Source organism: Euprymna scolopes, chromosome 17 (assembly GCF_053919585.1).
Source record: "Euprymna scolopes isolate OS-2025 chromosome 17, ASM5391958v1, whole genome shotgun sequence".
In the NCBI taxonomy this organism is placed as follows: Eukaryota; Metazoa; Mollusca; class Cephalopoda; order Sepiida; family Sepiolidae; genus Euprymna; species Euprymna scolopes.
This window is the reverse complement of record NC_136498.1, coordinates 39,587,843-39,659,931: the sequence shown is the minus strand read 5'-3', so window position 1 is coordinate 39,659,931 and position 72,089 is coordinate 39,587,843.

Below are 72,089 nucleotides of genomic sequence, written 5' to 3'. Positions count from 1 at the left end.
TGCATGCTGTGGTGGGAGGAGGAAGCAACGGGTTGAAAATGGGGTTTAAATTGATTTATCCGGGCGGGGAGAGATTGAAAGATATTATTGTTTATAAAAAAGCAAAGAAAAATAAAAATAAAAATAGAATGATAAATTAATGAATTCTACATTACAGGTTTATTTTGATAGTATAATGATAGGTAAGAATAGCAGTAAGTAAATAAAATAAATTACAACTAAATTAAAAATTAAAATATTAATAAATAATTGTTTATTATAAGTAAATAAAACACAGACACACAGGCGTACACCTGTACAACGTACGGGGGCACATCAATGGGGGGAGAACAAATGCCTTATTATATATGAAAACCATATATATATATATATATATATATATATATATATATATATATTTAACTCTTGTTTGTGGTTATATAAAAACAGAAACCAAATTATTCATTTTATAACAACTTAAATAACTTTTCTTGTTCGATTTGACACAACTAACAAAATTTACATAAAACTCTCCAAAAAAAGAAGTAGAAAAATGTGGAATGGGGGGGAGGAAAAAGCGAACGAATTTAACGTTGTAAGGGAGAACTATCTTTAAATTCATTGCCACAGCGTACTTATTTGTACTTATACTAAGTGCAATACTTGTTTTTTTGTTTGTTAGTTATCTTCCTTGTGTGGTTTGTATTTTCCTGGCCCTTATGTATGTGTGATAGTACACGATACCTTCCATATACAATATCCATGGGCCAGAACCACAAGTAAATCAATTCTGGGCCCGGTGTTGCCACATACATTACAATATCAAAAGTAGTTAATACAAATTACACAGACAGTGGGATCCATAAGTAATATCTGCGTGTCATGATCGGCAGGTGGTCCCTCGGTGGTCATCATTGCGGACCAAGTCGTCATCCTGCGAATGTTGGTCTACTTCCTGTTTTCTAAATCACAGATAACATTGACGATGGACAAGTAGAACAATCTCCAATTCCAAGGGCCAAAATGATATCAACCAAATACAACACAACCAACATAACCAACAAAAAGAACCTGAAAGAAGAAATGGGCAATGAGGGAGAATAAACTCGTAATGTAATGCTATTATAGACGCCATCCAAAATATAGACATGGAGGTCATAGCAAACGAATGAAACAGCTATGGGATAATGCCAGTGACTACCATATACAGAACAATATATATATATATATATATATATATATATATATATATATATATATATATATATATATAAGAGAAAAAATACAGGTTGTCCTCGACAGTCGTACATCTAAACAATATGGTATAAATGCGGGAGTGTCTCAGGGGTCTATCCTTCGACCTCTATTGTTCCTGATATTCATAAATGACCTCCCTGACAAAATTGCCTCTGAGATGGGTATATATGCTGATGACACTACACTCTATGGGAGGCACGACAGGAAGACGAATGAACACATTTATCAGAAATGGCAGAAACACTAGAGGAAGACCTCCAATCTGTGGTGGATGGGAACAAAAGTGGGTGGTCGCGTTCAATGCTGCCAAGACTAAACTAGTTTCATTCAATAACTACAAGAAACCCTTTCTATCACCTATAGCATTGCCCAACGACTCTTTATCTCAGAGTACATCTTTCAAACTCCTTGCCCTAACGTTCACAGGAAACGTGAGTTGGAACAATTACATTGAAGGCATTAGCAGGGCCGCTGCAAGAAATGTGGGATCTCTCTACCGTTCTAGACAACTACTAACACCGAAAGTATCATGTACCTCTGTAAAGCCACCATTCGCCCATGTATGGAGTATTGCTCTCCCCTCTGGGCTGGTACATCTGCTACTAGTCTCTCGCTCCTTGACAAGGTTCAAAAGAGAGTTGCAAACTTAATAAGTCCTGAACTACCCTCTAAGCTTCAGCCTCTGTCCCATCGACAAAATATTGCATCCCTCTGCCTTTTCTACAACTATTTTAGTGGTGAATGTTCTAACGAACTGCAATCACTTGTGCGCCCACGACGTGAGTACCCTCGACAAACCCGACAGGCTGCTGTAGAGATCCTTAGATGTAAAAGATCTTTTTACTCAAATAGTTTCATCCCCAGAACCGCTAGACTCTGGAATTCCATTGCAGGTCCCTGCTTCCCCAACAGTACTGACGTGCAGAAGTTCAAGTGTAACGTGAACCGACATCTTGCTGCCCAAATCCCTACATAGTACCCCAGTCGTTGTTTCCCCTGAGAGTAGCCCCATACACCAAAGTGACAATTTGCCTTGTTTGGGGTGAAAATGTAATAAAAGAAAACGATTACGGGCCAAACAAGAATGATACGCAAGAGAGGTTGTCTCTCAGAACTGGAATTATTGAAAATAAATCGGAAAATAAACATTGAAGATGAGAATGTAACATCTTCACTGGAATCGCACGTGTAGAAGCCCCACAAAACGAGAAACAACACAAACGATTGACTTACATATACTAGACGCTATAAAGGAGGAAATCGAGAGCAATTAAGCAGAGGATGAAGCAGAAGAAACAAAAAAAAGGCATTTTATGTACGAGGAAAACACAAAGCTCAAATTATTAAGGAACCAAGAAGAAAAGAAAGCACATCAAAACGGACACATTAATGACCTAAACAATTTTATCCACATAGGCGCCAAGATAGTAAGTATGTAGTTCAAAGCAGAAAAAAGACTCAGGGAATAATGGGTCGACAAAACCTGGAGGGGAATGAGGCTAGAAACCCCATCAACAAACATAAAAAGAGGCAAAAACGATAAACAGAAGGGTTCGACCTGGGGAAAGTAAAAAAATGTGTATATGTCACTAGCAGGGAGAGGCTAAACAAGAAACACGAAGACCTGAACTAAAACATATCAGCAAAAGAAGGGGCACTGAGAGACATTGATACACATCTAAACAATGCATAAAAACAGGTCATTTGAAAACATTCACATCCAATTCAAGCAAAACATGAACGGAGGAAAAACAAACACAGAACGACCAACCCCAAGAGAAACAAAACTCTATTGGAGAAAGCTATGGGGAGAAAGACAGGAATACAACATAAAGGCCGGCATAAAAGAAAGGCTACAACATACCGAAGTAGGAACAGTGAATGAAATCAGCAACGAAGACTTTCAGAAAACCATAGGAAAAATAATAAACAATAGAATACAAGGAAAAGACGGGGTACATGCGTACTGGTTCAAAGACTCCACGAGAAAACACGCCAAAAACATGAGAATATGAATACAGGAAACAAATGTTCCTAATTGGATGACAAAAGGGAAAACAACACTGATTAAGAAATACACACATAAAGAACCGCCCCCAGCAACTATAGGCCTATCATGTGCTTACCCACTGGTTGGAAATATTAACAACACAACTGAAAGAACGAATCTACTACTCCCTAAATAATAGTGGGCTTCTCCCCGAGGCACACAAAGTATGCCAGAAATGAAACAGAAAAACGCATGACATGCTATACATAGATCAAAAGATCCTACATGAGGTAAAAAGAAGGAGAAAGAATTTAGCTTTGGCATGGATGGACTACAAGAAGGCGGACGACAGGATCCCACAAACCTTGATAATAGAATGTTTACAAAAGTATAAAATACCACGCAGGATCATCAGCGTCATAGAAAAAAGGAAGCGACTTGAGGATAAAGGTTATTGCGTATATTGTAATCAATGGTATAGTATCGTAGTAATCGTTAGTATTTGAGATTTGATAGTATCTTTGTGAAGAGGGCGATTCATCAGTATTTTGTTTATGTTGGACTTGAAGACATCTAAGTTGTAGTCAGGTGGGAAACAGGAAAACGGAAGAGAAGCGTTGTTCATGGAATCTACACTTTGATTAAGACACAGATAAAGAATGGGGAAACTTACTGACAGTGGTTTCAGATAGACGGGGGGTTTTCGTGTAAGATTTGCGAGGGAGGACCAGAGATTGGAGCTAAGATGAGCACTTGCCATGGAAAAGCGATGAAACAAAAATAGGCTCGAAACGTCTCTTCTGTGGGAGAGAGGTTGCAGTGAAGGGAAAAGGGCATCGCCCACTAAGCCACGCAGTCTATTTTGTACTCTGTCAAGGCAGGATAGGCTGTTTTTACCAGCACCTGATCAGATCTGGCAGCAGTACTCCATACTTGGACGTACTTGGCTTATATGCGGATGGAAAATTGCCTGAGATATCTTCTGGAGCGGTGGAAGGATCCTACTATTTTTCCAGCGACCTTTGCAACAGACTTGATGGACGTGTTTAATTTCAAATCAGGAGGAAAGGTCAAATTCACAATCTTGTCGAAACATGAAGCCTCCCCAAGACGAGAACCATCCATTTCAATTGATGCCAGATATGGATCAGATCATTGATGATGTAAAGATAGGAGCTGCGTTTTAGATGCATTAAAAGTAACCAGCTACCTGTTCCCCCCACTGTACCACCATCTCAATATTAGAGGAGAGAGAATGAGAGAGAACCTTGTAATTTACGTCTTTTATGTGTTGCCATAGATGGTAGTGTCATTAGCATAGATGTCAAGAAATGATTAAAATATGTGTTTTGGGAGATCATTAATGTAGATCAGGAAGAGAATTAGGTCCAGGATAGACCCTTTTGGCCTGTCATGTCTGCATATCAAATACTACAGTTATGAGCTTATGGGAGAGAAATGATTTAATAACTGAGAAAACATTTCCAGTCATAGCGTAGCTGAAAATCTTGTGAAGTAGGGCCTTATGCCATAAGTTATTAAAGGCCTTTGATATGTCAAGAGAAATTGCCCTAGAAAGGAAGTCTTTGTCGAAATATTCACTAATCCTATTGGATATAACCGTTAGCACATCTGCTGTTGATCAAGCAGAACAGAAACCATATGCTTGTCAGGTTATTTCTTCTAAGGTGGTTTACTACTTGTTTATTTAATATGGATTCCAGTAACATACTCATGGCACACAGGAGACTATTTCACCTGTACTAAGAAGGAGATGAGCGACAACCTGAATTCTCAAATACAGGAAATACTGATGATGTGTTCCAGGGTGTTGGAAAGCACTTCTCCTTAATGCAACGCTTAAACAGTTTTGTAAGTATTTCGGCAACTTCTGGTCGAAGCTTTTTCAACACTATAATTGGAATTCCGTATGTGCCAGTTGCTTTAGTGTAATCAAGGTTCTTGATTAGCTTGGCGACCTCACGTAAAGATATTTGCATGTTGCATAGCATGTCGTATGTTATAGGAGGAAATACGAGGAGTTGAATCGCTTCGTCTCAAATGGTAGTCATTCCACATTATAGGTATTGAAGTCACCGCAAATCTAAATGTTAGCAGAAGGATTAGCAGACATGATGGGGTAAATTTTCTCAGATATACTCATAAACATAGTAACTCCACTATTGTGGGAGCGATAGAGGGCTAATATAAATGCAGTCGTGTAAGCAAGTGCAACTCGGAAGCACATACAAGTTAAATTAGGGTCCTCTCTGGAGATATCCCTTCCACACGGAAAGCACACCTTTAATGTAGACGTATATTCCATGTCCATGGCGGTCTTGTGGGTCAGATTTTGATGTTAATTTAGAGTATCCTTTAATTATGAAACAATCTAGGGAAATGGTCGGGCCTACGCTTAGAAAGAATGTGCCCGATTTCGTGTACTGTAATTAGGTGTCAACCTCTGGAAGGTTGGAACGTAGACCCCTAATACTGGAGAAGGATACATGGTAGTAGGGGTCTACGTTGGAGGATGGCATGTGTAAAAGTTCCATGTGAGCCATTAATAATAATAATAATAAAAATAATAATAATAATAATAATAATAATAATAATAATAATATTTATACGAATATATAAAATATATATTTCCTCTCATACGCTACAAGGGACAACTGATAACTAATAGTATTTTCTGGTAATATTTTTGTACGGCAATTTCCTATTTAACTCATTTCCAGAGGTTAGTTAATAAACTAAGCGTTATTTTGCGACCATGAGAAGAAGTCAGAAAACACTTGTTTTAAGGCATATGTTAAAAAGATATTAAAAGAAATATGCATGTTTTGAATGTATTTAATGTTAACAATTTCAGAATATAGGTCGATTTTATGCATGACTTCCGATCATAGTTAGATTAAAAAGACTGAAGTAATGCATATTATGCCAAATTTCTCTAGTCAGAAAATACTTTTTACTATGTTAACGTATTGTAACTTGCGTTCAGAATAATTATCAATATGATTGTTATAAAAATAGACATAAACTTAACCAAATAGGTTGCAAAATTATAACGAATTGCGTATTAAAAAGGTTTTGACACGTTAAAGGTCTATAGCTAGGTGTATCAGAATTTGGGGGGAATTTTTGACACCGCTAACACGAAACTTCGAATAAAATATTTAAAAAAACTCGTAATTTATGTTTGAAAAGTGAGTTGTTGATTTTTTATGGATTATATTTCCAAAATAAAATATTAAATGTGGATAAAAGTAATAGAAATATATTTTTTTAAAAACAGTAATGAAATAAATTGAATTTTACGAGTTAAGTATTTTTCAATGTTTAAAATTTGAAAATTCGTCCATATTGTTCTATTGAGTCAATTTTTACGATCTTTTCAGGGGCAATGTGAAAGTTTATGGTCTTTCCAATAAACCGAATATAATATTTTAGAAAAAAGTTTTGTTTTTTTTAATTCATGCCCCTATTTTGAAAGGCCTATTAAAAAGTAAAAAGTAAATAATTCATTTACTCACGAAAGTCTTATACATCGCAAATTGAACATAACAAATCAATAAATCATATATTCAAATTTAAAACAAAAAAGTTTTTTTTAGATAGTTCCCTGAAAAGTCTGAAGTTGAAAACCTTTTTTTTAAACACGTTGTTTTTTAATGATAACTTGTTCCTTGCTCCTTTAATTGTAAAAATAGGGTTTGAATTACATTCTGCGATTGTTATAAGCTTGGAAATATTAGGGGTCGAAGAATTCAACATATTTACCGCATTCGGAATGTCAGTTTATATATATATATATATATATATATATATATATATATATATATATATATATATATATATATATATATATACCTAGTCTATATCTGTAGGGAATCAAATTATCGGAACTGTTCATGCTATATTAAAAATCAACTTGCACAATTTTTGACCAGGTAATTATTTAAATTGTTTTTACCAAAAAGATCAACCAACCTCTTCTAAAAAAATTTAATAGTAAAACTCTAGTTAAACAAATGAACACATTGAAATTATCGTAAATTAGATGGATTAGAAAATTCATGGGCTACAACAAAAGAAAGCTATTCGGACGAAGACGAGAAAACTTATTAGGATGCATGACGCACTATGTCTGAAGGTGGATGCTGACGAGGTGCATAAGAACATGTATAAGAGGTGGTTGTGAGATAAGTATAAAATACTGCGTTAAAGACAGGAAACAACACTAAACAAATAAATTATTCAGAACATATAAACCGATGATGGCAACAAGACGAACTATAAACTTTAAAATCACACGACCAAGGGAAAAGAAAAAAACAAAATACAAGAGTAAAATGTCGTTATAAAAAAAAATCTGGAGGAGAGATTCTTAAGAATAAGAGGGAAGATAATCAAGAAAACTCTTTGATCTTATTATGTAAATTACACTTATAAAGAGAGCCCAAATCGCCGCTGACAGCAGAACAGGACAGCAGAACCGGACAGCAGAACAGAACAATGCGAATTAATGTAAACGTGCAAAAATCTAAAGTAGGCACCATCAAAAGAAACAGTATATGTATAAACCGTAGACTTAGATATGCAAATATAAAAGTTAAAGTATGGTATAATGCAAACTGGATTAATAGAAAAACCACCATTGTAAGCACAACACTATGTAAACCACTTTATTTGGAATATATATATATATGTATATATATATATATATATATTATGTATATATATATATATATAGATATATATAACTAGTACTAAGAAAAGCCAGTGTGTAAACGAAAAAGTAAACTCTTTAACTAAAAATAGTGATAACCGATTAACTTCTTCAACTCAGAAGATCGGCTGCAGCTAATAAAGAAACTTCCAAGTTATAGATCTGGACTCCCTATCAGACGAGAGAGAGTCTGAACAATAGGAAGAATACGTGCGAGACAACTGCAATGAATAAGGAACATGAGGAAATATGATACCAATAAGACTAGTAACACACTGAAAAATCTTGAAATAAAACAAAATTATTAGAAATTGAAATCAAAGCGACGACTGACAATGCACAGCACATAGCAATAATGGAACAAAATTAAAAAAACCTGCAATTTTTAGGAGAGTTTGTGAATCCGGTAACCAGAGAGATATACTATAAAAACGAACCTGCCACAAGGAAACATCAACAGGAATTAAACAATTAAAATCAATTAAACTGAAAAATAATTCCTATATGTATACACCCCTCCCCCACATATATATATATACATGTGTGTGTATACATATAAATGTATATATATAAATATATGTATTAAAATATAAACAAATAATAATATGAAATTACATATATAAGTAAAATAAAAAAAATAGTACATCTTTATAAAAAAAAGCTTCCACGGATTAAGCATAAACGATCTACAACATCTGGGACAATTGAATTATTGAGTAAGGTTATATTGAATCGACATACAACTAAAAGAGTGTAAAGAAGACTAGAATTTTAGAAGCCTTTAAACTATACAAATCTGAATAAAAAGGCAATGAGCACATCTTTCGACAAGTACATATAAACGAAAGATATGAACATATAATATTCCATGCTATTATCAAAAAGGAATATTTTATGATGACGGTGTCTCTTCTAAGTTAATAAATAATTATGATGTTTTAATTAGAACGTCGGCTATTTAATCACGCTGCAATTTTTCATTTTGGAAATGTATTTATCAGTTTAACGACACAATAACTCCTAAAATATTATATATATTTTATATTTGGTCTTATGTTCTAAATAATTTAAAAAAAATATGTGACCATCTTCAAATGACATCCTAAGCTTGTCAAAGTTAGAAATAATTTGAGTTTACTTTTTATTTTCTTAATAGATTAAAAGGGAGTACGTTATTTCGATATATATATATATATATACATATATATATATGTATATATACACATCTATGTATATATGTACACATGCTTACATATAATATGTGCATATATATATATATATATATATACATATATACATATGTGAGTGAGTGTGTGTATACGATGATATCTACATTCCATGCCACGAGGCAATAGACGGCTTTGTATTGGTAGTTATATGTGTAGTTGTGAAGCAAGGTTTTCGTATCACTCACATCTCTTTTTTCCTACATCCAAAGTGCTAGGGTGCAGTGGCAAGAAATGACCCAATAATAAACTTAATGCAGAAATAACCGTTGAACATATACAACACCAGAAACTCCCAAACGGTCAGCCATTTTAGTACCGAGCCATAGACACACACATATATATATATATATATATATATATATATATATATATATATATATATATATATATATATACAGAGAGAGAAAGAGAGAGAGAGGGTACAATAAATACCCAATACAAAGCAGAGATTTGATTTATTTTTATTACACAAAAACAAAACACTAAATATAGCCTATTTTAGTGTATTTTTTTGTGGATAAATACACATATCGTATAATATATATATGTATATATAATTCACTTGATATCAAAGGTTCCAAAGATATCCAACACAAAGAAAACAAGTTTTAATTAGCTAAATATTTGTTTTGTGGCGGTTTAGAAGGTCACGTAAATCCAAATTACACTCGATGGCTTATTATTGTTTTTTGTCAATTAAGGCGTACTGTTTTTTCCAATATCGGAAACTGGAGAATTGGCGAAAAGACAAAAATATCAAGTGTGCAGTTACACATAGGTGCGTCACTGTATAGATAAATGTAAGCAATGTAAACAATATAGATTACTCCAATTTCGACTGTACAGGATTCGTTAATGTAAGTCCTACCAGTTCATTTCAAATATGCCATGCTCAAAGCGACCTTCCATAATTTCTTACTTATGACTCCAGTTTTAGTATGTGAAGTGAAGAGTAATCAATGGGCAACTCGTTCTAAACTTTAGAAAAAATATGAGCATCTGGGGAACGTGTCAGCATAAAGAAATTGGGACTGCTTCGGAAGACCGGATTCCAAACGTGCAAACCTAGAAAAAACTATTTGTTAAAGTCGATTCATGTAAAGAATTGTCTGGAGTATACCACAAAATATTTGGAGAAACATTAACGTTTTGGGAAAGCATATTATGGTCAGACAATACGAAACTGGACTTGTTTTGTTGAAATACTGTAAATTATGTCTGGAGATAGGATTCAGCGTTTTCCCAATAATAACATCCCTACAGCGACATTTATAGGTAGAAATATAATTGTGTGGTGTTGATTCTTTCCAGCCGGCCCTGAAAAACTTATCATCACAGACGGGTAACCGAATTCTCAAATATATCGGTCTACACTTGACGATAATCTATCGAAGTCTGCAGAGGATTTGAACGTGGATATCCCCGCGGGACAACACTCTCAAGCGCAGTGATAAAACAACTACTGCCTGGTTTGGGAGTAGGAAACCGAGGTATTTGACGGCCAAGTAAATCACTTGACCTCAACCCAACTGGTAGTATGTGACAACAGTAAACTGTGATGGTACAAGTAAGAGATCAAACGAATCTGAAAGAACTTAAAAGAATCTGAAAGAGGAGTGGGAGAAACATCAAATTTAAGGGAGTATAGATACCATTCGGAAGCTGTTATAGCGAGGAAAGACAATATTATTAAATATAAATACTATTTTCTACATGTTCGAGGTTTTTTTTTTTAATCTTTGATATGCCATTAATGTAATCATTTACTGAATGCCAAATTATATATGATTTTAGATACGAGATATTTATATATGCAAAATATAATTACTTTTTTTTGTTTTCGTGTAATAAATATAAATGACCTTTTTGTGTGTATCGAATACTTATTGTGCCCACTTTATAAATAAATATATATATATATGTATGCATGTATATGTGTGTGTGCATATGTATATATATAAATGCATATACATACACGCATATATATATTTTATATGCATGTATATATATGTGTATGTACACATACATACACATACAAACACATATATATATATATATACTATATATTATATATATATATATATATATATATATATATATATATGTATACACCCACCCACCCACCCATATATATAATGTATATATATATATATATATGTATATATATATATGTATATGTATATGTATATATATATATATATATATATATATATATATATATATATATATACACAATAAATAACAGCATGTTAATTCATTTACTTTTCAGGGTTAATTCGTCATCAAAATATAGAGAATATAATTTTGAATATAATAAAGCGCTTTTATAAATATGTTGCATAAGGCATGGTTTCATGTAAATGACTTACACACGATCGAATAACTAAAAATACAAGGTGCATTTAAATAAAACTTCCTTCCTTTCGATTTATAAATCTTTACCAATAACTAACTTTCTGTACGTAGATATCCCACTGTACTCAATTAGTATGTCTCTGTAAGTTGATGTTTATCTAATTTAAAACATAAACCGTTTAGCATGTACTACGAGCATACTAACTTAATTATTTACAACCGATAATTACATGCCATTTAATTACATGTTGGATTTGGATAATGCGTATTTTGTAGATAAGTCTTAACAGATCAGATATACATATTTATACGGTTAAACGACGTTTAAAAAGACAGATACTACTTAAGTATATATAATCGTATACGCATGCAGGCATATAATTTAATTTTGTTTCCTAGCAGGGCATGCGTGAAATTAAAACGTGCCACAACCTGCTTGTGTATGAACTAAGCCGACTCAGAATAAATACTGACTTTTAAGAGCGTTTGTGAATTTAACTCTGCAATATTCACTTTACCAATATCCAACCATGAAAGGCGTTTATAGACAAACTGAACCGTATAAAACAGCGTACGTGCTTTGAAGAAGAAGCAATAAATTGTTTACTTAATATGAGGGAATTGCTTTGCCTAAGTGCTCCTTTATGGCAAAATCAAATGCATTTGCAAATCACATTCAAGAGACAGTAACGTTGGACACCGCAACGTTTTACAACAAACACATATTAACCATAAGAAATGATAAAATAAAAGCATGGACTTTAATTCAACAAAGTCCTTAAATCTAATTGAACAATTACGTTCTTCATCAATTTCAGTAAATAAGGATTCTGAGTAACGAGAAAAACATCGTTAGACATGTTTGCTTTAATACGTGTTTTTCTCTTCTTTTTACGCAGTTAGGTGTAGAATATGATCCGGCAGATCCATTGACGTTAACAGGAAATGTTTTCGAGTTATAATTATCTGTCTTCATAAATTAATACAATGCAAGATAAAAGCATAAAAATAAAAACTATGTCGTAGGACACAGTTCTCTTATTTATAAGAAGTTCATTGACAATTTGCATTAATGTTGATCAGTTATATATGTTCTAAAGTTTTATGTTTCCATTGTTTCATGTTATTATTTTGCATTTTCATGTGAAATATAATGTATTTGCTGAATAAATTATCCAATAGTGAATAATACGAATTTTAAATTTGCAGGTTTTCTTTCTATTAATGGCTTTCATATCACTTTTATATTAATACGGGATCGTATACTTTCCTGTGTTAAGCTTACATTCGGGTCTTTAAAAGTTATGTACTTCTATTTATTTTTATAAGTAACTTTACATTTTCACATGTTTTGATTTTGGTTTCGATTTCGACTATAGCTGATTATACTGTAGTCATCTATTTTTTTAAATAATTTTATCTAGAATTCTTCATAAGGTTTAGTTTCTGTTTCGATAATAACTGATGACATTCAAGTAATCTATTGTTTTTATATAAATAAATTTTATCAATAATTCTTCAGAAGTTCTGGTTTCGGTTTCGATTATGGCTGAAGCAACTCAAGTTATATATATATATATATATATATATATATATATATATATATATATATATATATATATATATATATATATATAGGGTGTCCATAAAGGCCGTGAGCCCATTAAAATATTTATAACTTTATTTGTGTTTGCAACAGAAATAATCTGTAAAAGGATTGGATTTTGGATCAATTCATTTTTAAAATTGAACACTGACTTTACGGACACCCTGTATATAAAATAACGTTGAAATTAACTCCAAAATATTTTTATTTATATACTAGTTTTACCCTGCCACGAGTTGTTGTGGCTCAATTTGGTGTAATGGAGAAATCTAATAAAAAGACAAAATGCACGTATCTTATATTCTTGATACAGCAATCCACTCCAAAAATTGAAAAAAAATGCTAAAATAATAATAAAAAAAAGTTATCTTGCAGAATTGTATCCGGATCCTCTGTTGTTTCTGTCAATCATGGCTTGGGCCCGACCAACAATCAGTGGATTTAGCCGAACATTGCTAAATGTGTGAAACGCTAAATAATTTTTTTGTGTTAAAAAAATGTGAGTTTTTAATTAATATTTGGGTGGGAAGAGGGTACTATACACAGATTCCAAAAAGTTGGAAAAAAACAAAATCAAAAATAAATGAAAGCCAAGTTACGTTTTCCCTTACTGAATTGTTTGTGTGTTTTTATTTAATGTAAAATGTTTAATCGGCTCGATAGAACACAGTGTTTATCTATGTATTTTAAAAAGACCAATTATCCCGGACACTATGAACACGCAAAGTTTGGGAAAATGAGTTAAAACTAAAACAAACTGTACCAAATACTGTCAGGAACTCCCTCAATATATGTTACTGTGACATAGGCTAAGATATATTCTATGTTTTTTGTAAGAAGTATTTTGAATAGTTTGTCAGTTTTAACACAGGTACCCAAACTTAACATATTTAACACAGAGTCTGCGGCCATTTGTTATTTTCAAATATAGTTGTAAATACTATGTTTTTCGAGCCGAATAAACATTTTACATTAAATAAAAACACTGAAGAATTATCCAGTTTGGTAGAAAAGTAACTTATCTTGCCTTTGTCAATATTTGTTATACATATTTTGACTTTTTTTTTCGAATCTATGTGTACATTAATACGCACCCAATAAAAACACTTGAAATTATCCAGTTAGGAACAAAAGTAACTTATCTTGGTTCTGAGAAAATCTATTTGTTATATATTTGGTTTTGGCGACAACTTTTAAATTTTTTTTGTGCAAGTACACATCCGAAGGGGATATTTTTCTGTCTATGTTTATTTTTTGGTACACCGCTATTTTAAAATAGCTTTTCCAAGTAAAATTTAAATTTCAGGATATCTTATATATATTTTTTTTGTTTTTTTTACATTCGATCCTACTCCACAATTTTCTTTAAAATGACTACTTTTAAAGGTTTTCGAGTATGATTAATAAGACACTCTCATTTGAAATTTGCAGAGGCAATTAGTTTTCAAGATATAAATACCTGTATTATGCACTATATTTCAATAGCGGCCAGGAATGAACACCCACCCCAACCTCTTCATATTAAGAACGGCTTTCAGAACAAACACCCCTAACCTCCCATGTAAAAAACGGCGTTTAGAATAAATACCAACATTCTCTCCATGCTAGGAACGGCTTTCAGAATAACCCCCCATATCCACATGTTGACAATTGTGCAGGTGGAACTAATGTGCAAATTTACGTTCTGTGTTTTTTCAATAAATTTTTAATGAAATCTAGAATAGTTACAAAATACAATCACCCCCTTATTAAGAATGGCTGAAGAAATAAAGATATTCTTGATAGAAACTGCTCTGTATTACACTTAAAATATTCTTCCCTAAACACTTATGTAAAAAAGGTTTACTGGCAATTTTGTTAAAAAAAAAAAGTTTGAATCTTAATCGGACCTTATTCCATAATAGACTTCGGCTACAATGTTGACCGCACCGTCTCCGCGTTATTTTGTTTTTTTCAAGTTAAATTAAACTTTACCAATATGTTTTTTATTTAATATAATTTCTCGATATATATTTTGTAATAATAAAGTGTTAGGTGAAAGCACAGAATAGTTACAAAACAACCTCGCCACTCTATGGTAATACTTGCTGAGAAAAATTAAATAAAAAAAAATATTGTTTCAGCACGTTACCAAAATATTGTAAATCTTCGCAAAACCTGTAATTTCAGCTAACAATTTATAGTTTTCATAATTAAAATGTTCATAGTTACTTATATAGAAACAACTAGGCACCGCCAAAACTGTGGGGGCAGGTCAGTACTTTTTGACGGACCGTCTTTTTAAAAATCTACCAAAAATCAGGTAATTATCCGATCAATACGAAATTTTCAGCGATTATTAGGAGAAGAATGAACTTTATAACAGTGTACTTATTTTTCATAAACGATATTTATATATATATATTTTTTGCTTACAACCCCCCCTTGTTTTTCAAGTGGGAACAAATATGCTTAAAATAATCATCTGAGACTGAAATCAACATATTGTGTTGTAAGTGACAGAATTATAGATTCAAAAAAAAAAAAAAAGAATTGTTTGCATACCTTATTTTGACGTCTGAATATCAGAACTTCGATTGTGTTTAATTATCCCGCTTTTGAGTTTTGAAGTGTGAAATTCGGTGAATATGTTAAGTAAAATAATTAATTTAAGTTAAGCAAAACAAAAAAAAAAAAATTTAATATTTTTACGAAAAAAGCTATTTTAAAATTTTTGATAAATAAATTAACATTTTTTTTTTAGCGAGCCGAATAATGCATGACCATTATTAAACAGGGCATGCTTTGAATAATCGATACCCCCCCCAAAAAAATCGATAAATATTGTGCCCTTTGTGTTAAAAATAGCATCTTTTTTTTCGATCCCGTTTGAAAACGTTTGCCGCCTTTGACTATGGTGGACCAAACGCGTTGAAATAATTTTTTGTTATTCTGCTTTAAATTGCCCCCCCCCCATTTTGGGGAGTCTGACCCCCACACACATACACATTAAAAACCAAACGCATACAAATGGTCACCCATCTGGTACTGGCCAGCCTCAGCTTAATAATACATTGAAATTTTCGTCACTGAAAAATAAGGTTTTTTTTTGCCTGTTTGGTCTTCCATAGTTTGCTTTTTATCAGACGAAAACGTAAACAGAGTCGATCTGAACTCTACGTCAACGCGAATATCTGGTTACCTATAGGAATAAGTGGAATTATTTGAAATTCAGGTACTTATATTATAATATTTTTGCATATTCTCTTAGAAAATCATCCTAAATCTTAGTTAGACAATAAATAAATTAATTAATTATTTCAAAAACCCTTTTTTTTAATATTTAAGTACGTTTTTTGTGCAAGACAAAAAATGTACAATTGTGAACTTTTTGGGAAAATTTAACATTTAAAATTGAATTAAAAATAGTAGAAAAAGTTTTACATTATTATGTTTTCTATATGATAAAATTCAGGGTTTTATCTTTCTGGAAAAAAAAAGTTACTCAGAAATAATGGATTTTAATAAACGTAATTTCGTTTTAAAAAACAACAACAACTTGATTTTGCGGCCATTTTTGGCGGTGCCCAGAAACAACTGTTTGAAAATAATTCGTGTACTGCGAATTTAAAAAAAAAAGATTTTTACAATGAGGATGCGTGTGTTTAAGTTCTTCGACTCCTATGTTTCCAATCACAATGCACCTTAAATTTTAGAAACACGAGATATCTTTTTTTTACTTATCGAGTAAACAGACAATGAAACCTTATTATTCGAAAGTCGTCAAATTTCAGTTCCACCGGAAATAAAATCGAGAACAGCCTCGCAAAAAAGACTAACGAAAAATATTTTTATTTTATTTAATGTTTTTATCATTTGCAATTTTATTTTTTTTGTTCATAAACATCACCACTTATCAAGGCCCAGGGGCAAGTAAAACATATCGGACAAAGAGTGTGCAGTAATCAATTGGACAATATAGTAATTGTCAGTAATGGAAAATCAGTAAATTTGTTAACTTATAGGGAACGGCTTATCAAGAACTTCTTTAAATGGGTCCTGAAGACAACCATATTGTAGTCAGCTGGAAAGCATGAAAAACGAAAGGCAGTTTCACGGGTGTGCAGTTGTAAGAAATAAGTTTGTTCATGGAATCTACGTTTGGGTTAAGGCGCAGAAAAACAGTGGGGTAATTATTTGTAATGTTTTCTGCTAGACGAGTGTCTCTTGTAAAAGTTGGCGAGGGAACATGAATTGAAGCTCAGTCGAGCATTTGCCATGAAAATAACGATAAAGTAAAGACAAACTCGCTACATCTCTTCTGTGAGATAGAGGTTGCAGGGAAGAAAAAAGACATCTCTTGTGAGGCTGCAAAGTCTATTTTGAACTCTTCCAAGGTAAGATATGTGCGTTGTGGCAAAAGTACTCCATCTTTAGACAAACTCGGCTCTTATATAGATAGAGAATTGCATCAGCAGTGAGATATCTTCTAGATCGATAGAAGGATCCCACCATTTTTCCAGTGGCTTTGCCAACATATTTGATGCATGTGTTCTAGTTCAGACCAGGAGTAAAAGCCCAGAAACTTTTTAAAACAGGAGGCCTTCCCAAGGGAAGAGCCATTTATTTCAGGGATCAAATCGTCGATGGTGTTAAGATAAAAACTTGCTTTTAGATTCATTAAAAGTATCAGCCACTCCTCCTTCATTGTACCACGTGCTCAAGACCAGAGGATAAATAATCGGAGAGAGCTAGGTCGTTTACGGTCTATGATGGTAGTGCCATTAGTATAAATATCTACGAATGAGGTTAGAATGTTATTTGGAAGAGGGGCTCAAGTATTAATAATGCAAGCTTCTGATTTTTGCTCATCAACTACTACTCTTATGAACCTATCAGAGAGAAATAATTTGATAATTGAGAAGATATTTCCAGATACGCCATAGCCGGAGATATTACATTCATGCCATACCCTATCAAAGGATTTTGATATGTCATGAGCAATTGCCCTAGAAACAGAGGCCTCCGTCGAGAGATTCGTTAATCCTATGAGATACACCTGTAAGCATGTGTGCTTTAGATCAAGCAGAACGGAAACCATATTGGGTGTCACTAAGAAGGTTATTTCTACTAAGATGTTTGATTACTTCTGTATTACACACAGATTCCAGGAACTTACTTATGACGCACAGGATTCTTATTGGCCTGTAATTAGAGGGAGATGACCGATAACCTACATTCTTAAATACATGCCCAACTGATTATATTTTCTGTGGTGATGGGAAGCAATTCTACTTAAGACAACGTTTAAACTGTTTTGTAATTATGGGCGCTATTTCTGGTCGAAGTTGTTTGAGTACTATGACTCATATAATGGATTTTCTGTCCAATGCCACTTTCGCTTAGGAATAATAGGTCTTGTTTAGTCTTCGGCAATTGTGGTTCAACCTCTGAAAGGTTAGAACGTAGACCTCTAATGTTAGAGGCGACATGGTAGTGGGGGTGTCTACGTTTGAATTGAACATCCGGGTTTAATCGTGTATTTTTTCTTTAACTTTTCATGGTGGAGTTTTGGGATTGGTGGGCTAGGTCGAAAGATTTGCTTGGAGCAGGTCAGAGAGGGAAAGTCTGATAGAAAAAGAAACGGAGATTTTTATTGTAGCACATGCTCAGGTAAACCGTAACTATTACCCACTAATATGGCATCGAGAGGCCCCACCAGAAACTACGGCATCGTCCAGAATCCATTCGCCAAATGGCAATACAACAGTCCCAGTATAGGGCATCCTCCTTATTTATTAATCCAAGTTGTCCTACTATAAGGCGGATAACGTCTGCCCAGATAAAATGTTTAGCTCCAGATCCCTTACTTTTGACATTGCTGCAAGGATAGACACAAAACCAGAAAATTTCCGACATTTCTGGCGGCTGTTCGCATTACTTAATATTGAATTAGCTCTAGCATATTTACCTATCGAGCTTATTATATATCTAAATTACAACAAGCACTTTCTCCTCCCTGTATTTTAATTAAACTAGTAATTTCACTGTTACATTGAAATACACTCAGCTCTTTAGACTATTGTTCTTATCTCCTTTAAATTATATATATATATATATATATATATATATATATATATATATATATATATATATATATATATGACACGGTTTCATATTAGGCGATTACATATAACGGACATGGGAATAGTAATGAGGGAGAGATATTTATACATATTGTTCTGAGATAATTGTGACTATATATATACATATATATATATATATATGTATATATACATATATATATATATATATATATATATATATGTGTGTGTGTGTGTGTGTGTGTGTGTGTGTATATGTGTGATAGATGCACAGTTCTATATATTTTTATAACACATATAGAGAGGAGGAGGGATACATATCCATGATTATAGACAAAACACATTTACCATTCAATTTGTTGAATGACGACACAAAAACAAACAGTTACAAATTATCGATGGTGATTATTTATTCATTGAACCGGTCATATAATGATGACGCCAGGAATTCATTTCCATCTACATGGTTTAATATTCTACCCATCGCTTCCAAAGGGGCAGCTGACCGCTAACTGCCAACGGACTGACTCCCTGATCTCTGCTGACTCACTTGCAGACGGATTGCCAACTCTTCTGCCCTCATCTGACTAACTCTAGCTCCTATATTGAGAATCCTCCTTTTGCTATGAAGTCAGAAGAGTGGTTCCCAAACGTAACCAATTCATGTGGCTATACACATGTTTTTTCAATATACGCTTTTGACAACAAAAAGCATTCTTAATATATAACCTATTTTTTAACCTAAACGATTTTATAACGATCTATTTTTAATTTGTATACTTCATTTTTTTGGCGGAAATTTTTAATATTCAGCTTTATAAAAGAACTAGCGGGGGGGGGTACCCGTCGTTGCCCGGGTGTTTGGAAGTGTGGGTGTGCTCGGGCGGGGGTGGGGTGTTAATCAGAACATATGAATAAGCGAAGTAAAAAAATATCAACGAAAGGCAAACGAACGATGTTAAATGTAAAAAATCGTAATAACAAAAAGAGAAAACGCGAAACAGAAAGATGAACGTCAAAAAACCTTAAAAATAACCCCCCCAAAAAACACGTAAAACATGGCTTAAATGACCCTGTTTCAATATTAAAACAAAAAAATCGAAAAAAAAGACATCTCGCAGCACGATGCGAACCCAAAACATTTAGAAAATGAAGCCGCGCTCTAAGCAAATGAGCTAAGACGACATCCACGAAATTAGGTCACTTTTTAAAATGTTTAAACTAAATCAGGTTTCGACGTCATTTTCGCATGCGTAGAACTCGTCATGAAAAGATGTTTTTTTCCACCACCCCTGTATAAAACTGCTGATTTCAGGGTGAAAAATATTAACATTTTGGCCAATTTTTCGATATTTGTCTGACAAAGGTTGGAGTTTAAAATTATATCGATCTGGCGAAAATCCGTTACCCGTGTTGAAAGTTTTTCGAAACATACACACCCACAAACACACATACATACATTCATTTTCGCTTTTATATAGCAGGCGGTACCCGGCGTTGCCCGAGAGTTTGTAGGTGTGTGTGGTTGTGAATGAAAATCTAAGAATAATCGACGTAAAAAAAGAAAACATAAAAACGAACGTTAAAACTTAAGCAGGGGGGTGTCCGGGGGGTAATCAAAACATCGAAAAAAAAACAAAAAAAAAATAACGTAAGGCAAACGCACGATGTTTAATGTAAAAATAGAAAAAACAAAGAAAAAAGAAAACAGAAAAATTAACGTTAAAACTAAAAAACGAAAAAAAAAACACGTGAAAAATGGCTTAAATAAGCCTGCCTCGATATTAAAATTTTAAAAAATCGGTGGGTACCCGGGTGTTTTCTGGGGGTTGTGGTCGTCCGGGTGGAGGTGTTAATGAAAACCTAAGAATAAGCGAAGTAAAAAACAAAAACAGAAAAACAAACGTTACGCGAAAATGGCTTAAATAACCCTGCTTCAATATTTAAATTTAAAAAATCGAAAAAAAAAATACATCTCACAACACGATTCGAACCCAAAACGTTTAGATAATGAAACAACGCTCTAACTAATTGAACTCACACGACGTACATGAAATTTAGTCAGTTCCTCAAGTATTTAAACTAAATCATGTCATGACGTCTCTTGACACATTCGGAGAAGCATTCGTCGCCATGTGATGACGGTTTTTGTTGACCCTCCTGTAGAAAATTGTCGATTTCGGGGTAAAAAAATTAACGTTTTAGGCCAATTTGTCGATATTTTTCGGGCGAAGGATGGAGATTACATACGAAGTTTGCCAATTTTTGTTCTGTCTGTTGAAAGTTTTTAGCGAACAAACAAACACACATACATACACTCAAACATACATACACCCATTTTCGCTTTTATATATATATAGATGACCAATCAATTCACTTTACAATATAAACAATATCTAACTATTTATAATAGAATTTATCAAAGACCTGATTAACATTCTGATTTCTAACATTCTATTTCTTAACCTTGCTTACAAGGTTCGAATCTACGCTTATCCTTAATTTCATTTTCACTTATCTAATGTTCTTCTTATTTACATGGGAAGGAGTCATCTCTTTTTCCCGAAACACATGTCTATACATATATTATCTATGATATACTAATTGTCAAACGGCATAATGTTTGAATTTGTTCGAATCGTGTTGAAACAAATAGTACTAACGATGACATGATCTATTTAGTGCTATCAACACATTTTTAGGTCTTGTTTTTTTTATTAAAACAATATATGCCTGCTCAATTATGAAATATGATAATGTGGCAGCTATATACACTATTACTGGATTCTATAAACCCAGTAAAATATGGAATACTACGAATAAGACTTATATATGATATATACCTATATATATATATATATATATATATATATATATTTATATATATATATATTATATATAATATATGATATATATGTATATATATGTGTGTGTTGTTATATATATATATATTGATATATGCGTAGATATGTGTATATATGTGTGTGTGTGTTTGTATGTGGGTGTGTACGTAGTTACATTCAGATTTTTAGTCATCCGTGTTTATGAATAATTGGTCAATATAATTATCAATAATGAGTATCAGTATCAATTATGTTCAATACTGTTGAAAAAAACGTGATGTATTTGCGAATTACACTGAATCTTTAAATATTTAATCGGTGTTATAGCAAATGATTATAGCTAAGCATGCAAGTTTACGTAATAATATACGTTTTCAGGTTTTCTGTTATTTTCATAGCACAATTGTTAAAACTTATAGTAGCGAATAAACGATATAAACAAACAAATAAATAATAAAAACTAAAACATATGATGATGGTTGTGATTTTACGTGGGTGAAGGTTACAGAGATGCTAAGGCGACTATGAACTAGCAAGGACTGTTTTAAACCAGTATCAATAAATTAATTATCGCATTTTCCCTCTTCCCTTTCTTTTTTCGTTCTCCTCTATCTCCTTCTCCTTTTTTCTTATCCTTTTTTCTCTTCTCTTTTTCCTTTTCTCTTCTCTTCTTTCTAACGACTCTACCGCTATATTCCTTTTCACTATACAAATATATTTGGGGTTGATAGCGGTAGAGAGAACATGGTAACGAAGGAACGAGAGGTGTATACTCTCCGACCATGGTTATATTCGCGTCATGTTAGGAGCATTTTATAACTAAATGGCCCCGTTTTTTACACGAATATGCCGAAAAGCTAATTCAATTCGCACTCACCTCTTTACTGACCTGATACTCCCAATATATTTAGGATTGGAAAAGGACAACGCACACGTACGCATATAACATATTTTCCGCTTTTTGGCCTTTTCTATCTCGCTTTCTTGAACCCGCATCATGGACACTGTATTCATATACCCCAACACAAATAATAATCACTATCGCTTTAATCTTGTTTACATACAACTAAATCTCATCCCTTGTCTCTTTTGTATATGCATTCTTCTGGAATTTCCTGATTTCGACTTCCGGTTACTAAGATAACCTGATATTTTTATTGCAAAATTTGCTTTCATATAAGCTGTATTGCCTAAAGAGGTCTCTAGTTAATAAAGTTACTTAGCTGGCCGAAACATGCTCATGATTCTGATAAAACACATTACTTCTTCTGTAAAAGAATTAAATGTATATCTATCTCTATTTGATATTCAGCACTCTTGTATTAAACTAGTTATATTGCATTGGTTAATTACCCGAGGAATTTATCAACATTAAATTATATCTATATATCTATAAAAGTGAACGTGTGTGAGTGTCTGTGTACATTACCCTACATAATAACTCTGTCAATTTTAAGTCTACAGACTCGAAATTTGATATACATAGCACTGATATGTGGAAAAATCTATGTGATCGATTTCGGCCAGAAAGTTGGTTTTTAAAGGGTCAAAGTTCAACGATTTTACCTTTGAGAACCCTACCCAACTCCTCCGCCAATTTTGGGTCTAAACACTTGGAATTTTAAATAAAGTTTCAGTGGACATAGATGTAACTTAATAATTTTATTCGAGTCCAAACCAATCAATTTTAATGGGTCATAATAGGGGTCAAATTTAAAAAAAATTGACCAATTGTTTCTTTTTATGTTGCTCAACGTAAATCTCTAAGTACCCGGGCAACGCCGGGCACTCATACTAGTATATATATATATATATATATATATATATATATATATATATATATATATATATTGTTGTCGTATAAAAATCACCACTACTATAGAACAATGCAATCAACCAGTCCTATGAATATCACTGATTTCAGAGATTAAATTGAGACATTCATACCATTGTTAACCGCATGCTAAGAACACGTTCCTTTCATACCACTTTAGTGGCCACTCTATTCTTTATACACTTTACCCTACTTGTGATTTCTTTCAATTGTAACCCCTAGCACGGGTCTACAACTGACTGACGAGGACGATTCAAGTACTTCTCGGATCAATCCACAATAACTGCTTACAACAACTCAATGAAAAACAATCGGGAAATTCGAAACTTAAAAAGTATGTATTTTTCAAAAGTTCAGTAAAGAACGGGAACAACTACTTGTCTACGTTGGGGAAAAAACAACATTCGAGCGTAAAAATCAACAAATACGGGAAGAAGAACACTTTGAAAATAGGACAAGAATACTTGCCGGAAGAAGCATTTTACAAAGACGTCGTTAAAACGCCTTATCTTGCTGTTAAAAAGCTACTAAAACGAAAACCACGAGCTGAAACAGATCTCATAAGACGAATTGCGTGGATAATTATTATTACTGAATTAACGAGACTAAGTGTTCAATAAGTACAAGGAAAAATGTTGTCGTTCTAAAAAAGCATGTCTTGCCAATACGTCTTACGGTTAAAATGCGTTAGCGTTGGAAAAAGAAGAAAATATAACTTCTGCAAAAGTAAATGATATATTTTATTTTATAAGCTAAAGCGTGTATTCGTACAAATTTAAAAAAAAACACGTCAGATTTTAATCCGATTAAAACAGAATTTCACTGGTCGACAGGACTACACGTCGAAGAAGAAAAATGCAATTTCGCAAAGCAAGACAAATAATGTGTAACGATAAAAGGTAATTCTTTTTCGCACATACACCAAAAAAGCCAATATTTAATAAGTACTATAAACGCACTTTCACAGATAAGTAACTTTTTCTTTTTAAAGAAAAAAGAGTAAAATATGTTTAAGATCAACAAGGAATTGAACCCAGTACCTACACGTAAAGAAAATTGAAAAATAACAAAGGGAATCTACTGCTTTCTGTATGAATGCAAGCGCCGAATTATTTTCTCAGAAAAATTGCAACAGGAGGAAATAAATATATGAAAGAAATATTCGTTAAATAACCAGGTACGAATTTTGTAATGGTTGGTTTCTATAAAGTTGGTACTATGGGAAAATAAATCAACGAATCGCGTTGTTTCTGAAAAAAAAACATATGTTTGTATTAAAAATTCCATACCGTAAAAAAAATCAAAATGGACGCTTTAGCAAAACAAATTTTGGAAATGGCGAACTTCCAACAAAGTCGACAATTAGAACTTGAAAAAAAGTTAAGAGAAGGGCAATTGACAATAAAGAAACAAACTGAAGAGAAACAGTTGACACTACAGAAACAGAACGAAGTGAAACAATTTAATTTGATGAAATATCTAAAAAAAAAAACGAACAAGATAAAAGAAAGAGATGAACAGCAAATATTGGAAAATTAGATAGATTGCATGCCACTTTTAAAGGAAAAAAGGTAAGAGAAAGGAAAGAAATGGATAAACAAATATTCGAATGGAAAAAAAAAAACATTTAAAGCGATAAAACAGTCAGATAAAGAAATGGATAACACAATTATTAACGAATAAGGACAGGTGAGAAGACACCGCCACAGCTTTTTCCGAAAATGTGATCTGGTCAGCTCTTAATAAATTTCACTATACTCCTGAGGAACACGAAAAGTTCCAGGCAGTTTTCTAAAGATTTGAAGACCTTTTTTAAAATTGATTGCAGTGCATGTAAGAATGTGCTTTTATTGCTACGGGAGTTAGGTACATCCGAACATAATAATTTCGTGTACTATATTTTACCAAGAACAACCAACAAATTGTCGTTTGATGAGGCAGTCAAACTATTAATGGGGTTATACTGTCCAAAAAGGAGTTTTTTTCATAAACGATAACAATGCATAAATTTTACACGAGTCAGAACCATAAGACATTTGCGTCTATAGTTAATGAGCACTGTGACGATTTCAAATTGTCGTCATTAACGGCGGACAATTGCAAATGCTTAATATTCACACACGGTTTGAGAGTCACAAAAGACGACGATATAGGACACCCTGCTCTAAGTAAAGTGGAATTAGAACCTAATTTGACTTTTCAGAAACCGGCTGAATATTGTCAGCGGTTCATGGCAAAGAAGCGAGGTTCCCGAAACATAGAGGAAGCAACTTTTGCTCACATTAAAAAAAATATGCTTCAAAAATAAATAGCACCCGCCCGCCAGCAATTACCAACGAAGAGGCAAAAAAAAACTTCACAAAGTTATCAAAATAGACACAATCCTAGGACCTCATAATCGAGACAATACCAACCGGCATATTAAAAATCCAGCTAATACACCTAAAATAAGAATGCCCATAAAATCGGGTAGAAAAGCACTTGGCTTAGGGTTAAAATCCTGCTACATATTTCACGCCGTTGCAATCATATAGATATACTAGTTATTCATTTATCAGAAATTAGTGAAAACATGTTAAGATGTTCGATTATCTTTCCTAAAGAGATAATCACTTTTTTGTTCATTTAAAATCTACACGGTGTATTTTGCTACACCCGAATTTTATTATTTATTAATAGTTAATTTCGAGTAAACGTCATTAAAATTGCATTAGAACAGATAATCTAAAAGATGTGCACTCTACAGTGTGGACTTTTTAAGGTGCCAGTTAATAAAATATAAAACGAGTCTGCAAACTTTGACGCATGGGTGTATCTTGAATCGATTGTTAAAATAAACATCTATGCAAAATGTAATTAATATTGAAATTTTCTGTAAAGTATAACATTCACGCACGTTGTACATTTTTTAAGCTAAAACATGAATCACATTTCTGATTTTTTTTAGAAAAGGGTTGCTTTTTGCTGTAATATTATCTATCAGACTACTGTCAAGATGAGAACAGTAGTCTGATGAATAATGATAAACGGAATCTCATTGTATTATTTTTAACGTTAGTGATCTATTATTATATAAAAGTCACTTTGAGCGTGTGTATGTTGTTATGTGAGTTTCTTCGTCATAAGTTCCGAAACCGCTGGGTAAGTATTTTGCAAATTTCGCACAAATGTAATTTATATGTATGCCAGTGATTTAGATATGTTTTATAAAGAAATTCATATCGAAAATAAAAAAGCAATCTTTAAAATCATGAGTATTTTTTACCTTAAACTGGCCTATGTAAGTAAAATATTCCCGCATATTTTATATCAACAACAGAGTGAGACGATGTTTAAGATTGTCAAGCCAAAATATTTCTGACGTTATATTGTAAACAAGCACCGAGAGAATTAAAGTAAATCTAAGAAAACATAAGACAAGTTCGAAACATAATGAACATATGCAAAATGTAATAAATGAACAGGCACGTACAAAAAAGCAATCACCCCCCAAAAAACGAATCAAAAGAAAGAACAATATTTGGTTACCCCGCCACACACACACATCAAATAATAGTGTCAAAACTAGCATTCGTAAATAATTCTTTAAAATAGTAGACTATCTATTTAATTACCCCGACACACAGAGTATAATCCTAAAAAACCTCTATCAAATATCATCTTCAACCATGTCTAGTATAGCACAAACTAGTATGAACACGAACAATAAGATACTAGAAGTAGCACAACAAGGAATTAGCAGCACTACAGGCCGGGCTCACTCAAACCTTTAACTGCAACGACCCAGATAACTGCTTACAAGAGAATGATTGTGTACATTCAGACGTCATATACTACTGCAAAATAACAGAACATCAATCCACCACGACATCCAATAAGTTGAATTCCCAAGACCATAGAACCGCTAATTCCAACAATAATACGCAAAGCTCAATAAATAATAACATACTCACCAAACAAATAAACGCGGAATAGACGCAGTCGAGCCGCGCATCGGGTCACCTCAGGAATGTCTAAACTCAATTCTGCCCCCTATGAACGAAAAGACCCCTAATATACTCCATTCAAACTCTAAAATACACACATACATAGGATTATCTTCTTTGATGATAAAAAAGGATCTCAAACAACTTGCAATCGTTCCCCAAAGATACAGCTAAGAGTAAAACAACTCCACGAATAAAAATGGAAATAAAATAACATTAACTTCTAATTAAAATGAAAAAATTTTTGAGAAATCTAAATAATACAGCCCAGATTTAAAATACTGCCTGATTGCAGCACATAGCTTACCGGGATCATAACGGCACCGAACAAATTAAACATCCGCAACGCCCGCGCCGTATTAAATTTTATTTTTAAATATAAATTATTAATAAATATAAAGTATTAATAAAATCTCTAAATATAGAGCATAAATATTACCTTACAACATCAAACACACGTTAACTCATTATCAAACTTATTAACTCAAGATTTATACCACACTACAAATATTTTATTCGTATTATTGCGGACACATATCTCCAACCAAATTTCAATCGAAAACAACGTCTAACATTTTACATAACCTCTTAAATAGCACCTCAATATACAAGTCGCGCTAAGTTTACCAAAACATGTGCCCTTCTCAACTTAAAATCAAACCTTAATAAAAACAGTAACTTAAAACCACCCTATCCCTTTCGCTGGATCTTAAACCGAAAATAAGGATCGTAAGGTATCCCGTTCTATCCAGCTACATAACCCCCCGGAGAATAGAACAATTTTAAACCACTCCGTGCTATATATTTAAGCACATATAAAATTATGCAATAAGAAAAACTACTAAAATATTCAAACTGGAAATATTCATATTTATATTAATTAACACGTTAATGCCAATTGACCCTCATCTCCGACAAATCACCTGGCATGCGCTATCCCCATACCTTGATCCCCTGTCTATAAGTGCTATTTATTTAGGTCCATCACCCCAGTCCCACAAGCCTATATAATCAATCCCGCTTAAACTCAGCAATTTCGTCTCTAGTACTCACAGGATTCTGACCTCCATTCTCACTGAAAGCTGGCAGACTCTGAGCCAGTTCTCAGTTTAATATTCCGGCTTGAAACTGCTACATCAATCATTTCGTATTGTCCATGCGCCAAGGATGAATAAAGGACCTAATAATACAGGATTATACCAAGTAACTCCTGCGGCATCGTACAATAAGGAAATATACGACCAACTTGGAAACTCTAACTCCAACCTTCGAAATACTGTTACATGATAAGGGCTGTCCCCTTTTCATGTAAATATAAAAATAGAGAGATTTAGTTAAAATGGAAATGAAATAGCATAGGCGAAATTCGAACCTTGTAATTTAGGTTTAGAAATAGATTACGTGCAATAATTAGAAAATGGAATGTAAAGCAAACGATTGTTTATAATAGAGATACAATATTTCAAGAAAAGAATGTGCACTGTCAATTTTGTTATGAAAATTCAATTGAAAGAATGCAGCTATAAGATAATTTAAGAAACATGTTTTTAACATATTGGAAATATAGGTTACTGAGTATAGGTTAAAATTCCTTTTGCAAAAAAAAGGAACAATTTTGGGCACGCATGTCCAGAACACGTGAAAGAAGGCACGTGTTTTAACAGGTGTATGACGTCATGGAAAATAGAAAGTTCTAGAAATAGATAGAAACACTTTAGAGTTAAGCAGACAGAAGCACGGGGAGAAACTCAGAGAGAGTATGAGGATTCGAACGTCTAGAAGCGAGACGGCCACTTTGAAACTTAATATGTGAAGCTTTGAATTCTTGATGATGAAAACCACGGCCGGTCGTGAGAAGAAATAAAACCATCAGGTGTTTTTATAAGTCGTCTTTGTGCTGTGATTCCAGCAAAAGGTAAAATGAATTGTCATTATATGTCTATATGCCTGTGTTATAAAATGTCATGACATACACATCTCATATCTACAATGTGAACTCTACATTTCATATCTACACTAAGACTGTCTGAACACTATCTCCTCACTCGAGGAGTTTCCATAACAACACTTCTAAGTAATGAACATTTTTAATATATATTAATCCCTTCATAACACGAACACTCTCTTCATAACAGAAACACCAACATTCTTTATAAAACGAAAAATCTCTACAACAATATCTCTCACAACAACATCCCTCTTAATAAAACTCTCTCTAAGACTCACTAAGCATCACTCTTAATAAGACTCTCTTTATAAGACCTCTATGTAACAATACCGACAACCCAATATTCAGCACTATCTGTAGGACTAGAGGTAGTGTTATCGCCATTCATATCTTCATAAGACGAAGTTTTAATTTCAATTTGAATTTGCAAATCTTTTACTAGCATTAATATTTCAGTTTCTCGAATATTCATTCAGGGTACAATCACCCTCGTCAATTACGGGCCTAAATGTAATTGTCGTTTTTCTCTTACTTGGTCATAAAAAAACTTATGCCACTAGCCTCTGCATCCAAGAAAATAACGCATTATATATGGGCATCTGCTAACATCCCCAATTGACTAAATTTTGTGTATTGTTTATGTTATCGATTTTTAATTATTATTATTAGTTGTATATTCTTCTTATACTTAAACACCGCGTATTCGCCCAACTCCTAATTATTTGTTTGCCCCTTTATCTACTTCTATCAACGTTTCCTCCCTATTTTTATAGTTCTGTCTTATATTTTACACACACACCTTTGCACCTCATAAGAAGGCGAACCTGTTAGTATCACCATATATCATCTATTATACGTTATCTTTTTTAAAATTATTATTATATTCTTTAAAATTGCAACCAATGTTACCTCATTACTTACCCCTTTAATTCACTTCATGATATATGGAAAAAGACGGCCCCTTTTCCATGCAAATAACAGGAATATTAGATAAGTAAAAATGAGATTAGGATGAGTTTGGAATCGAAACTTGTAAGCAAGGTTAAGAAATGAATGGTAAGAAATGTAGTCTATTGTTTAATTCTATTAGAATAGTTAAATATTGTTTATATTGGAACAAGAGTTGATTTTCCATTCGTTTAGAAATCAGAATATTAAAAGTCTTAGCTAAAATAATGAACAGTGCAAATTAAAAATATATTGTTAAAAATAGGTTTGAGTGTTAGTGACGATTCTTTGGTTTGCCACGTGAAAAGTAGTCACGTTTTTAAACACACTTCTGATATCATAGACGGAGGAGATTCTCAATATAGGATCTAAGAATCAAAGAGGATGTGCCCACAGAGTTGAGCAGTCAGTCTTCAGTCAGTTGATCAGTTGAACTCAGAAGCCCTTGGAAACGAGGGGAGAGGAGTAAACCAATTTAGCCATACCAGGTGAATTCTTGACGTCATCGACCGGCCTATCAGAAAAATTAAGGTCCTCATTATTTTGTAACTGTTGTCTTGTGTAATCACTCATCACGAACGAAAGGTAATTGTGTTAATCATTTTATAATGGATATTGTAAACGTTTCCAAGTTATGTGTCTCATCTCCTCCATCACGAGTAATGCCCATAAATGCCTCCTCTCCTCTGTGTTAAGAACTGTGCATCATATCAGCCTCTCCTCTAAGTATTAAAAGAACTGTAATATAAATGTCTTCTCTCCATCATCATCACTATCGTTATCTATGTACATGAGTCCCGTTATATATGTGGCCCGATATGGACTCCGCGTCATCTTTAAACCTATCACCCTGCTATTCGACATTAATTGCGATATGCTGCTCGTTGCCAGAGCATCTAGAAGGATGCGGAAAAATCGAACCCTGGTGATACCACGGAAACAACTAAGGGCCATTTAGGGAAAAATACTGCTAGACGAAATTTACACAGAACCACAGTAATAAAGAAACAATAAAAAGATTTATTAAAAAAGAAAAAGAAAGAAGAATACTCGAAATATACGGTCCTTCAAACACACGGAAAAATGCTAAACCATTTATCGAACACATACATGCAATGTCAAAAGAAAAAGAACCGTATACTTACACACGAAAAAATGTGCTTAAAAACAGATGATATCCCGCAAAAAAAAAATGAAACAGTCGTAGAAACGAAAATAAAAAAAAAACTCACACACGGAAAACGTATGAAAACCAGGTTCACAGGAGTAAATTTGCGTATTTCATTGATATTTTAACTGAGTTCTTTTGTTTTGATATATACACACAGATAATGTGAAAAAAGAGAAAAAGAATGCATTTGTATTAGACATGAGTTAAGAAGTGGTGTCATCTATTATTGTGATGAAATTTGAGGTCATGTTGAAATCAGTTGCATGTAGTTTTTAGCACTGTGTTTTAAGAAAGGAATTTTGGAGGTTACAGTCGAACTTTTCGAGGTTCTAAGTGTGTTTTTTTTCGAAACCACGATTTTTCCTGTATGTTCCAGTTTTTTTAACAGGCGTTGTTGTTATTGTTGTTGTTACAGAAAAACACAATTTATTTTGAGAAAAAGTTGTAACGGGAACGTTTTGTTTTGATCATAGTTAAATGTGTAATCATAGTTAAATGCAATACTGTATTTTTGAAAATGTTATATATTTTTGAACAGATATTGTATAAATTGTTTTAAATATACACTCATGAGCAAAAAAATGGGCCAAGAGTGAAAGAAGGAATAAATCGGTTTTTCAATATTCAATTAATGTTTGTTAATTTTAACTGAACATTTCTATTTTAAAGATCAGTATTATTATAGCATATAATAATACATGAAAAACGAATCCTTAAAATCCTTAGCGCATAGCAGGATTAAGGCAATCCAAAATGACTTACAAGCATTTTTTAAATATTTTATGAAAACAAATGAGAAAATACCTCTTAGTGAAAGGAATTGGTCAAAGTTTCGAGTTCGAACGCTTGGTAAAAGTAAAATCTGGATCTGGTCGCGCTAGAACATAAAGTTTGAAGGACGAGCACATGCTTAAATAAACTGTTTTGATGGATCGAAAGAAATCTTATGTTGACCATAGAAAAAAATTCAAATTCGAATTTCTCTTTTTAGATATAGATATCAAGACGAATGGAAGAAATGGGATTTTCTTCTAAAAAGTGTGCAAAGAAGACATTTTTATCTAAGAAGAACATCAATGATAGAAGGAGATTTTTCTGGTGTTATGGCTACGACAATATAGACTGGTTCAGGAATGTTTTCTGGTTAGATGAATCGAGATATTGTCATGATAGTGATGCTCTTTATTCTCCCTAACGATGCAATAAAAAAAAACTGGAGAAAGATTTTCGACAAGGGGCATAAAAATGAAAGTTAAATACGGTAATGGAGGGATAATAGTATGAGGAACTTTTACTGCAGCAGGAGTTGGAGAACATGTTAGATGTGAGGATCAATCAATGCGAAGGAATACATTTGGATATTAGAAACAGGACTGTTACCAAGTATCCAGAAGCTGGGAATATCCCAGAATATTACTTTTCAACAGCATAATACCCTCTGCACACACTGCTAAAGTCACAAAAAATGGTTTTCTGATAAGTCATTTAATTAAATCCAATGTAGGATATTTAGTCCATAATATCTCGTGCATTGGCCGAAATAAATTTTTCGAACAATAACAAAGTGTGGGAAACTGTGCAAAGCGAATGGAATAGAAACTCCCCTTTACAGTGTTCCAATTTGGTTGATAACAGGTCTTAAAGGATTGACATTTCAAAGGGAATGCGATCCCATACTGATATTTAAATAATTAAAAAAAAACATTTAATATTGATTTGCTTGTCTCACTGACTTTAGTAAATAAGGTATAAATCATTATCATTATTTGCTAATATTTCTCCTCTGAAGGGATGATAGATATCGAAATCCTATAGGATAAGGAGCTGTAATATTTTAAATGTATTTTTGTCATACATAGATGCATGGCTCGCAATAAGCCACAAAGAAAACAGAATAACGGAATAAAGTTAAATAATGTATTACTGGAACAGAAATGTAAAAAGGTTACAATGAAAAGAGTAACAAACGTCACCGTGCAGGCGAGGATCGCTCTGGTATTTAATTCATACCTGGAATCAAAACGTCTATGGTTTGTACATTGGATAGACCAGTCCATTCGGAGGGTTATTCCCCCACTACCACGCTGAATTCCCGGGTTGTGTAAATCAGTATTTCTTCCTTTTGGGGCAGACCACCAAGGGGTCTGTGCGCTTCCTTTTCTGCACGAGCGTCTAGGTTTTGACATCCTTTTTGGAGGGTCTATGTCAAAACAATCATATACAGTTTCAATAGCGTCACCGCCGTCCTGCGGTGGTTCTTCTTGATTCTCGTAGAAGTGTTTCCTGATTTGATTCAGGTGCTTCTTTTGTTGGAACGTTGGGCGCTGAATGATATACGTATCATGGCTGATTCTTCGTAAGATCGTGCCTTGTTCCCAAAAAGAAACGTTATTTCTAAAATACACGTTATATCCGCTGTTAAACCGTTTCGTTGGCATTATAGAGGTTCTGTTGTGTACTATGTGTTTAGGTAGCAGTTTATCAAATACGGATTTTATTTTCCGTCCAAACATGATTTCTGCTGGGGATCCCGCATCCGGTTTGTTCGGATTCTTCGTGATTCTGTAAACCTGCAAATATTGCTGAAGGATCTTTTCTGTCAGTGTACGGGGCACCTTTTTTAATGCCCTTTTAAGCGTATTGACGAAGCGTTCGGCCTGGACGTTGCTTCTGGCGTGGTACTGGGGTGTCGTAATATGCTTGCTTTGATATTTCGCCGCACCCAGAAAATAATGTATGGACTGGTGTACCTCAGTGCTAATTTCTGCTTCGTGATTTGAATGAAGTTGCCGTTTAGAGATTCTGACTTTATTTTCTTAAATGTGGCCGGCAGTTCGCGGATAATATCGTTTATCATTGTTTTTACATCACTATTAATACATAGTGCCACGATTACTGAATCTTCCAGAGGTTCCATTTTGGCAGGAGTCAGTCTCGATAGACCGTCTGCATGGGCTAGTTGTTTTGAGGGGAGAAAATGAATTGTAAAATTATAGTTCAGCAGAATAGTTCCCCATCTTCGGTTCGCAGTGAATGTTGGAAGTCCTTTTTTAATCCAAAGATGGATATCAACGGCTTATGGTCCGTTGGTAGAAAAACATGTCTTCCGTACAAGAACGTGTGGAATTTTGAAACTGCAAATATTATTTCTAGGGCCTCTTTATCGATCTGAGAATAAATCTTTTCCGCTGGCAAGCGAGTCCGTGATGCGAAAGCAAGAGGATGTTTCGAGCCATCCGGCATTCGATGAAGCATACACGCTCCAACGCAATATTGACTAGCATAGCTAGCTACTATCATGCCCAACTGCGGATTGAAATGCATTAGGAATATTTTTGAGTGCAGGATTCTTTTTATTTCTTGAAATGATGTCTGGCAATATTCTGTTCATTCCCAATCCTTATCATTTTTCATCAATTCATTAAGTGGTGCGCGCAATTTGTGCATATGTAGGATGCCCCCCTGGTAATAATTTGCCAAACATAAAAACTCATCAATTGAGTTATGTTTACTTGTGTCATCATTTCTTTAATAGCGATCGCCCTATCTGATTCTGGGCGTCTGCCATCTTTATCGATTATTTGACCCAGGTATTTAATTATTTGTAAAAAGATCTCGCATTTATCTGCTTTGATCTTAAAGCCATAATCTTGTATTCGACTGAATTTCTGATATGTTTTCATGTTCCTCCCTTCTTTTTCTCACTATGATAATGTTATACAGATATGCCGGACAGCATATCTATTACTGGCTGGAATATAGCGGGTGCCACCCTGACACCAAACTCGAGTCTTCCTTATCTGTACAAACCGCGATGAGTGTTAATACAGAGGTTAGCGTTTTTGTCGTATATCGGAATCTGTAGGTAAGCGTCGCTTAGTTTGATCTTAAAAAACACATTTTAATTTCGTGAACACTTCTTCTGGACTAGGTAATGATAGTGAAAATCTTCTAAGGACCCGGTGAGTAGGGTCGCGATGTCGGCGCAAACGTGAATTTTCCCGGAACTTTTCTTTATGTAAACTGCCGGAGCACCCCCCCTCACTATATTCAATTTTATCCAGTATACTGATGCATTCTAATCTGTCTAGTTCCTGATTTATTTTCTTCAGAGAAGCGATCGGGGCATTACGTTTATTTTTAAAAACCAGTTGTGTGACATGTTTCCACTTAACATCTGCAGCCATTTTTGTACATCTCCCACGGCCAGGAGTAAATATGTTTGTGAATTATTTTTAAAAACAAGTTATAAGTTTCTTCGTTTCTTCTGGGTAGGTATCTATTTTCTTGCAGAATGTCGATATAGGAAAATCCCAGAGACGAAACTCCTCCATGCCGTAAGAACCGAACAGGTTCTCACTATCTTTTAGCACATCCAATCTTAGCTTTTTTTTTGTTTCCTGCCGTAAAATGACGTTTGCAATTAATTCACCTTAAAAATGAATTTTGTACCATTAACGGCGGTCGTCGTTCTGTTAGTTTTTAACATAGTCGGCTTTCGTAGTATTTTTCACGTTTTGAGATGGATTATTGACATATCTGATCCACTCTCTAATTGGAATTTAATAGCCTTGCAGAAAATGTTAACCGTTACATATTTGCGTAGATTTTCATCTATAACGTCTTTAGTTCTGGTTTGACGTACACGGCTTCTATTCTGAGTTTTTTCTACAGTGCGAACTTTTATGCCCGATCTTATTGCATAAATGTCATCTTTCTGCTAAAAATGGGCAATCCCTTGCCCAATGTATTTCACCACATCTGAAACAAGCGCTCGATGCTTTTAGTTTTTTTCTGAGTTTCGGGGGTGAAGGGTTGTGTGTCATTTCGACGGTTTTTTTCTTAGTTATTTTATTTTGTATTCGCGATGCCTGCTTCGATATTTCTAACATCTTGTTTTTTTATAATTTCTACTTTTTGACAAACCTCAGTGAATTTTTGAAGTGTTAAGTTCGGTTCATTTTTCTACTTGTGTAAGGACACTGCGCCTGATTTCCGCATCTTTTTCCTGGGCTTAACCCTTGAGAAAACATATGACATTTAAAATTGTCTGCTGCTAGTTCAGACAACTTAAAGCCATCACAGTGTGTGTTCACTACAGCTGCGTAGGTTGCAAAATCGTCATTATCGTGTTTACCACATTGAGACAACTCCAACGCTTATGGAAAAGAGATGTTTTCGGCGAGATAAGTTCTGTTAACAAATTGACTGTCTCAGTGAATGATAAATCTTGTGTTTTCCGAGGCAAGATGTAATCCACTAAGTAATCATACTCAGCCGTTTCCAATATTCCTAGTAGAAATTTGGTTTTCTTTTGATCAGGCCAGTTGCTTCAGTCAATATTAAATAAATCTTCATAACGCTGAAAATAGTCTGAGAATAATTTTTCCTCTTCCTCGTATTTAAAGATGTCTATCGCGGTCCATATTGTATTCTGAAAACAGGATGAATTGTTTTCCGCGTTCGCATTATTCTTAACAATTTCTGTAAGCAATTCCTTCGTTTCGTAATTGACGTTCTGCTAACTTTTTTTGAACTTCACTTTGCTATTTCTCGAATCGTATGAGACGTTCAACCCAGTGTTTTTCGGATTGTTACTGACGCTTTCCGCCATCGATATGCAACTTTGTCAAATGTTCCAACGCTACTTTAAATTCGTCCATTTTGCTGTCAGCATTACCAATTTCAAAACGTTCGCTGAATTTAACAAAACCGTATTAGTTTGACTTATTTCTTCCTCCAGACAATAAAACGAACAGAAAAAACATAAATATATAAAAAGTTCTATTGTCTAAAAAAAAAGTCAAGTGTATATTTTACTTCAGAGAAAAAAAATTAACGCCATATTTTAGCAGCGAAAACCGCAGGTGACGAATTCTTTTTCCAAAAGTGTAAAAAATTATCTTTCTAAATCGCGACGAACCTTTCTCTTTTTGCAAAAGTACAGCGCCATCTTTGGAAGTCTAGATAAACTTTTTTTTCTTTTCAAACATTTTTCCGTGATGATCTGCGTTTTTTTTTATTTACCGTAAACCTTTCAGTCGCAAGTGTTACCTTAGAAACTACCTTTGGCTTGATAACATTTAGGTCCGACGCCGTTAGTAGCTTTAGAATACTATTTCAACGCTAGTATTTTTTCAAGATCGTTACTGGTTTCAATTTTAGTATGCTCCTTGGATTCAATGTCGTCAGTATTTAGTTTTTAAAAACACTGTTTTTAAACGTGAATTCGTCCTCTGAATCCAATGTCGTCAGTTTTATGACGTGAAATAAACCACAAAGAAAGCAAAACAACGGAATAGAGTTTAAACAATGTATTACTGGAAAAAAACAACGTAAAAAGGATACAACTGAAAAAAGTAGTACACGTCATCGTGCGAGCGAGGGTCGCTCTGGTGTTTTAATCCACACCTGGGACCAGAATGTATATGGTTTATATAATGGATAGAATAATAAGCATCATTTCACGCCATAAATCTTTAAATATATTGATAACTAAAATTTGATATATGCATATATATAAATATATTTATGCGTATATATGCAAATATATATTTATACATATATATATATATATATTAAGTAATGTGATTTATAATTTAAAAGTTTTAAAATTTTTAAAATTTAAAAATCAAAATTTAATTAAATTAAAAATCAGTTTCATAAGAAGGAACAACAACAAAGTAAATTATCTGTACGATCGTTTCGGAAATCCGTGCTTTTTATTTGTGGTATACATGAAGTCACGTAGAATAATTATACATAGTTTTTTTGGTAAGCACGGTCTCCTCATCAGCAAATTTAGGAGGATTTCTATTGAATTGAAAAGACACCAAAAATAAACCTAGCATTAAAAGTAAGGCAGATGAATCTGAAAAATTGAAGGTAAAGGTTTGGATATAAAATTTATAAGAAAATTAATAAGAACATTGGTATAGGTTAGCGATAGAAATGAGTAGAAAAAAAATATATATTTTTGAATTTACATAATAAATTTGATTTAAAAATATATAGATATATAATTACCTTTTGGTTTTTCTTTTTTTGAAATCAGGAACTGTATTTAAAGTAGTCATTTATATGTTTGCTATAGCTTTTTATTTTATTGAATGATGAATTTTAAAAGGGCGACGCTCGTGCAGTAAATTGTTTCCGTTAGCGTATTTTGATTTAGAGACGCTACAGTTAATATCTATAGAGAGAGAGTTTTTTTTTTTTTTTTGCAAGTTTTTAAGGGGAGATAATTTTTTTAAGTTTTAAGGGGAGATAATTGTCATGGCTTTATTTATTATTTGATTTACGAGTCTAAGGGCGGTAATTGGTTTAACTTAATTTATTAAAAAAAAAAAATCTATTTTTACTAATGAGTAATTTTTAATGATTTAAGGTGGTTTATATTTATTAAATTTAAACCAACGTTTATGATTAAACGATAGAAGCTCGTGTCTTGAATTTACTAGTTTGGTTGTGCTTTTTATATCTTCATATTTTAAAATTTTTAGGGTTTCTTTTGTACATAATGTACAAAATTTATCTCCTGGTTTATATGATTTGCAAGTCTCAATTATTTGCCATTTTAAGTTGAAAGAAATATTGCTATTTTTTAGTTGCCAAATATAGTTGGATAGAGTAGTTTGGTTTGATAGAGAGTTATTTTTAAAAGAATGTTTGTGCGTTGAAATTCTATGTTTTATTGGGCCAGATGTGGAACCAATATATATTACCTCTTGATTATTATGATTATTTTCCGTTAGATCTATTGTTGGATTATAATGTGGTGGGCTGGTTAATAATTGATCAGTAGATTGATTTAAGTTGGTGTTATTATTTAATCTGGTAGTTGAGTTATGGCTGTTGATAGGTTCTTGTATATTTGGAGTTTTTGATACTGTGCAGCTATAGATAACATTTTTAATTTTACATGAGCCTTGTAGGGGACATTTATTTTTTCTTCTACAGTTACAGTTATATATATACGTCTGTTTTTGTATGTGTGTGCGTCTGTGTGTGTAAATTTACTACTGCAGGTGCCGATAATATGCGTTCATTTTTTTACTTACATATAAAACCTTAATTAACCGATTATAATAACAAGATAATATGTAAAATCATTTTAACTGCGTAAAATGGATGCGACAAAACCGAAATTAAATTCGTTTTGTAACTTCGTTAAGTAAGATATTTTCCAAAATGACGTTTATAACCAATATTTTGAAAACACCACACTTAATTAAATGCAAATTAAAAGATTTCAAGTGCTTGGAAATTAATTTATTTTCTGTTGTATATTACTTTATTTCAGGTGGATTTTGGCAGGTGAACTTTTTTCCGATGGACTTTTGTCAGATTGGCTTCTGACCGGTTTCTTCGTTAGCATTGCCAGATATACGAAGGTATGACAAAATAATGTGAAAAAATCTTCAAATTCACTTGAATAAATGATTTTGTTATTTGTTCTTTTCCATTTTGAGATAATTTTTGTCGCCAATTTTGTTTGATTCTGTCTATATTACCTACTTACGAAAATTTGAGATTTTTACGGCGGTTTCTAAATCTATCATTTTGAAGCAGCCAGAAACACCTCACCTTTCATATCTTAGCTGATTGTAAAAGAAAATTAATTAAGTTTGTTTCCGATAGATACACGAAGCAATACATATGAGGACAAATAAATGCTCATTCTGATAGTTTATTCGTTATGTCTTTTGTCCACGTGTGAGACACACGTTAGAGACATTAAAATTGGCATACATTAAATGTGAGTGTCTGCTAAATATAATAAAAGGAAATTTAAACTGTTTTATGGATAACAAAAAAAATGTGTCTTTATTTTCGTGAATCGTTATAGAAATTTATCAGATGTTTTTACAACGGTATCTCCACTCATCAAGGCTCAGAGTCTTCTGGAGGATAAGTGTTAAAGAGTATGCAGTTGTCAAAAGGAAAATATAGTACTCGCTAGTTGTGTAATTTTGGCAAGTAAGATTACTTAAGAGAACGGCTAATCAGTAACTTTTTGGAGTGGAACTTGAAGATGGGCGTATTGTAGTCAGCTGGAAAGCAGAGAATCGCAAGGGAGTTCTACAGGTGCGCAGTTCTAAGTTAGAAGATTTTTCCTAGAATCGCTGTTTAGGTTTAGGCACAGATAAAGTGTGGGGGAAAATTGTTTTCTGCCAGACAAATGTATATTGTGAAATGTGGTGCGAGGGGGGAAATACACGCCCACTCAGACGAGCACTTACCGTGAATAAAAACGATAATGAGAGACGGGCACGCAACGTCTCTTCTCTGAGTAAGATTTTATAGGGAAGCGAAAAGGACACCTCACATTAGGCAACGAATTTATTGTGAACTCTGTCAAGGCAGGGAAAGGTCTTTCTAGCAGCCCCTGCCCAGATGTGAAATATGCCATCCTTGAACGTACTTGGCACTTATATAGGTGGAGAATTGCATCAGAAGGTATATATCTACTGAATTGATAGAAGGATTACACCTTTTTCTAGTGACCTTGGAAACGGATTTGATATACGTGTTCAATTTCAGATCAGGAGTAAAAATAGAGCCAAAATGCTTGTAAAACATTTAACCTCCCCATGACGAGAGATATTTATTTCAATTGATGCCATATAGGAATCATAACGTAGATGGTGTAATGATAGAAGAAAGGTTCATGATGCATTGGAAGTAACCAGCCAACATTCCCCCCATTGTATTACATAGATCATAGGAGAGAGAATGAGGGAGAACTTAGTCGTTTAAGGCATTTGATTTTCTGCCATGAATTGTAGTTTCGTCAGCATACATGTCTACGAATGATCTAAAGATGTGATTCGGGAGATCATCGATGTAGATTTGGAGGGAGTTGGACACATGATAGACTGCTTTCCAACTCCAACATTAGTATTGTGAACTTTTTATTTCTGCCGTTTAACCAATTCTCTTATGAATCTATTAGAGAGAAATGGTTTAATAATTGAAAAGACATTTCAAGCTATGTCATAGCTGGATATATTGTGCAGTAGACCTTTATTACATTCCCTATCAAGGTCTTTGATATTTCCGGAACAATTGCCCTAGAGAGAAGCCTCCGCCAGGTGTTTACCTAATCATATGAAAATTAAATGGAAGTACATCGACTGTAGATCTAGCAGAGCGGAAACGATATTCGGTGTTATTCAGAAGGTTATTTTTGTTGAGGTAATTTACTACTTCTCTATTTAAACCAGATTCCATTAACTTACTTATGACGCACAGGAAAATATTGGTCTGTCTTGAGATAAAGCTGACCAATCACCTGAATTCTAAAATACAGGGCATCTCAACGATATTTTCAGGGTGCTGATAAATTCTCCTTAAACAGCTTTGTAAGATTGGGAGCTAGTCTTGGTTTAATCCTTTTGAACACTACATTTGGAATTCCATCAGGACCAGTTGCTTTCCTAGAGTAAAAGTTTTAATTAGTTTGTAATATCACGCGCATTTATTTGTATGCAACAGAGCGTATTTATGTATACAGGAGGAAATACAGGGGATTGGCGGCCTTGATCGCATAGTATGGAATTAGTTACAAAGTTCTTAGCAAAGAGTGAGACTTTATCTGAGGCTGACAAGATTGCCTCATGCCCATTAATGATAGTTGGGATGGAGCACACGCTTTTTGGGGAACTCCTGTTTGCTTTTTGCTACATTTTGCGGGAGCTAAGCCGCTGCCTAGCCACTTTGGATTTACAGAGTTAGCATACAACTTTCTCGCGTTCTTCATTACTCTTTTACAGTTGGTGGAAATCCTGAATCTGGCTTTAGTCTCAGTACCTCTGTTACGTTGGAAGCAACGGAAAAAGTGATTTCTGTTCGCAATGGCAGCAGCACATGTCGGAGAGAAACACGGTTGGATCCTTGGTCTTGGCGGAGATTTCTCGAGAGTATGCAACTATCTTTGCATACAATTAACTATTCTTTCACATTCTTTTTTAACCTTGGAACGCAGATGTAGATCTTATATCAATGACCGAAAACCGTCCCAGTCAACCATAAGATAGAAGGGTACGTCTGAGGACTTATTACATTAAATATTTATTTTTACTGATACAAAACAGTGGTCAGGGGATCGCAGTGGGGACAAAACAAAAGAGAAAGATAGCTCAGAGCAAGTTGTGAGAGAAGTATCCAGGAGATATGCATACTAACCGTCAGTACCGGCCACTCCAGTAGATTCTCGAACAATCTGAGTGAGGTCATAAGCACTGAGAAAATTCATGGCAGATAATCCCCTCATAATCTCTCTTATTTGGATGTTGTAACGATTCCACATTATTAACATTGAAGTTTCAACAGGCGTGAATGTTAGCCAAAACATGAGCAGATAATATGTGGTCAATTTTCTCGGATATGCTGTTAAATATCTGAACTCCCCTGTTGTAGGAACGAGAAAGGACAAAGATAAAGGAAGTTGTGTTAGCAGGTTTAAGTTGGAAGCACATATAAGTGTATTTATTATTTTCTCTGGAAATGTCATTACACCATAGAAAGCCATTATAAATGCAGGCACGAATTCCCTGCCCATGACGATCTTGGCTATCAATTTGGATGTAAAGTTAAAATATCCTTTAATTCCAAAATTCTAGGGAAACACTCGCCCCAATACCAGTTTGGCTTAGAAATAATAGGTCTGGTGTAGTCTTCTCTAATTGGGTTTCAGCCTCTTGAAGGCTGGAACATAGAACCCTGATGGTGGGGAAGGAGACATAGTAGTCCGATCTACGTTGGAAGTGTAACATCTGGATTTAACTGTGTTCGTGTTCTTAAGTCATGGGATTTGTGGAATAGGTCGTTTTATAGCAGGGCAGAGAGGAAAATAAGAGAGAAAAACAAACGAAGAAATATATTTGTGTACCACATATTAAGGTAAATATGTAACAATTATCAACTAATATGGCATTAACACGCCCCACTAGTAGCTACTGAATTGTCAAGTATCCATTCATGAAATGGTAATACAGCAGCATCAGTACGTAGCAACTGCTGATAGAACAGCCTCCTTAGTGGTTTAACCAAGGTCTAGGTATTTGTATATAAGGTGGATAACCTCAGCCCAGATAAAACGTTTATCTCAACCGCCCTTACTATTAACATAGCTACAAGGTCAGGCATAGAAACAGAAAATTTCCGACATCTCTGGCGACTGTTCAGACAAAATAAGGCACACCTATAATACAACGGTTTTCTCCATTTGTCAGAAAAATACTCATTAAAAATGCGGACTGAGAGACAAAAAAGCAGAATCGAGACTAACATGAGCTTCCGATAACGCATTCACAATCACTTTTCTCCTCTACATTAAAAAAATATAATATCAGATAAAGTACTTCTATAAAGTCTAATTGACGTGTTTAAGGGAAAATATGGTGTAAAGTTCCTGTCTAACTGACTGAAATGACATAGAATTGTCGAATCCATTTATTCTATATTTCAAATCAATTTGCTAGATTTAAATTAATACAGGCATGGACTAGAAAATCCATTACTAAATAAAATCAGCAAAATAATAAATATATCAATGAAAGAACTGCAAAAAATGTAAAATAAAACAATGGCTAGAATAAAACAGAATGCATATAATAATTTATAACTCATCTGTTAACAGCTTCCGTCTCAATGAAAAATATTAAAGATATTATTCACGTTAGGTTCAGTTAAGCGTTCCAGAAAAAAAGTTTGCCAAACGCTGCTCGTGTGATACAGATTATTTCTTCACGTGTTATAGAATACGAAATACAAGAAATAGGGGGTACAAAGAAAAGAATAGAACATTTCTGAATCTATTTTTTCATATTTCAAATTCATTTACTTGATTTTAGTATATAAGAAATTAATATTATTATTATTATTATTATTATTATTATTATTATTGTTGTTGTTGTTGTTGCTGTTGTTGTTGTTTTTGTTTTTATTGTTTTATATTACACCTAAAGCTAAATCACTACTAAAAACTAAGACGTGAATCCGCCGTACTAGTTAATATAACAATCTGACACACTTTGCGGAATAGAAACAACAAAAACAATTATGTAAGAACTTAAAGTAAATGATCTGCTTTACATATCAATGTAACATAAAAAAGTTTCACATTGCACAGATATTCTAGTAGCTATAAACAGTTTATAAAAAATTATATTTTTTCTTTGACAGAAAAATATATGCGTTTACTTTTGCGAGTGATGTAAGCCATTACGCATCGTATTAAAGCCTGCCAATCATATTTAGGGTAAGAGAAAAAACAGTTCGAGAACTTTTCAATAACATAGAATAAAATAAAATGATGAGCATTTAGAATTTGAGGTCGCTTTTTTATACCAAATTTAAACCTTGTACGTATTCTAAATAATTATGATTTTTGTTTTCCAGTAAGTTTTGGAGGGTGTTTAAACATAATGACATGAAACAAAAGGGAAATCGCATGTACAAATCTCATTATTATATATGTTTTTATTGCATTTAACCCAGAACACGGCACAGAGACACGTTGATATTGGAATCTACTATCTGAGAGAAAAACTTGGAGGGAGGCTATTTATGAGTTTAGTTTTATGATGTATTTTTACATTACACATACACTTCTGCATGGCAGTTTAATCAGGGAAGCGTAATGCTGGAACTATCGTTTCTGGAGAGGAAACTTTTTTTTACTTCAATTTTACCCAAACAAGGCACAATGCCACTTTGAAGCAGGGGGCTACTATTAAAGACTTAATTAGCGGGCTCATTATGAGGGGAGATGAGTAGAAAGATGCTTGTTAACATTACACTTGAATTTGTGCATATCATTGCAGTTGGGAAAGCAGAATCTGGGAAGGGAGTTCCAAAGACCCGCAATTCTGGGGAAGAAACTATTGGAGTAAAAGGTTTTCTTGCACCTACCGATGTGTACGGTAAAGGGATGAGCCTTAGTAGCTTGTCGGGTTTGTCGGGGGTAGTTACGTCGGGGGGGTACAAGTGTTTGCAGTTCGTCAGAGCATTCACCATTAAAGTATTTGTAGAACAGGCAGAGGGATGCAACATCTCGTCGATGAGACAGAGGCTGAAACCTAGATGACAGTTCAGGACCTATCAGGTTGGCGACTCTCTTTTGAACCCTGTCCAGGAGCGAGAGACAAGCAGCAGATGCACCAGCTCAGATATGACAACAATACTCCATACATGGGCGAATGGTTGTCTTATAGAAGTATCGGATACTGTCAGGCGTAAGTAGTTTTCTAGCACGGTAGAGGAAGCCAACCTTCCTTGCAGCAGCCTTGGCAATGCTCTCAATGTATCTATTCCAGTTCATATTCCCTGTACACGTTAGGCCGAGGAGTTTAAAAGAAGTACGTTCAGGCAATGTGTTCTTGGCCATTGATATTGGTAGTAGAGAAGTTTTCTTGTAGTTATTGAAGGAAACAAGCTTCGTCTTAGCAGCATTGAATGTGACCAACCCCTTTTGTTCCCATTCCACTACAGATTGGATGTCATCCTCTAGTGTTTCTGCCATTTCCTTGTATATGTGTTCATTGGTTTTCCCCTCATATCTGTTATAGAGAGTGGTGTAATCGGCAAATATACCTATCTCCGAAACAATTTTATCTGGGAGGTCATTTATGAATATCAGGAATAATAGAAGTCCAAGGATAGACCCTTGAGGTACTTCCGCATTTATGCCATATTGTGTGGATGTACGACCGTCGAGGACAACTTTGATTTTTCTATTACTTAAGAAGGATTTAATTACATTATGAATTCTTTCAGTGATTCGAGATGATGTAATTTTCCTTAGAAGACATTCGTGCTATACCCTGTCAAAAGCCTTAGATATATCAAGGGCCACCGCTCTACCCTCCCCTGTTTTGTCCAATGAACGGTATATACGTTCAGAAACTACAGTTAATATATCTGCTGTTGAACGGGCTTGCCTGAATCCATATTGTTTGTCAGGCAGGAGCTTAGCAGCTGTTAGGTGCTGGACTAGTGCTTGATTAACTAAGGACTCAAATATTTTGGCGAAAAGCGGGAGGAGGCTAATGGGGCGATAATTTAGTGGGCCAGTTCTTTCACCAGAATTCTTGAAGACTGGTACCACAGAGGCGGTTTTCCAGCAGTCGGGAAAACAAGATTCGTTAAGACATTTATTGTAAAGTGTGGAGAGAACTAGGGGCAACCTCGGCAGAGCATTTTTTTAATAGCACAGCAGGGATGAGATCTGGTCCACATGCTTTTGAGGTGTCTGGGTGTTTTTTATAATAGCATGTACCTGAGAAGGGTTGATTTTGAAATCGTCTAGTGTGGCGTCTGTTCGCAGAGGAAAATCAGGGAGTGGGTGGTATACCGAGTTCAGTGTGGAGTTTGAGGCAAACTGACTGGCAAGCAGATAAGCCTTGTCAGTTGCCGTGCAAGCAACCGCATGATTGTTTGATAGTGGGGGAATAGGCGACTGCCCATTATTTACTACGCTGTTGTAAATTTTCCAAAAATCCCGGGTTCCTAATTTCTGTGCTTCGATGCGTTTTCTGGTGGTTTCAGAGTAATCTGCCTTAGCTGTCTCTATCACTCTCTTACAGTTATTTCTAGCTTCTATGAACTTCTGTTTATTTGGGCTGGACTTTTGTCGGTTGAATCTGCGGAACGCATGCTGCCTTTGAACAAATGGCAGCTGCACAAGCAGAAGTAAACCATTGGGGAGAGTAGGGCTTGCTATAGAATTTCCATGCGGGAACATGTGCTTCAATTGCAGTTTTAAACCATTCAGTAGTCTCATTTGCACACTGTTCCGCTGGAAGAGTAAAGATAATTTGCCATGGGGCATCTCTGATGAGCTCTCTGATGGCTTCCCAATCAGCCTTTTTGTAATACTTTGTTGATTTGAGTAGTGGGTCTTCAGCTTTAGGGCGAGAATTTAGGCTGATTTCTACCATTTTCACAGCGTGATCAGCATTCCCGAGTGGGCTGTGGGCATTTGTTGGACAGTCATTGGGAACCGTTGTCAGAGAGAGATCTAGAAGTGGGGCATGTTGATCTTGCTGTCGGAAATGTAACCAACTGAGATAGGGAATGGGATATAGAGAAGCTATGTGTTGCGCTACCAGCAACGTCTGTGTGATTAGAGAATCCTAACCACTTACTGTGGTGGACATTGAAGTCACCAAATACATGTATTTGTGCGCTAGTATCGAGGGAGAGTGCTATATCTATGCTGTGTGAGACTTTGTTTACTAGGGTACAGTCCTGGTTTGAGGGAGAGCGGTAGAGAAAATACAAGTAGCTAATATCGTGTTGCATATTTAGTCTGAAGCACATAAAGGCCTGGTCCTCTGATTCTAGTTTTATTTCTCTCGTCAGGAGGAGGGTTTTACGAATATAGACTCCAAGGCCATGCATATATCTGTCCGAGTCCTTACGGTAGAGTGGTAGATAATCAGGCATGTTAAAGTGGTTAGAGAGAATGGAGGAGTGAAGGTTAATTTCACTTAATGCTAAGATATCCGGGGTGTTTACAAGGAGAAATGACTCCACATCATCTAAGTTAGTTATAAGCCCACGGATATTAGTAAATGCAAGCCTCAAGAGAGGACGCAGGTTGGTTTTCTTTGAGTTTGGTCCTGGTTTAAACGCAACTTTTGCTTGAGCTGTCATTTCATTTTATTTGATTATAAAGTTTCAGTTAGGGTGAGTGAGTGATGGGGTGCTGGACAAGTAGTTATGCAGAATAACAGACATGCAATACAAGTAGACCATCAGCTGTCCTCACCCACAGGATTGTGGTCTCAGGAAAGCACACCGGGGATGAGTGCAGGGTCCCTTTCCATGCGCGACATGGCACTACAAACATCCCGATATTTTACAACTGTTGATGGAGCAGCCGCTCTAAGCGCTACCAAAGAGTGAGGGCTCTTATACTATCAGTCGGAAACAGCAGCCAGGAACTGTCAATCCGGTACCCTCAATCCATTAGGCAAAGCCAGCCCAGTCCAACTGCACCGACATATATGGCACTGAAGCAGCCCACTGTGTCCAGTTTAGCGGGATGGGATGTGGCGGGAGCGGGGAAAAGCGGCGTTCATTGCCCTAGTCAGGAAACAAGGTTAACCACTGGGTGATTCAGACGAGTCCCTGTGATAGTAACTCTACGCCTAGCCAATAGGCAAAGAGGGAGTATGAAAGCCGGGCGATAGACAGAGCCTATCTCCTTCTTAAGCAGTTTAGGTTTGCCAACCGGTGATTTGTTTTAGTCACCAGCTCTAGGAAGGTTGTTGCCCAGAACTGAAGAGACCTCCCTTCCCTAGGTTTAGTTTCAGAGTTTTCCTTCCAGACGGATGACTTGGGAAGACCTTCCGGTCCATCAGCTCCGAGGGAGTTCGTCCCGCGACTGGGTCCTAATCCAGGTGTTTCTGCGACCTCGCATGAGTAGTTAATATTTATTGTTTTTTTTTTTAGGTTAATATCTCCTGAAAAAATCGGGCATTTATGTTAAATTCTACAGAAAATTTTAACCCATCAAACGTGGTTAAAAAAGGACATTACTATGCTTTTCATTTTCTATTTTTACTGGGAGAAGGTATAGGTAAAAATTCATGCAGTGGAAGCAGCTAAATTTGCTACAGTATTGGATTGAGGGAGACGAGGTAAGGTATGGTTAAATATAGTTTTGTTAGTGTAGGAAGGTATGGTTAGATATGGTTTAGTAGGTTTAGGATTAGGATAAAGTGTTAGAGTATGATTTACTTGCTATTAGAAGTTCTGATTTGGTGCGCGAACCGAATATTTAGTCAGACTGAAAGATAAGATATGCTCAGTATAGATACAATAGAACATTTTATATGGACTACAGTTATACCTGATAGATACAGGTTATTGCATATTCTGTAAGTATAGTTAAATATAGATGGATGGAAAAGTAGTATTGTATACGAATGCATGGAATTTTAGACAATTTGAGTAAGTTGCCTTTAGACTACAATGAAGGAGAATAACTTCGCCTTTCTCTTAATATCCGGAAGTTTGTATTTCAATGAGTACCGGTTTAGTTTGTGTAATAATTATTGCAATACTATCTCTTAACAAAGAGATATTAATGGTTGTTGTTCATTATAGATTACTTAAAGTCTATGTATAGGACTATGGCTAGTAAGTATTTACTTAGAAGCTTGGTTATGGGTTAGGAGTTATAATCAGGAGCATGCCTAATGGGTATCGATTTACGAGGCTGTTAGGAGCATAGGCGGAGAGCAATGCCCGCTCTAAGTTACATGAAACGGATTATGTTTAGTGGCAACTTGGGAAATAGAGCAGTTTGATTTTTTAGTGATCAGAAGAAAGATAATTTAAGTAAAAAATAAAAAGTTTGGTCATGCAAAACAGACAAGGCAGTCATCTTGGAGGTAAATTATCTATAGGATGTACTTAGTATACAAACAGTGGTATTTTGCAGTTTGAGAGGAATTTTAGGTACAATATTTTCATGTTGTATTGTACAAGTCCGTAGTCTAGGTCAGGGACGAAGCACTTCTAATATTGCAACTGGGTTTATCTAATTTTAAAAGTAGTTGAATAGAGTATTATGAGGTGTTCTTCTTAGCTTAGGGATAGAATGAATATTTAAGGTAATATTCAGAGTGATATAAGGAATTTCATGAGGATTAGATATATAATCACTGGATGTTGAACTGCTCAGGAGAATTCTTGTATCTATTCAGAAGGATGTCTTGGTGATATAAGATTTGAGAAATTAAGAGTCTGGGGATACAGAAAGTTGTGAGCTGATGAGGATTCATTATAGGCGATTATATATAGGTAGCAAAGGTGGTTTAGTTTAGTAAGCACGTATTGTACATATTAAGTATACTGCTACAGTACTATCATCTATCGTAAAGAAAAATCTGTTTGTATTTCGGTTGGCAATTTTGTCAAGAGAGGAAATTTAAAACAGCTTATCTAATTTTTTATATCAGTTTATAGACAATTGTACAGACTGATAAATTGTTGTGTAAGACATAAGAGCCCCTCATCTTCGTATTTTGATGAAATGATGGATCAAGAGCATAGGTTCGGAACAGGGGTCCGGAAAGGAAATGGCAGTGTACAAGGAAGGGGGAGTCACTGATATCTTATTAACGTTATTTTTTATTATTAAAAAAAAAACAACAACAACAAAATTTGCCTTTCGATGGCTGAGTATATTAAGTATCGTACTTAAATAAAGTTTTCATGTCCTCTAAATAAATTAGCCTAATTTTTCTTTTTTTTACCGTGTTTGTCTTTGCTATAGTATTGACTTATTATTTAAGTGAGATGAGATTGTAAACTGCGAAATGGTCTATTTAAGTGGAGAAAAATTATCGGTTACAATATGCCTGGAAATGTAAAGAATGTTTGTTTTAATTACATGCGAAACAGGTAAGAATTTTACTTAGCTTTGTTTTTTTCCTTGGACAATCGAGGCTAAAATCACGGTGGCCCTTATTAGACTAGAATTATTATCAGTAGTAATTAGTCTATTAACATGTCTGCATATTATTGTTTTAAAGTTCAAACAGACGGGTCTAATACATACTTAACATATTCTCAGTGGATGAAGCCGATCACATTTTTAAAATTAGGGTAAATACGTAAGCATGTTTTGGTTAGTGGGAATGTAAAGTTAACAATATATCTCCACCATTTTCTGCTCATATTAAGAATAGTTTTTTTTTTTAAATATTTTTACATGTTTGCAACACATTGTTTACATTGCAAGGGGGATGAGTTTAAAAATCTGTGTTTACTTTGTCTTAATTGCATACCAATCGTCAACTATTTTGAATTGTTTAGTAAAGCACTCAAGCAGTTTACAAAGAACAAATGCAAATCGTATTTGTTTAAAAACAGTAATTACTCTTTACTTGGTTCGCATTTTTTAATCGATTAAAAGAAAATATTTAAGTAAATATTTAGTAAGGTATACTGTTGTATATCCGGGGGGTTTTATATTAAAGATGATGGGCACATATATACGATGGTGATAAAGGAGAGAAGAGATATTATACATTTAAACCATTTTACAGTTCTGTGGATGTTTCTTCTTACTCACAACTAAAAAACGGGGGTAATCAGCTCTTTTAACACAAGACGGGACATTTATTACGTATGATGGAGCGGGGGGCACATTACTTTATATGGGTTATACAAAGTCCATTGATAATGATGAGTGGGAACAAAATTCATATAAGCAGATAACACATTATCTTTAATTTGAGGAATGACACCACGAGGACGGCAGTTACAAACATATGAGATGTTTTTTTTTTATTCCATTAGACTGGTCGACATGATGAAGACATCCAGAAATTCAAAGTTTTTTTCTGCATGTTTAAAACTGTCTCCCTTCGCATCTTAAATGATCCTCTTCTGATTATGTCAGCTCTTTCCGGCTGACTGTGCTGACTTCGACTGCCTCCGATCTTCGTCTCTCCAGCTCTGCTAATCCTAGCTTCTATTATTGAGAATTCATACATGGTTCGGCACATGTTTCCAAACCACTTTTGCAGACAAAGAAGTCTCACTAACCTATTTTTCGACTTAACTCATTTTTCAATATGTTTTTAAAATTCTACTGTGCCTTCTATTCTAGCTGACCTCATTTTAATTCATTTTTCATGAAAAAAAAACATTGAACAACTACAATTCCTTTTACATCAAGCATTTCTAAACTATGTTATATGGAACTGAACAATGCGAAATTCAATCTCTGAACCCTTTTTACAAAGCTCGAATCTAGGTCTATCCTAATTTAATTTTCACTTATATAATGTGTTTCTCACTTACAAGAAAAGGGGAGCATTTCTTGTAACAATACTCGTATACTATATGCATGCAACTATGTTTAATGTGGTGTTTCATATTTGCGAAAATATAAACATATACTACAAAAACTTAGAACGATAAAACGTAACTTTAACAGAACCAATAGCAGAACCAATATGTATATCAATATATATATATATATCAATATATATATATATATAAATATATATATATATACACATATATATATATATATATATATATATATATATATATATATATATATATATATATATATATATATTGATACTGTTTTAACAAAAAACAAGACTTACAAGAATGGGTTAATAGCAACAAAATTGTATTTCATTGTAAGTTACACTTGTTTCAATACGATTTGGACAAATGTAAACAATATGTCGTTTGGGCGTTTTCACAAGAGCAGTCATTTTTTTCAGACTAGAAATATAATTACCACTTTAACAATTATATAGTATGGAAAGATAACATTTCGTTTAGAAGAAAAAGAAAACACGCAAGATCAATTTACCTCTATCGCATCTTTGCAAAGTATTTTTAAAATATATATATATATATATATATATATATATATATATATATATATATATCTACATATTTTCGTATTTTTATTTAAAATAACTAATTTCAAACTAAATATCTTTTTAAATATTAATATGTTTACCTATTTTCGTATTTTTTTTAAAAAACACGAATTTCAATCTAAATATCTTTTTAAAGATTTATATACCAATTTATTTTCGTATCTGTATTGAAAAAACACAATTTTAAACTAAATATCGAACGAATACTATGAATTATCTTTGTCCAATAAATAGGTGTTATACCATTTATCAATTTCCTAAATTAGATTTCAATATTTCCTTATTTAATTACACTTATTTAAAAAAAATATTTTTTTTCATTTTTAAACCGGACTAATTTACTAAGTTAAATCCTTACGAAACTGCGTAAGATCTGTATCGGGAATTTACTTTGTTTATGTACAAAAATAGTCGTTTACTTATATATGTTAGTTAGAACAGGTTTAAGTTTAAAACTTACTAAATAAGGAAATAAAGTCTCAATATTACTTTATATTTTGTTCATTTTTTTTTCTTCATTTAAAATAAAGGATCTCAATCGATTTTTAAATTTTTTTTTTATTTTTTATTTTCTTTCGTTCTATCCTACTAATATTTACGAGTATCCGATATTTTCGAAGTAGAAGGAAGATTATGCTGTCATTCCGGATTTTTTAAAGAATTAGTGGAAGTTATAAGTTACCAAAATCCTAATAAGTATTCCTAACGATATAGGGGAAATAAACAAGGTCGTTCCATATTTCTAGTTTGGTAAATTCCTAATATTGATTTATGATTTATTTGTTTATTCAACGGATCCAATTAGAGATAGGCTTATCTAGTTAAAATATAAGATCTTACAGCATATATTAACCAACGTTTTTCATCACGCAATAATTTGCCGAAATTATGTATGGCTTCAATACAAAATAACACTTCAGGAATTAAGTTCTAAATTACTTAGTCGATAGTAATACCTGCCTCATTAATAAGTATTCTAATAGTAAAACGATTCTTTTGTCCCACGTACGTTTTACGTCAATGGAAGTGAGGGTTTACCTTCTTTATTTTCTTTTTTTTATTAAATTGGCTATAAATAGAATAATATTTAACAAGCTATAATTTTTCAAGTTTTACTGGTTCAAAATCAGTATGAATTGTCCTAATTTTTAATTACGAATTTTTTCCTATTAGGAATTATTTATTAAACGATTTCATTTATCTGGAAACTATATAAACAATTGCGCCATCAATATGACTAAACATAGTTCCGAGTTTAAGAGACATTTGCTAATCTTTGTTAATCCTTATTATAAATCTAAATGTCTTATCTAGTCATCCATGGTCTTTATTTCTAACATATGTTTATTGTTTAGAATATGAGAATCCAGAATTGCTTGCTAGATTTGAAACATGCGTTAAACTTTTGCAGCCCCCATGACAATCCACACCCACTTATATAGCATATACTGAGTTGTAAATGCCTGATATATATATATATATATATATATATATATACATATATATATATACATATATATATATATATATATATATATTTCCACCGTATTATCTATGATTCTATTCGGTAGTCAGATAAAAGTAAAAATGTACACATTCTGTGAGGATGTATATCCGTAGATATGTGAAATATTGTTCTTTATTCTTATGAAGCTGCCGTTTAAAACAATGTGCGTCATGGAACAATCTAAAATAACTACAGCAAATCCGGAGATCGTGCTTTCGTCTTCATTGCGGCGATTTGTCGAACTCTAGTTTCTGCTTTGCATCATTCAAAAAGATAAAACTGTTTTAGATGGTCAAGTCCATCGTTTGATTCCAGATCACGATCAACACATACACTGGAGACGCTCTCAAGACAAAATAATTGCGTCGAAGAAAGGAAACAAAAATAGGAAATAAAATAAAAAAGAGAGTTATTTTTACATTGAAAGAAGAACACATTCAATGTAAACAATGGCTGGCATTACTTTTCTCAAGCAAACTACAGAGTAGTCCATTTGTCTTCCTGAGAAGAGTTACCGTTAGCTCGTTCATCAAGCACAGACGGCTTTTTAATGAATAATCAAGATACGTTCGTCTCCAGAAGTTATGTGCAGTATATTTCGAAATACAACAATATATAGGATAACTATGTACTAATTGTGCACACAAAAACATGTAAATTTGGAGGAAGAAGTGTGTTCGTATAGAGCACCGCGTTGTATCTGGCGGTTGTATTTTGAAATGTTTGAAGTGTGCGTAGGTAACGCGACTTACAATAAGGCAAGGAGGAAGAAAAATAAAGAAAACAGAAACAAAACAACACACCGAAGCTGGAATCTACCTCCGAAATATATTTGCGATTAATTTCCAACAAGTAAAATATTTGTTTATTTTCCTAATATTACGTTGTGATTTGGTTTCAAGTGCACTTGATGCGTATTTGATTTTATTCAAATTAAAAGAATGTTTCTATTGAACTCTCATTCTTGACGTTATTCTCGCGTTCCCTACGCACGCTTAAAACATTGAAAACTACAACCACCAGATACAGCACGCGGTTCTATACCAGAAGACTTCTTCCTCCAAATTTACAGCATGGCAAGGAAGGAAAAAAAGAAAACAAAAAAAAAAAACAGAATCAAAACGACTCATTGAAGATGGAATCTACCTCCGAAATATATTTGTGATGCATTTCAAACAAGTAAGATACGTTTTTATTTTCCGAATATTACGTTGTGATTTGGTTTCAAGCGCACTGGACGCGCATTTTATTTTAATCAAATTAAAAGAACATTTCTATCGAACTCCCATTCTTGACACACGCATATATATATATATATATATATATATATATATATATATATATATATATATATATATATATATATATATATATATATATATATTTATCCGAACAACTGTACGAAACATCAGTGTCAATTTAAGTCTATATCCAAAAATGTATGTATGGGGAATTAGGACATGTGAAAAAAATACGATGAAATTTAAGCCTAAGCAAAAATACTGGTATCGTGTAAAATTAAGGAATTATAATTTGCAAGTAAGTAGGGCATAATTTACACGTTCTCTGCTTGAGCAAATGTACATTTTTACGTGTAACTACTTTAATTTGTTAAATTTTTCCATGCATATTTTGTTAACCGAAATGCTATTTTAAAGGAGTTTTATTAGTAATTCTATACAATATACACAGAGATTGCAACTTGCCAGAGCAGCTGGGAACATGCACCACCGCCGATCATATCAAATGGAAAACTGGCAGTGTTCTTTAACAAAGACCTACAGGCGGGCAGATACATAAATGCCACAGTCATCATAGCACATATTGCTATATGGAACAAGCCCGAAGGAACCTTTCTCATTATAGATCTCAGAGTCCCAAATGAGTTTGGCCTCAACAGAGCTGAACGGGAAAATACAACAAAATATCAGGATTTAAAAAATTGATCTAAAAACGACACAGTCTCTAAAATAAATTAAGATTATACCGGTTGTGATAGGAACATATGGCTTTATAATAATAATCTTCAGAAATACTTAGAAGCAATCCCTGGAAGACCAAGCTTTAACGAAATACAAATAGCAGTCATAAAGGGAACAACATATATTCTTAACAAAAACATTCGGATTTAAACTCAAATCATAACAGTGTTAGCTCCAGGAGGGAGCCCCTTGATATTTTAAAACTTACTGAAGTTAAATAAAAAAAGAATATTTTTATACTTTTTGGAATCAGCACTATATATTTAATTGATGTAATAACGTATAATTATTGGCTAGTCGTTATTCCAACGACATCTTTACGCTACTTAGAATATAATATTAAATACTATTTTGAGACTTACTAAGGACAAGCAGATTTAAAGTACTACTCCATCGAACATCCACACTCACTAACACACAAACGCATTCGCAGAAGAATATGTTTGGAAATAACCATTTTTATTTTGCACCTCCTTTTAAAATACATTTGTGTAATTGGTCACTGCGTCAGTGTTAAATTATAATCGTATATATATATATATATATATATATATATATATATATATATATATATATATATATATATGTATATATATATATGTGTGTGTGTGTGTGTGTTGCAATGTGTGGGTACGTGTGTGTCTGTGCGTGCGTGTAAAAATTGACAAAGTTATTGCGTAGTGAAATGAACACAGACAGACAGGCAGACACACGGGCACGTTCACTTTAATAGATATACTAGCATGGGTGTCCGGCCTTACCCGGGTATTTTGAGACGTATGTTGAGCAAAAAAAAAGTGGTCAATTTAATTGAAATTTGAACCTATTATGGCCCCTTAAAATGGTTTGGGTTTGGAATCAAGTTAAGTTATTAAGTAAGTTTTGGGATCTAGTTAAGTTATTAAGTAAGATCTATGTCCAATGGACCTATATCTAAAATTCAAAGTGTTTAGACCGAAAATTGTCGGAGAAGTTCGGTAGAGTTCTCAAATGTCAAATCGTTTAACTTTGACCCCCTAATCGCAAAATTTCTGACTGAAGACCGATCACATCGATTTTCCATACTCTCAGTACCCAATATATCATATTTCGAGTCTGTAGACTAAAAATTGCCATAATTATTGCGAAGGATATTGTGCACAGACAGATAGACACACACACAGCCACACAGGTACGTTCACTTTTATAGATATACTAGCATAGATGCCGTCGTTGCCCGGGTGTTTGGAGATGTATGCTGCCCCCTCCCAAAAAAAGTTATATTTTTTTAAACTTTGACCCCTATTATGACACATTAACATTAATTGTCTTGGGCTCAAATTAAGTTCTTAAGTTATTAAGTTAAATCCATTTCTAAGAAACGTATATCTAAAATTCCAAGTGTTTAGACACAAAATTGTCAGCGGAGTTTGGTAGAGTTCTCAAAGGTCAAATCGTTGGACTTTGACCCTTTATCAGCCATATTTCTGGCCGGAAACCGATCACATCGATTTTCCCAAATATCAGTACCCTGTATATCAAATTTCGAGTCTGTAGAATAAACATTTGCATAGTTATTGCGTAGTTAAGTATAACCCCACAGACAGACAGACACTTTCACTTTTATAGATATATAGATGATAGACTAGCATTTCAGCCTGGCGTTGCCCGGATGGTTAATGTGTATGTTGCGCATAAAAAAGCGGTTAATTTTATTATGATGTTCTAAACTTTTATTGTTTTGAGCTCAAATCAAGTTATTAAGCTTGATCTATGTTCAAGGAACCTATATCTATTTATCAAGTGTTTAGCCACAAAATTGTCGGAGGAGTTTGGTAGTGTTCTGGAAGGTAACATAGTTGAACCTTGACCACTTAACAGCAAAATTTCTGGTCACAAACGGATTCAAAAGATTTTCCCAAATCGCAGTACCTGTATATACAATTTCGAGTCTGTAAACTGAAAATTGACAGAACATGTACACACGTATACACCCAGACACACAGACACGTTCACTTTTATAGATTAAGCAAAAATATATACTTACACATAAACATATATAGGAACAATTTTGGGTTTGCTGTAAACTTTTTACGCCACTATTATGCAATTATAAATCATGTAGATTATCTGTGTGAATATAATTACATGTAAAAATTAACTAAAGATGATCATCAAATAAGATAACCGAAAAAATAATACGGAATTAATTTACGTGAATGTTTAAAAGAATTTGAAAATTTGCTAGATCTTTTGCTAATTAATGCAATTCCACATCCTATATATAAGAAAATTGTATTTTATTTTAAATAAATAGAAAATTGAAGTTTAATATAAATATCAATACACACAAAAGAAAAATGAATTCATAGGAATATATATATATATATATATATATATATATATATACATATGTATATATATATATTTGGCAACTCATATGCCCTTCACCTTCACCGAGGTGCACGACTTATATGATCTTCATCGAGGTGCGCGACTGACCCACAAAATAAACAGCCTCTTAATCACCTGCTTACGCACGCGTCACTGTAACGTCCAATGACAACAAAAACAACCTTCTCACTCGACCTGCCTTTTATACCACTATCTTAATCCCTCCTCTTGCGCGTGCGCCTGTAGATTCCTGACAACCTCGAGACTTCCGCTTATAAAAACCCAAGTGTTGTTGTCGCGCATGCCTATACAAGGCACACCCACGTGGGCGTTTGTTTTGTTGGTAAGTACTACACTCCCTCCCTGATCTGTTGATCACATAGAGTTAACTCCGGGGGTGGCCTCTTAGTTTGTTGGCTTCTGCGAAGGGTGATATTTACAATCTCGGACTCAGCTTCTGGTTCTGGTTCTGGGTGTGGTTCTGGTTCTGGTTCTGATCCTGCCTGATCAGACGAACTACAACTACCACACTCTTGCTCGGTGACTTCACTCATCAGCAGCTCATCATCTGATGATTCATCGCTCTCTGTATTTGTGGGGTGTACTTCACTAGCTGGGCGAAGATCGCGCACATGGCGTGGGGTTCCATCAACAAGGACCGACTGCTGGCTGACCAATCCAGATATTCGTCCTCGCTTGAACTTGGTGGTGCACCGGTTTCCAGGGGTCTAATCCAAACTGGATCCCCTACCTTGTATTTGTCATGACTCTCCTCGTCGATTGGCTGGACAGTGTGAATGCCCTTTATCCTAACACGGTATTTTTGTATGGCATTGACCGGGACTGTTGTTAGTGTCTTCCCATCCTTTGGTGTGATGTTATACCAATACGTGTCCTCCGTAATCGTGCATTGCTTTCTGGCAACAATTCTCTTGATGCTGCGATGGCTCCTCTCAGCAATGCCATTCCCTGATGGCACATGAGCACATCGCAGTCATAGTCGGACACCCCACTCATTCAACAACTGCCGAACTTTGTGGCTACAAAAAGCAGCATCGTTTTCCGTCAATAATACCTTCCGGCGCACCTCGCTCAGAAAAGATAGATGACAGTTGGCCGACAGCATTCGCTGACTCCTGTCTGGTCATTTGCTGCCACACCGCAAAAGGAGTGGGTCCACAGTCGATAAGGGTTAGAAAGGGCTTTCCACTGTAATGGGTAATATCCATCGCTAATCGTTGCCACACATGCTCAACCTCCAATCGCCCGTCTGCCATTGATCAGGTGCAGGGTCTATAGACTGGCATGACCCACAGTGCTTGATGATGTGCTTGACATCCCCCCCTTGTCAATGCCGGGTCCACACGCCTCGCAAAATACAGAGTTCTTTTGATACCTGTATGTCCAATCTGCACATGAATCCTTTGTATTTGGCATGAGCTTCCTAGAGGCAAATGTTCCGTAGGCCGTGCAGGGATCCATGGCAAATGCCTTGTATAAAACATTTTTTTATACAGGTAACAGCAGCCTTCTCCACGGCACTAAGTTGCTGATATACACTTAGGACGCCTCCAGCCAATCTTAGGGGAATCACGCTGTGAACCCCCTTTACTTCACAGAAGTTGCAGGTCAGCTCAACCCTTTTGACTCAGTTTGTTATCTCACTATCTCAATCCCTCCTCTTGCGCATGCGCCTGTAGATTCCTGACAACCTCGAGACGTCCGCTCATAAAAATCCAAGTTTTCTTGTCGCGCATGCATATACAAGGAACAACCACGTGGGTGTTGTTTTGTTGGTAAGTACTATAACTCAAGAATAAAAATATTGCTTTCAAGTTTAAATGGCAAGTAATTGAATCTTGCAAACCATAAAAACCGGGAGATAAATTCTGTGCACTATGTACAAAAGAGCCCCTAAAAATTTTGAAATATGAAGATATAAAAATACAACCACTCTATTATATACAAAAGAGGAACTAATATTCACATGCAATCATAAACGTTGGTTTAAATTTAATAAATATAAACCACCTTAAATCATTAAAAATTACTTATTAGTAAAAATAGATTACAATTTTTTTATTATTCTGTAATAAATTAAGTTAGACTAATTATCCCCCTTACATTATTTAATTATACAAATATCATTATCCTCCAATTTCTTTCGACTTCTAAACATTGGCGTCCGTTAATCAAAAGTACGTTAACGGAAATAAATTATTACACAAGCGTTCTTTTAAAAAAAAATATCCTTTCTTAAGCTGAAAAGCTTTAGCTATCATCTATATGAGTACTTTAACCATAGTCCCTGATTTCAAAAGCGAAACATTAAAAGGTGCATATGCGTACGTATGTTTTTTTGTGTATATATGTGTATATCTATGTATATGTATATATATGTCGTATACTTTTTCATATAAATGCATGTATGTATTTGTATATGTATGTATGTATAATATTGTATGTAAATCAAATATATATTTATAATTTTACTCTCTTTTATTTCTATCTTTATCTCATATTAATTTTCTTATCAAGTTATAAATCCATACCTTTATTTTAATTTTAAACAGACGCATCTGCCTTACTTTAATGATAGGTTTATTGATTGTGTCTTTTACATTTAATAAAAACCCTTTCCAATATTTGCTGATGAGGAAACCTTGTTTAATAAAAAACTATATGTAATAATTATTGCTCGTAACTTGATGTCTACCACAATAAAAACATTATTTTCCGAAACGATCGTACAAATAATTGATTTAGTGGTTGTTCCTTCTAATGAAACGGATTTTTAATTTAATTATAATTTGATTTTTAACATATCACTTACATTACTAAATATTAAATTAGCTCTAGTATATTTTCCTATCGAGCTTATTATATATCTAAATTACTACGAGCACTTTTTTCTTTCCCTGTATTTTAATTAAAGTAGTAATTTTACTATTACATTAAAATACGCTTTGCTCTTAAGACTATTGTTCTAATCTCCTTTAAATATATATATATATATATATATATATATATATATATATATATATATATATATATATATAACTACTTCATTTACTCACCTAAAATTAATATACGAAAGTATAGATTTATGTGGAAACTTTAAGTATTTACTTCAAAAGGGCTCAATACGTAGGCAGAGCTAGTTTATAATTTAAGAAATATATATGGCTATAAGGCTACACTGAATATTCGGCGTTTCATCCACTATAGGATTCGTCAGCCTTATGGCATAAGCCTGACGAATACTATAGTGGATGAAACGCCGAATATTCAGTGTAGCTAAATCGCCATATATATTTCTTAAATTACTATATATATATATATATATATATATATATATATATATATATATATATATATATGAAGTGGATGTGCCTCTGTGTGTGTGTATTTCTGTGTACATTTACCTAGGCAATAATTCTGTAAATTTTCAGTCTACAGACTCGAAATTTTATATACAGGGTATTGAGAATTTGGAAAAAGATTGTGATCTGTTGTCGGCCAGAAATTTTCCTGTTAAAGTGGCCAAACTTAAACGATTTGCAATTTGATAAATCTACCAAGCTCCAGCGCCAATTTTGTGTATATGCAATTACAATTGTACATAGGGGTTTCTATGACATGGATCTGACTTTATAACTTGATTTAACCCCAAAACAATAAATATTAAGGTGGCATAATAGGGATCTAAGTTTAAAAAAAATTGACTTTTGTTTTACTCGACATACACTTCCAAACATCCGAACAACGTCGGACTGAAATGCTAGTATATATCGTCGTCTGCCGATTTTTCGTATCCGAGAATTTCAGTTTCGTTTCCCTCATAGTATGGGTCGCTTCTCAGACCAATATCAAGATGGGATTTGCGAGGGCAGAGAAGCCAAACACTGCTTGTTAGGGGGCGGGCTTGTTCAGCACGATTTTTCTCGTCTTCCTCTTGATATCCACCAGACTTCTTTCTGCTTCGTATCATTTGTTATGGGGTATGATGGAGTGGCGCCACAGACACCGATCCTGTGCTGCTGTTTCCCATATGTGAAGATCAAATGTTGTGTTTTTTAGGTGGACTTGAGTTAGTCATTGTATCATTGTAGAGGGTGGCCGATAAGTGCTTTTCTGTTGCTAGCTTTGAGTACTGGATTTGTCGAGGGAACCTTTTTTAATCCCTTTTGTAGGATGTTCTCTAACCAAAGGTGTCAGTGCATTATTGTGGTGGCCCCAATGTTGTATCTCAATCAAAAACACTTGCGTTGGTTGCATAGTCATATTATTTGACGTTCAGTGTAGCTCGAAGTTTTTGTTGGTGGAATTTTTGGAGTGTAATGCGATCACTTTAATACATAGTCCAACTCTCACGCCCATATAAAAGTAGGTATAACAATCGCGTAGTATACCATTAGTTTAGTTTTTATTGATAGATTTGTTTTTAAGACGCGCTTCGTCAGTTTAGAGTGAGCTGCATAGGCAACGCCAATTCGGCTCCCTATTTCATTCTCAACTGAGCACTTTTCCGATATTATGCAACCGAGACATGGAATGTGATATTCTTTCTCAAGATGAGTGCCCGTTATGTGAATACTTATATCATGTAAGATAGTGTTTGGTACTGGTTGTATTAATACGTCTGTCTTACCGATATTAACAGGAAGTGTAAAGCGGCGGTAGGCTGCTGTGAAGTTGTTTACGGATCTTCGGATATCTTCCCCGGAATGTAAAAATACCCCGTTTCATTTGCATATTTGAGGTCTTTGGTGTCTTGGAATTTCTCAAGGTTTGGAGTTTTTAGTTGAGCAGGCTTGAAAAGCGTCTACACCATAGTGGTACCTAATATCAACATCGGGTTATTTGGGGGACGTCCCTCCAACATTGCATCAACATATAAGGAAAAAAGGGTAGGCGCAAGGACACAGATTGGTTTAGTTCACAGTTAACTGGAAACTTTTTTCCTTAGCCTAGTGTGATATATATACTGACATGCTGCTATGCAGTGCCTGGAAGCGTTCTACAAAGTTAATTGGGCAACACAATTCTTTGAGAACGTTCCACATGCCCTGGAAAATTTGAGGGTTAAAACTATATAAAAAATATTAAAATTTTATTTTTTTTTTCATCTTTTAGAAAAAAAGTAGTCAGTCATTTAATGACCACTATCGCTGCAGTTGCTTTGTCTGCAATATATACAAGTTTCCACTTTTTAGTTTTTTAGTTACATAAATATATATATATATATATATATATATATATATATATATATATATATATATATATATATATATATATATATTCAAAATCTAAAGTTCGTCCTTTTCATTTATGCAGTGTATTAGGAGTGTCTTCCTCCTGTGTATGCAATTTTTCAAAGATTTACTGCTAACATTTAAACATTGTATTTTTGGGTCAAAAATTGCCCGGAGCAAGTAGTATTTTTCTGCATTATTGAGCGAGCTTTGACTTAATTCCGGGGCGTATTCTGGTTTCTGGTCAATTTTTCTCCATTCTATTGAAAAGAGCTAATTTTCCTCTTTAAGCTCCCACACACGGGTAGCTAATGATGTATTCATCCTTGCTTTAGCTCTAAAGGAGCGCATATACGCGTAGTATCTTTGTTTAAATTGGCCTTTTGTAATACCTGTATATTTCTCCGATATGTTTGTAGACTGGTCTGTTATTGGGGCCTAATAAACAAGGGATTCATTTTTACAATTGCCCTCCAATGGGCAGCTATTGTTGGTTCTGCTAGAGCAGCCTGCGTTATCCATCGTTTTTGGTTCCTTAGATATGATCGACTTAATTGATGGAGCTGTTGAGTAATCCACAGTGTGTCTATTAAAGGTTTTCTGCAGTCAAGGAAAATTGTTGTCTGGAAAACTAAGGAAAACACCCTTCTCTAGTTTTTGTATTCAATGAGAACGGAGGTAAGATTGTCTTCCGTCTCCTCTTTGTGTTTTTTTCTCTATTATCCTGGGTTTGTTGAAATTTTGTTTTCTCTTAACCCACTTTGATGTAGTGCTTCGTTTATATATACATATACATATATATATATATATATATATATATATATATATATATATATATATATATATATATATACTTACTTTACACATAAAATTAATATACGAAAGTATAGATTTACACGTTTCATCCACTCTCGGATTTTTCAGGCTTATGCGCATAAGACTGAAGAATCCTAGAGTGGATGAAACGCGGAATATTCAGTGTAGCTTAATCGCCATATACATTTTATAACTTACTATATATATATATATATATATATATATATATATATATATATATATATATATATATATTGTGTGTATATGTGAGTGTTTGTGTGTGTGTTTGTGTGTGTGTGTTTATATATATATATATATATATATATATATATATATATATATATTGTGTGTATATGTGAGTGTTTGTGTGTGTGTTTGTGTGTGTGTTTTTGTGTGTAACGTACGACACATTAATTGTAAATTATGTCTTTAAACTGAACTGCCGTTAACTTGCAGAATAGTTGTAAAGTAATGAAAAGATGTTCATTTATATATATCATGCTTAGCAGTTCTCGCTTATCAGCGTTGCCGTAAGGGATCTATGGCACACTGCTAGAAGGGTGCCTGTAAAAGACCGTCCCGGAAAGTAATATTGTTATTAGGAGCTACTGCCCGCCCTGTAAAAAGCGGGCACTTCTGGCCGTAGCCGAAACGATATAATCTGACTTCCAGTGGCAGTTTTAGCCAGGATAACTAATTCGCTGTGTTTGTCAGCACTTGTTTTTACTGGCGATTCGTAGTGGTTTTTGCGTGATGACTCGCGGGAATTCGCGGGTGGTGGGTTTTACTGTTGAGCACTGACTGTTGATTCAAGTGAAACTTACTGACAACCTGACAACCATTATCAGGGTTACTCTCTGATAGAATACTGCCTATTCAAATGTTTGTCTTACATACTGTGGATTTGCATCACTGAAATAAATTGCCTGGACGTGGATTCCTGTTGTAATAACTTCTGGTCAATTTTACTTAGAGCTGTATTGAGGCGATAACTTTCGAATACGGTAATTGCTGGTGATTACTTGTATATCTTTTCTGCTGTTAGACATATCACTGCCGATTTCTGAGATACACTTTCGGTCACCGGACTCCGTGTCCAGTCTACCTATATGGAATTTGAGAGAAATTAAATTAATGCAAGTATTTGTTTAATTTTTGGCTACCAGTGTTCTCTCTTTATTATGCCCAGTGACGTGTCATATGTGAATGCTCTGAAATTAAATCGCTAGTAGTTAATTCAAATTCTTTATAAATCAAGACATGGACGGACACTAGTTTTCGCGGTTTTTAACTGGCTGACATCGGCTTGCAAATTGCACGTCTTTAAATGCTGCGGAGCCTAATCCAGTAGTGGCATCGTTAACTATGTTTTGGTGTTCTAATTAAATATATAATCTTAATAAGATAAATTACTAATAAAGATATTAGTTCTACAACAATAACGACTACTAATACATCCGTCAACAGTTCTACTTATAAAGATACTAGTTCTACAACAATAATTACTACTAATGATAGCAATATGATATATTTTTCTTGAATTGTAAGTTGAAGCTACCGAAAGTCCAAGAATTCCTGTAAGTTTCCAAGAATATATATATATATATATAAAATATATTTTAGTCATCGACATACAGACCTGTTTCGTTGTTTCACAACTCATCAGTGCCGCTAGACTAACACCTCTCCCAAGCCGAGGATCGAACCTAGAACCGTCGTGATGACAGTCGGCAGTCCTACCCCCTGACTACGGAATCGGTGGCCGAAATTAAACTGTCCGAACGTCTATTTTAAATAAACATCCGTCCGCTACTCGTAGAGGGCTCAAACGTTTGTTCGTAAACAAATCGCGAGCTTCGTATTATTTCAGCTAAATTAAGTAGCGAGTAAGATAACTTACGAGAGTGCTCTACCGAAGAGGGGAGCTTTATAATAGTCATCCAAATACAGTACTGTGTCGCTTTTTTCACAGCTCACTAGTGCATCTAGCCAAACAACTACCTCAAGCAGGATTGAAACCCGACCGTCTGTACGTAAGTCAACGCTCCTAACCATAAAGCTATTGCCGGCTGCTGAACGAGTAATGAATTTAACGATGTTTTGACATCGCCCGAAATACCTCCGCTCAATTTGTTTACACAAAGAGCGTCGCTTATATTCTAATGTTTATTCGTGTATCACTTCTCAATATACTCAACTCAAGATGAGGAGCAATATATATATATATATATATATATATATATATATATATATATATATATATATATATATATATATCGTCTTCTGTTGAAAACGGACATGAATTCTTTTTTGTTGTGTTGTTTGAGTATAACATTTTTTTAAAAAAAAGCAAATTATCGTTAATATTTTGCGTACTACGCGACTATAAAATTGTAATTTTCATGTTCTACCATCCGTAAACTACTAAATCCCAATATAATATTTTGTAAATAGGAAGAAAAGTAAATGTTATTTACTTTGGTCTCAGTAGAACCTGTTGCTTCTCTTCGGAACTCTGTTGTTGACGGATTAATTTCTAAACTTTTTTTCCAATAAGGAATATATACTAAACGTATCTTTTTAACATAAAATAGTGTGCCGAATAATTACCTATTTGCTGGTGAAGCATGAATTCTGCACAGAGGCGTTTGCTTTTCCAAAACAATGTATGGGAGTAATTATAATGGAAATATAATAGTTTTATTTTGGGGAAAATATTTGGAGACAAATTACAAAAAATTAAAAAAAAATATCATCGCAGATAGCAAGTTATTTTATTAGAAATCGTATAACGTCGTGATAACTAAATGTTTTTTTCACGAAAAAAAAAGAAGAAAACTGATTCGTCGCACCGTATTTGTTTTGATTTAATAGTAAATATAAGATTTCACCGAAACGTACATCGCGTTTTATCATTTTTAAATATATAAGCAAAATTGGAAAGAAACGAAATATGTAAAATAATTATACACACGTCATGAATCCGTGTATGTATTTTCTTACCCTCTCTACTGGAGAATCGCAATTCTATTTCATTATTATTTATTTTTTTTGTAGTCTAAAACTTTTTTTAATTAAAATAGAATATGTTGTAATCAGAAGGAAAATGAGAGGTATTATCCCGAGAAAACAAGAATGCATCTGTACGGCCACCAATTGTTGACAGGTATATCTGTATACATTGATTCACTTAGTATTTTTCCTTATTAAGCTTATGTACTAAACTTATATTTTGCCAAAAAAACGTTTGACGTATGTTTCATCTTTGGTTAGTGACGTAGAAATTATTCTTGACTGAGAATATTTTTATTTTCTCCCAAGCAGTTGTTGCGCGCAATTGTAATCGAAAACATAGTTTTATAATTGGAATTACATTTCAAAACGTAAATTAACAAAAGTATAAACATACAACGTGGGCCACAGTATTATTTTGTTAAAAATCTCATAATTTTCGTACAATTAGAATATTTTGTTGAACGAGATCCTAATTTCTTCGCATTGTACGTTGTTTGTTTTAATAGATAGTAGTTATATAAATAATTGGTAGGTTTAACAAACAAACACAGTGTTTATTCTATAATACATAAGCATTATAAGAGAAACGTATGTATACAATTATCCTTGTTTACATCCAGTAGTTCTCTGTTATTGATGGAAAATCATTCTAAACTAAGGGAGTATTAATGTTTGTTCCGTGTACGACGGAAAAGAGATGTTAGTATTATCAGTCGTTTAATTATGCGCATTTATATTAAGCACAAAAAACCATGTAAAACTTCATCAATTACACATAAAAAAAATCCTTTGAAACATTTTTATAAACGAAAATATTGCGTTCAAATCTAAACTTGATAGACGAATTAAATTATATTAAATCTTGAGCATCGCTAATCAGGACAAACACATTTCCTGTTATATACCATTGTAAAGATTACATAAAAATTACACATTACACTCCAATTGACGTGCATGGCATTTCGCATGTATTATTGTACGGATCTAACTTGAAATGTAACCATATTTTAAACGTACTTATTAAATACTATTTTATGCGGAATATGATTTATGAAACTTCAGCGTAAATGAACGATTGAAATGTGATACTGTTAAGCATCTAACAGATGAAACGGTGGAAGTAAATAAAACACAAAAGATCAACACGTCTACACTTTAAAAACGAAGAACAAATAAAATAAAATAAACGTCCAATTGCTAAACTTGTCCGAGGAAGTCAATATGTTTTAACGCCTGCTTTACCTTGCGAGTAATGCAGCATCACGGATGGGTTAAGTTCAATAAGAATAAAACCGACAAACACTCAACTTAATGAGGAAAAATAATTCCTGGTCATGCCGGTATAACTCTTAAATCTTGTAAAATTCCTGGCGCTCTTGTAAACTCTAAGTTGATAGATTTGCTATTCGTGAATATTGTATAGATTAACAAGGAGACAGCAATTTACTTTAGATACGAAGAATAAACAGCTACCTTTATGTAATTTCTAAAGCAAGTTAAAACTACGGAAAATACCCATTTCATACAACAAGCGTTAAACGACGACAAGATAAAATCGATATAGAAAAGTATTTTAAGTATATTATCGTTTATTCTGATATGTATAAGCTAATTTGAAATACGTTTTTTTATAAAGAATTTTTGTATGTCGAATGTATAGCTGTTCAAAAATCTATAATTGTAAGAAAAGACAATATGCCTCATCAGTGAAGTAAATTTCTACACAAGAAGTATTTTTTTAGTTATTTAAAGAAGTTAATAATTAGGAATCTCGTGCTAGGCATGGAGTTTTTTACTTTTTACGAATCTATCATATGCGAACATTTCAAGCTTTAAAGTGAACATTTGGTGTGAACTTCTTATTAGCACATGCGTCACGATATTACATGTATAATTACTCAATTTTTAATTCTAATTAAGGTTTTCCTTAGCATACATACATTACATACACATATAATGTAAAATATTATAATGGTTTTTCATCTCTGTTTGGAAATTAACATTTTATGGTTATTATCCTAGTAAAATAACCTAAGAATTCCGTAACACATTCTTTTAATTATCTTTCTTCTCTATAGTGTAGTAAGGTTTAAAAAGCGAAAATGCATTTCAGCTATGGCCTGTTGTGTGTAATAATTATTGATGTATCTTACCTTACTTCCACAAGCAATATAACTTATAATTTAAAGGATTATTTTCAAATAGGCGAAAGTGCAAACATTAATTATATTTCATATTCATATACTGTTTTAGTCTAATTATACAAGAAACGATCATATATAACTGGCACTATCGATATTATTCAATGTCCTAGTGCGAGGTCCTACATATTATGATGAGCATAACATAATATTATAAAGGTATATCTTTCGCTGTCTATGTATCCAAATGTTTCTTGTCCTCGCAAAAATCTCATGATGTGTGCATATTCATTATCTTGTATTTAGGATCGCATCAGCAATACTGATATCACACTGATGGAAATAAATCACTAAACATTATAGATTAAGTGTACATAGTTTATATTATTTCTTTGCGATAGTGTTTTCCTGAAAAAAAACCGAAGAGTACCAAGGATGCGCGGCTTCTTTTATAGATGCAGAACGACGGAAAGGTTTTTCTAGTTCTTTGTCTTGTGTTATTTTACGATAATATTATATGGCAAACAACATTTTTCAGGGTCAGTCAATATCCTTACAGTTTAATCCCTTACATTGCATTTTTACGATCTGCAAAAATGATTATCTCCAGATTACTCTTTGACCAACCAGAATCTATATCATTAGAGTAATTGTCATCAAGAAGCTAACATTAGAGTTTTTTTTTAAATTGCATTTTCACCATAATCAAGGCACATAAGTTACAGGGGTAATATATACGGAGTTGGGCAGCAAGATGTCAGTTCACATTACACTTGAACATCTGCATGGCATTGCAGTTGGGGAAGCAGGGCCCTGAAGGGAATTCCAAAATCTAGCGGTTCTGGGGAAAAATACTGGAATAGAACGCTTTGTTACATCTAGGGATCTCTACTGTGAAGGGGTGGAATTTAGCTGTTTATAGGGTTTGTGGGGGTATTTATGTATATATATATATATATATATATTAATTTACAGAAGGTTTAGATAATATATTTCATCGGTACCATTTTATTTTCAATGGAGAGTAGATAATACATGTGGATGTGTTAGCTCCTTTTTTGTCCTTCAGTCCTCATTTCCAATGAGTGATTTTTCTGACAAGGGTGAAGAAAAAGCTGCTTTCTAGGTCCGTAGTACTTTGTAAAGAGTGTACATGAGATATCGGAAAATGTTTGTTTCTAATCTATCCTTGTGGTCATGTCACTAGTAAGGGTGTTGGAGGCAAACGTTTCATCTGGGCTGACCTTACCCGCCTGATAGTCAGGGCCCGAACCTTGGATTAACCACTAAGGAGGTTGTCCTATCAGCAGGTGCAAAGTCCCGGGGCTGTTGTATTGTCATTTTGTGAATGGATTCTGGACCATACAGTTGTTTCTGGTACGGTCTCCCGATGTCATACTAGTGGGTAATTGTTACGGCTTTACCTTATCATGTGCCACAAAAAAGTCCTTGTCTTTTTTCTCTCTTATTTCCCCTCTCTGCCCTGCTCACACCAAGACGACCTCAACAATTATGACAAATCTCCAAAAAAGAAACGCAGAGAAACCTAGAATCCCATCCTCCAACCTAATACCAGGTCTCCGTCTCCAACATAAGGGGTCTACG